This window comes from Emys orbicularis, chromosome 8, assembly GCF_028017835.1.
Source record: "Emys orbicularis isolate rEmyOrb1 chromosome 8, rEmyOrb1.hap1, whole genome shotgun sequence".
Taxonomy (NCBI): Eukaryota; Metazoa; Chordata; order Testudines; family Emydidae; genus Emys; species Emys orbicularis.
In genome coordinates this window covers 24491054-24563142 of record NC_088690.1, presented here as the reverse complement: position 1 = coordinate 24563142, position 72089 = coordinate 24491054, and positions in this window count along the sequence as shown.

Sequence of the window (72089 nt, the reverse complement as noted above, 5' to 3'; positions counted from 1 at the left end):
TAGTAGTAAACTATCCACTTTCCCAAGATATTTCACATCAGAGAATGTTATAGATCTTATAGCTCATAAGAGTCTGATCTTATCAGCAGAAAGGATATGTTGCTGCAGAAGTCAGTAACAGAGTAAACACTATTCACTCAGAAGCCAACGATTGCACAGTCATACATATCAACTTAGTGCCAATAAGAGAGAATTGTCCTAATGTTGTAGGGCCCAACATGAAAGTCTCATGACTAAATTCCTCTCCTGACTGCCAAAAAATAATTACAGGTACTTCTGTACTAAGCGGCATAGGCGCCGACGTCTACTGGCGCCGGTGAGTGCTCGACCCCTCCCCCCGCCTCCCCCAGCCCCGCCCCAACTCCACCCCTATCCTGCCCCCTCCCACCCCCATTCCAACCCCTGCCCCAAAGTCCCTGCCCCAACTCTGCCCCTCCCTGCCCCTATCCCAACTCCTTCCCCAATTCCCCACCCCAGCCCCGCCTCCTCCCCTGAGCACGCCACATTCCTGCTTCTCCCCCCCTCCCTCCCGGAGCTTGCTACAGCTGTTTGGTGGTGGCAAGCACTGGGAGGTAGGCAGAGGAGCGGAGATGCGGTGCGCTCAGGGGAGGAGGCGGAGGAGGAGGTGAGGTGAAGCGGGGCGGGGAGCTTGGCTGCCAGTGGGTACAGAGCACCCACTAATTTTTTCCCGTGGGTGCTCCAGTCCCGGAGCACCCACTGAGTCAGCGCCTATGCTAAGCAGGAGTAACTCACCGATATAACCAGGAATCAGGAAATTGAGGCAATGTGCAGAGATTGTCTGTGATTCCCTAGATAGAAATTACCTAGTTGGGGTGCTGAGGGGGATGTCCCACAATAATGACCAGTTTTGTTTTGCTGGTCTTAGTTTCTTTGTTTTAAGTCTCTCTGGACCCTTCATGGACACTACAGCTCTTCCATGGCAAACAAACCCTCCTCCAAGCTCAGTCATAGCAATTTGCCTCTTCCTCCTTGTAAGCCCCAGGACAATCCAAACAACAGTCCTACGTGTGAGTCACATTCCCCAACCCTTTGCTGAGGGTTGGTTTTCTGAACAACAGAACATACAAAAGGCTCAAGATAACAGACTTGGAGACCAGGACCTTTCCAGCTGGGAAGGGGAAGCACACATCTTCCTGGCTATTGTTTACGCAGCGGTTCTCAACCAGGGGTCCACAGCCCCCTGGGAGGGCCATGAGCAGGTTTCAGGGGGTCTGCCAAGCAGGGCCGGTGTTAGACTTGCTGAGGCATAGGGCAGAAAGCTGGAGTCCTACTGCGGCGGGGCTGAAGCCTGAGCCCAAGCCCCATCATACAGGACTGAAACCTGAACAACTTAGCTTTGTGGGGTCCACTGTAGCACAGGGCCCCAAATAATTGCCCTGCTTACCATTCCCTAATGCCAGCCCCAGCTTTTATATGCAGAAAAACACTTGTTGTGGCACAGGTGGGCTGTGGAATTTTTATAGCATGTTGGGGGAGAGGAGGGCTCAGAAAGAAAAAAGGCTGAGAACCCATGGTTTAGAACCTTCCCCATCCTTCCTTGACCCTGGTCTCCCCCTACCAAGGGTAGGCAATCTCTGTTCATAGCAGGTGCTGTTTGCAGTGTGCAGTCAGATGGCCCTTGTCATGTGCTCCCTGAACTCAATCACCTGGGTCTTGGAACAGTATGCAGGGACCTGTGCATGCACAACCTGCTACAATACAAGTACATGGACAAGGCTGACAACTGTGGATAGCACCCAGATTCAGGTCAGTTTGGGTTGGGGTAAAGGTTCAGAAGGATTTTTATTTTGTCTGAAATAGTTTGTTCATCCTAAATAAACTCCCAGGCAAAAATATTACTGCTATTCCAGCACTGCAATTTCCTTGGCTTTAAATGTCTATTATATACAGAAACTCTAAAGAAAGCAGAAGAGCCTCTATTCATTGTTGTAAAGTAAAACAGATAGTAGGGGGGGAAATTCTATTTAATCTAATTTTTATATTCTTACTCTTTTCATCTGGAAACTCATGGTCTGTTATGGAAAATAATTTCTGATCATCATTTCAAAACAATGATTGAATTTTTCACGAACTACTATAAGGTAGACTATATTGGCAATCTTTTTCCCCCCATAAGGTTGCTTTATGAGCCACTGCATTCTGCAAATCTCATCTAAAACTGAACTCTGCCTCTGAACTATTTACCAAAATTAGATCAAGATTTTTTAGTATAGTATCACTATAATTCAAGTGAGAAAAGACATTTCTAACTGGAATAAGACTTCAGAACTCTGCTGTATTTACAAACCATATATATCTTGTTTAAAATACCCCTAAGACTAGTTCCAGCAAAACTTTCAATTGCTGCAAAAACTTAATGGGCCTCAACATTTCAAGCTGCCACAAAGCCTAACCGTGATACAGGAACTATGTCTCTTCTACTTCACTCCTTAGAATATCATCAGACACAAACAGCCCCTAAGGGCAAAAAGCCCTATACTTCTGATGATCTTTGCCTGAGCTGACAGTAATGACACCTATCCATAGGGAGGATTCCCAGGGGCTAAGTGATTATACAAATGAAATAGACTGTCTTCTGCAGGGGAGACACAAGTCTGCTGATAACATTGATTCAGGCATTTTAAACATGCATGCAAACAAAAAGGTAAAGAGCAAAGCAGGCTGAAAAATATTGTGAAGAATAAAGAAGCTAAAGTAGTAATCCTGGCCTCCCCAGTAAACAAACACAAAGACGGGCACACATGGGCCGTGAGTATCCTAGGCAGGGGTAGGCTGTGCCTCACCAAATAGCCTAGCGTGGCTCCGCCCATGTTCCACCCCCAGGCCAGGCTCCCTCCTGCGGTTCCCAGTGCTCTGACGTGGCTGGCCAAGGCTGGCTGGCCTGCCTCCCGCAGGGAGTCAGGGCGGCTGCTGCTGCGGCCACACCACCCGGCGCAGCAGGGCTGGGGGCCGCGGTGGGGGTGCTCTGGGCTCCTGCAGGGGAGGAGAGCAGAAGGGAAGCGGCGGGGCCTTGGGCACAAGGGGAGGGCTGGGGTTAGCCTCCCCCAACGGCTGGGTCACCTGCCACCCGTGCTGGCACACCAAGAGGAGAGTTAGGAACAGCACTGTGAAGACACTACAGACAGTAACAGTCATTACATGGTCATTTGGCTAATGGGTCATTATCTTCACCCATCCAGATCACCTGTTTGTCTGACTTTAAGGGAATTCCACTAAGTCCTATCCATCCCTGCTGTGCCAACAAAGAGCTAAGCCATAGGGTCTGCCATTAGTTTGATTTAGTATAGAAGTTGTTTCTTACTTGCCATAAAGCAAAGAAGAGCAGATGTCAGAACCAAGGGTTCATTCCACACCATGAGATGAGGTCTGCGGGTTCAGTAGATGGCAGCCTCTCAAGAGATGCTTTGTTTCCCACCATTTCCCTTGTCTCTTTCCTCTTGTGTGTGTTAAACTTTTATTCATTTTACATGTCGTGTGTGTGTGTCTCCTGTTTGTTTGTTTGTTTCTAGGAAACAGATTTCTTTACAGAGTTAGTAGTCTAACAAGCAGAATGACAAGTTAATGTGCGTTAGTAATGTTTGATTAAGGTCAACAGCAAGGTGCACAAACATCTGTCAGTCATACAATCACTAATCAACACACACCTCCAAAAGAGATTTCCTTGTTTGATTGTCTGTGCAATACTGTACCTCTGTCCATCAGGTCACACTACGGACCATAAGAGAGTATAAGGCATCAACTATTTTTGGGCTTCTCCATACTATGAGGAAATAGTGCAAACACATTACACAACTCACCAGGAAATCAAATGTTTCCATGGAGAATGTTAAGATACTGGTAGAGGTGGTCTTGAGAAATGAAAGCAAACCACCTTTTAATCTAAGTGGTTAGCCAAAATTCAGATATCTGTGGTTTGGAGGAAAATTTGTTAGGTTGGGAGGTTTATGCTAGGTTATGTTATGTTAGATTGTTTTGGTTAGAAGGAGAAATTTATGATGGAACCAGGGATTTCTTTGATGCAATCCTGTTTATTTACAAAGAATGTGCAGAGTCCTATTTCCCTGATCATAGCAGGAGACAGTTTCTTTACTCACAGCTCCAAGCACTTTTCTAGCCAGCACTCGGCCCAAAAGTTTTCTTCCTTAGCTTTCCCTCAGGGCCACACTACGAGGGCTTCCATGGCTGTGTCTGGTGCTCTCTCAGCTTCTTGGGGCTTTCTGCCTCTCCCTCACAGGGTATATCTATATAGCAAAGAAAAACCCACGGCTGGCCCATGCCAGCCAAGCTGGGCTCACGGGGCTCAGGCTGTGAGGCGGTTTCATTGCTGTGTGGGCTTCCAGGCTCTGGCTGGAGCCCAGGCTCTAGGACACTGCCAGATGGGAGGGTTCCAGAGCTCAGGCCTCAGCTCTAGCTCACAAGTCTATGGAACACTGAAACAGCCCCACAGCTGAGCTCTGTGACCCTGAATCTGCCGGCATGGGCCTGTCATGGTTTGGCATGATTTGTTCTTGACAAATCCATAATGGCTATTCCTTATAACCCTATTATGCTGTAAGTGCTTACAAATTGATTAATAATATGCATCTTTCCAGGTATTGAAGTTAGGCTGACTGGTCTGTAACAGCATAGTGCCATGATCATGATGGCCCCATATTAGCTCCCAAACCACCACCATCTCCAAAGAGTCCTTGTCCTAAGAATCTTCTGTTTCCTATTCCTCTCTCCCCTCCCTCCAGGGGGAGGGATAGCTCAGTGGTTTGAGCATTGGCCTGCTAAACCCAGAGTTGTGAGTTCAATCCTTGAGGGGGCCACTTAGGGATCTGGGGCAAAATCAGTACTTGGTCCTGCTAGTGAAGGCAGGGGGCTGGACTCGATGACCTTTCAAGGTCCCTTTCAGTTCTAGGAGATAGGATATCTCCAATAATTTTTTTAATGTGATAGTTACTTATACTTTAAAAACAAATATATGCAGCATGGCTGAGTTAATCGGAGAGCAAGTTTAACTTTGGAAAGTTCTTCAATTCTGAGCCTCTGATCCACAACCTCAGCATTACATCTAACAATATGTTAAATTATCTTTGCTTCCAATATTGGCAGTTAATGACAGTATTCTGGCACTCCACCACCAAGCTGTGGTACATCCTGCTTTTATGAGCATTTTGTGCTACCTTTTTCAGGGTGAAGTCACCCATTTAGCCTGAGAGTATCTTCTCTCTCTCTTCAAAGCAATGAAGGCATATCATAAACTGCATGGATTGTGCATTTGTACTTCTTGCTCCTTAGCTACAGGATGAAATTTTCTGTATTTTTAACTTTGTGACTCACTGTCCATTTTTAAGGTTAAGCTTGTTAAATATACCATTGTATTTGTATTTTTATAGCTGGATACAGCTCTCTGGGGTGCTCTTATGAAAGATGCTTTAGAACTGTAAATGTGATTGATTAGATATTATAGATTATATTATTCTACTTGCATGGGGCCTTTGAGACCAAGAGAATGGAGATCTTTGTTGATGAATAGGTCCTGTGGTAGGTACTTCTCTCTCTCTCTCTCTCTCTCTCTCTCTCTCTCTCACACACACACACACACACACACACACACACACACACACACACACTTCAATCCTTCAAAAGAATAAGAAATGATTCTTATGCACAAGTGTGTGTTTCCTTGAAAGAGAGACCTGAAGCTGAAATTTGCTCAAATTTTAGTACACAGCCCTCATGAAACCACAGATGTTTCGGCTGACTCAGTAAATAATGTAACAATTTTGAGATTCCAGTTAACTGGACAAATGGATATTCATGCATCATGGAGATAGATCCATTTGGGTTCTTCAGTAGAAAGAAAAGTGCAAGCCACACCATGCTTAGAGTAGTCTCTACTGGAGTTTATGGAGCAGCACAACAGCAGCCTCAGAATAGTCTAGGGACACTGTGCTTGCTACTACCAAAGGAGATGAGCAAAAGGGTATTAAAAAAACATACACAACTATACAATTGCTCATTCATGTTGCACATGTCGTTCAATTGCCTTAAAAATATTTGTTTCCAAATGTATAAATGACCATGAAAATACCATTATTTAACAATGCCTCTTTTAAGAAGAATATACTCCTGAACTGAGAAGAAGGATCCAGAATTGAAGATACAGAACACTCCCAACTGAAACAAGTTTGTTAATAAAATACAGAAAATTTATTATTGTGGCTGTGCCTTGAAGTCTCCAGTTGATTTCAGATTAAACAGATTTGTGAGGCTAGGTACAGTAATATGAATCCTGACAATTCCATGAGAATATTTTTTTACTATAATAAATAGGGGAAACTATTTCAAAAGTGAGTTGTGTATTATCCAGGGAGATATTAAAAGTAAAGCAAGTAATTGAGAAGCTATCTGCATTTCACATGCACAGAATTAAATCTCAACAATGCACCCACAAGAACAATAGAAATGTGTGTAAAACGTAAGCAATAGTAAGAGTGCAATTCTCCCAATGAACTGGTACAGCCCAGAAGTTGTAACTAATTAGAACAGAAGGCTTCAAAAGATAGACTATTTTGGAGAGAATAGTTAAGGTACATTGCCATATGGTTTTGAAAGCTCATTTAATACATTCCAAATAGTTAGAAGAATACGTGCATGCACTCTTGTGAGTTGCCCAAACACTAATAGTGCCTCTTAATTCAGCTATTTATCACAAGCACTATTGTTGCTGTATTGCATGAGTTAAGATAGTGATGGTAGAAGGGAAATGAACTAGGGACAAGTTGACAAAAAGCACTGTTCAAATTCCAAATTTAATTCTTATTGTGCGACCTACATAATTAAAATATATGGTATTCTCCACACAACTGTAATAGCTACAGAATTAAAGCCAAAAGTTTTAGTGCTTTAGGCCAGGGACTGCATCTTTTTATGCATTTGGACAGTCCCTAGCACAATGTTGCCCCATTCTGAGTTAGGGCTTCTGGGTGCATATAAAAAAAATACCTGTGTTAAAAGAACATTAAGTTGCAAAGTCAAGCACTCAAAAATTAGGAAATGTCAACATTAAGGTTGCCTGTGAAACCTTAATTCAGACCCCTTATGAGTATGCTTCATAATATATTCTATAAGTACATTATCACATGTACAATAAATAATAAAGAACTTATCCCCACAATATTTAAAACTAGGCAACCTATAGCTAGGGCTGCAAATCAGTGGGTCAATTTTCAAAAGATACTGAGCACCCATTGCTCCTTTTGAGGAAGCACTTTGAAAATTAGGCAACTTACTTAAGACCCTGAACAGGGGTTATGTACCTAACAGTTAACACATTTGAAAAATTTGGCCCTAACTTTTGTTTTTGGCAAGATGTTTATTTAAACGATCTCTTGCTAATGACAGTATCAGTAGTTAGCCTTACCTTGAACAAAGATCAAAACTAGAAACTGTTAAAAGATTAGTAGAACCACAACATATATTAAGACTGCATATTGAAGGACTGATCACTAGTAGAGATAATCCCAAAACTAGAACTTTGGAGCTCTACTCCTTCAAAACTTTGGGAAAGTTTGGATCTAGATTTAAATTTTGAAACTCAGCTCCACTCCCCAAAATAAACTTACTAGCCTATATGACATCCAGAAACAACTGTGAGATAGTATCAGAGGGGTAGCCATGTTAGTCTGGATCTGTAAAAAGCAACAGAGAGTCCTGTGGCACCTTTAAGACTAACAGATGTATTGGAGCATAAGCTTTCGTGGGTGAATGCCCACTTCATCGGATGCATGTAATGGAAATTTTCAGGGGCAGGTATAAATATGCTGTCAAGAATCAGTCTGGAGATAACGAGGTTAGTTCAATCAGGGAGGGTGAGGTCCTCTGCTAGCAGTTGAAGTGTGAACACCAAGGGAGGAGAAACTGCTTCTGTAGTTGGCTAGCCATTCACAGTCTTTGTTTAATCCTGATCTGATGGTGTCAAATTTGCAAATGAACCGAAGCTCAGCAGTTTCTCTTTGGAGTCTGGTCCTGAAGGTTTTTTGCTGTAAGATGGCTACCTTTACATCTGCTATTGTGTGGCCAGGGAGGTTGAAGTGTTCTCCTACAAGTTTTTGTATATTGCCATTCCTGATATCTGACTTGTGTCCATTTATCCTTTTACGTAGTGACTGTCCAGTTTGGCCAATGTACATAGCAGAGGGGCATTGCTGGCACATGATGGCATATATAACATTGGTGGACGTGCAGGTGAATGAACCGGTGATGTTGTAGCTGATCTGGTTAGGTCCTGTGATGGTGTTGTTGGTGTAGATATGTGGGCAGAGTTGGCATCGAGGTTTGTTGCATGGATTGGTTCCTGAGTTAGAGTTGTTATGGTGCGGTGTGTGGTTGCTGGTGAGAATATACTTAAAGGTTGGCAGGTTGTCAGTGGGCGAGGACTGGCCTGCCTCCCAAGATCTGTGAAAGAGAGGGATCATTGTCCAGGATGGGTTGTAGATCACTGATGATGCATTGGAGATGTTTAAGCTGAGGACTGTAGGTGATGGCCAGTGGAGTTCTGTTGGTTTCTTTCTTGGGCTTGTCTTGTAGCAGGAGGCTTCTGGGTACACGTCTGGCTCTGTTGATTTGTTTCCTTATTTCCTTGTGCGGGAATCGTAGTTTTGAGACTGTTTGGTGAAGATCTTGTAGGTGTTGGTCTCTGTCTGAGGGGTTGGAGCAGATGTGGTTGTACCTCAGTGCTTGGGTGTAGACGATGGATTGTGTGGTGTGTCCGGGGTGGAAGCTGGAGGCATGAAGGTAGGCATAGCGGTCGGTGGGTTTTCGGTATAGGGTGGTGTTAACGTGGCCATCACTTATTTGTACTGTGGTGTCTAGGAAGTGGACCTCCCATGTAGATTGGTCCAGGCTGAGGTTGATGGTGGGGTGGAAGCTGTTGAAATCGTGGTGGAATTCTTCCAGAATTTCCTTCCCATAGGTCCAGATGATGAAGATGTCGTCAATGTAGCGTAGGTAGAGAAGGGACGTGAGTGGACGAGAGCTGAGGAAGCGTTGTTGCAGGTCAGCATGCAAACAACATGCAAAAAACAGCATGCAAAAAAATGTTTGCATATTGTGGGGCCATGCGGGTGCCCATGGTGGTGCCACTGGTCTGGAGGTATATATTGTCACCAAATTTGAAATAGTTGTGCGTGAGGATAAAGTCACAGAGCTCAGCAACAAGTTGTGCTGTGTCATCATCAGGGATACTGTTCCTGACAGCTTGTATTCCATCTGTGTGTGGGATGTTTGTGTAGAGAGCCTCCACATCCATGGTGGCTAGGATGGTGTTTTCTGGGAGATCACCAATGCATTGTAGTTTTCTCAGGAAATCAGTGGTATCACGGAGATAGCTGGGAGTGCTGGTGGCATAGGGACTGAGTAGAGAGTCTACATATCCGGATAGTCCTTCAGTGAGAGTGCCAATTCCAGAGATGATGGGGCGTCCAGGATTTCCAGGTTTGTGGATCTTGGGTAGTAGATAGAATAACCCCGGTCGGGGCTCCAAGGGTATGTTGAATTGTTCCTGTGTTAGTGTAGGGAGATAGGTATCAGAGGGGTAGCCATGTTAGTCTGTATCCACAAAAACAACGAGGAGTCCAGTGGCACCTTAAAGACTAACACATTTATTTGGGCATAAGTTTTTGTGGGTAAAAAACCCCACTTCTTCAGATGCATGGAGTGAAAACTACAGATACAGGCATAGAGATACTGGCACATGAAGAGAATGGAGTTACCTTACAAGTGGAGAACCAGTGCTGACAAGGCCAATTCAGTCAGGGTGGATGTGGTCCACTCCCAATAATTGATGAGGAGGTGTCAATACCAAGAGAGGGAAAATTGCTTTTGTAGTGAGCCAGCCACTCCCAGTCCCTATTCAAGCCCAAATTAATGGTGTTAAGTTTGCAAATGAATTGTAACGCTACCGTTTCTCTTTGAAGTCTGTTTTTGAAGGTTTTTTGGTTTTTTTTTTTTAAGTATGGCTACTTTTAAACTGTGAGATAGAAGGCTATTTTCTGTTATTACCCCATACACAGAACTACCTTTGATGTCAGTGGATGCTTTCCTCAGTGACTAGGAAGTAGTATATAACCAAGTTGAAGGCTTCAGTAAGAACGGACTAAAGACCTAATTCTGCAGCTGACAGCTATAGGCAGAGGGCTGTACCTACACAGTGCTGCCACTGAAGCCAACAGGGCTCTGCATAGGCATAGTTGTCTGTCCACACACTATCAATTGCAGGATAGTGTCCTATATTTGCCCCATTCTCATTCCTGTATCTTTATGACAGGGAAGGAGTGGAAACCAAAACCCATCAGCTGTGTGTGTTTTTTCAAACGTTCAGTGCAAAACTAATTATTAACTCTCCCTCTCCGCCAACAGAAGGTTTAAAAGGTTTTTAGACTTACACATTTAAAAAAAGTTTTCCCCATTGATCTTTGTCTCACCAACAGATTCATGTGCCGTGTTCTGTTCTTTTCCAATCTTTGTCATGGAAACAAGAGACATTTTCTGAATACTAATGCCTAAATGTATTCATTGACATTTAGTAATGTGCTTTACTACTCTGGCCTTTGCACATTTTGTACTGCAACTGCCTGGGCATCTCTCCCCCCTCCCGCCCCTTCCCCACAGGTCAACGAGAGTGTTGTTGAGAGAAGCAAAACATTACCCAAACCGATGGCATAACTTTTTAATTTTCTTACTGCAAAGCCTTTGAAATAAAGGCTATGAATGGTGGCAACAACAAAAGGCAGCTCATGGCTTTTGAGACAGTTTCCTTCAGAAGCTACTTCAGTGTTACTAAACAGGTCAGACTCATGGCAACAGCATGCAGAAGAAATCTACACTGCCAACCCTTTTGAATACAGAGGCTGATTTGGTGGAAAGTGAGGTCCAAGTCTTTTTTCAGGACCTAACATAAGATTCTATTTTAAAGCCAGCTCCATGTGTTTTGATCAAGTCAATCTGAGAAAGACACTGGAAATTTGCAAAGAGCATTAACTGAATAGTAGATCTTTCATGTCACTTCTCTGACTGATAACATTTAGCTACTGTGAAAAATAGCTATTGAAAAACCTGTACTTAAATGTGAAAGAGAGATATTCAGATACTTTCGTAATCCTAAACACTACTACTAATAGAATTTTAGACTGTGGAATAGTCTTCCAAGAGAGAAATAAAATAAATATTATACACACACTTATTATTTTTCAACCCAAAGTGCTTCCCAGACCATATCTGTAGAGCAAAACTGAAATACAGCCATCTCTATAATGGAGGCTGCAGCTATAACGAGCAAAGACACAGAACAATATATTTGGAGAAGGTGGGATGGGAATTATGACCCAGGATACCAGAACAAACTTTTATGCTTATGGAAAGGTGACACAGGAGCCTTAGGTCTATGCAGAAAAGATGGACAATATTTTAATGGCCTCATCTGAAAGCCTCTTCTCTTGAAGAGATCTTTAAAAGTAAATTGCAATATGTGGTGGAAAATATACTGTTAGTAGCACCCATGTGATAGCACAGAGTTGGAATAGATGACCTAATACCAATAAGCCTTTTTCTTATCTAGGGTAAAATACTGGCTCCATTGACATCACTGGGAGTTTTGCCATTGACTTCAATGGAGCCAAGATTTCACCCCAAATATTTACATCTCGACAGGGGAAACCCTTAGGGAAGTGAGTGTCAAACCTTTCTAGACTTCTCATGGGAAGGTGCTTTCTTTGAAATAACCAAGCAGATTTTTCCCCTCCTGGAAAAACAGGCTATTTTTTCCCCTCTCTGATCTCACTAGCCTGTCCACCTATTCCTAGGTAGCGTTGTCGGCTACTTTGTCATCCGCTTCTCATAGGGAGACCATTCCTGTCATCTTTATTCAAGCAAATCTCCCAGTCACTTCAACAGGAGTTTTCCCTGAAGTAGAGAACGCAGCATGAGGTCCATACTAGTACCTATTATAAATTAACCAAATTGTTCCAGAGTAGAGGACAAAGAGTCCCATATGTGAAATTTAGAGTATGTAATTTAATTCCAGGGTAGTTCTACAGAATTACCCAGAGACCATATAGATTGCAGATTTATTTTGAAGAGCTGTGTATCTTATACATTTACTGCAACTTAGATTTACAGATTTGCTGCTACTATTTTATAATATTAGATGACTAGACTAATATTTTTATGTTGTTTCACAGTTGGGAAAGATAAAAGAATCATCTGGGAATCTACAGGGGGTTAGTGAAACCAAATAAATGTTTTGCTATTCACATCTAGATAGTGTGCAAGAAAAATCCATCATCAGAAGTACTTGTATAGATTTTGCAGAAAAAAGCTCTTTAAATGCCTTTCCTATTAACATTGTCATATACATGCCAATATGTTTTTCATACCTTCTAAAATGTGGCATTAATAATCATGTAAGGATTTCTGAGAATTCATTTTGTAACACTTAGCACATAACATTTATATGCCTGATTTGTCTTTCTATTTTATACTCTAATGATCTCAAGGGAAGATTAAAAATAACATATTGCTTAGAAAAATGAATATATATTAATGATTGATTAATACTTTTCTGCCAGTCAGAGTACATTATACCTATCTGTAGTCATTTGCATTAAATCTGAAGTGTAATAAAGTTTCTACTGGTAGTACGGTGCTCAATATTCTGAGTTAGATGCAGTAAGTCGGTTGAAGAAGACTGGGGCAGTTAGAAAACAAGGGAAAGAAAATGACTGGGAGAGAACGTGCTAGCAGGGTATCTGAATTCCCCTACTGAGGAATAGGCATTACAGCTCTTATGTTTACACTAAATACCACGCTTGCCATTTGCCATGAACATACTTTTTTTTTTCTGTCCTTAACTATATTTTTTTAGAAGAAAAATATGTTGTCAAATTTCAAAATACACCTCTACCCCGATATAACGCTGTCCTCGGGAGCCAAAAAATCTTACCGCGTTATAGGTGAAACCGCGTTATATCGAACTTGCTTTGATCCACCGGAGTGCGCAGCCTCCCCCCCCCCCCCCCCCGGAGCGCTGCTTTACCGCGTTATATCCGAATTTGTGTTCTATCGGGTCGAGTTATATCGTGTTATGTATTTCAAACTCTGTTTTGCTAGATTGGGTGGAAAACCCTATAGTGGTGCTTTAAACCAATAATCTTGGTGCATTTGATTTACTTTCAAGAAAACCATTCTTCTATCTTCTATACTTAGTCCTGCCATGAGTGCAGGGGACTGGACTAGACTAGATGACCTCTCACGGTCCCTTTCAGTCCTATGATTCTATCTGGGCAGAAAACATACATGTCAATGCAACTGTAACATAATAGCTCCAATAAAGTCGTCTGCTATGTTTTTACACCAGCAAATAGAAAAGGAACGTTATTAACCTTCACAAGGATTAAACATGGATTTTCAAAATTGAAGATTAATTGGGTGGCTTCTCTTCTAGAGTTATCATGGAGAGAAGAATGATCTAAGCACTAGACTAGGAGTTAAACTAATGTTTGAGTTCCAATCCTGACATTTTTCATTTTCTCCCTTTCTGGCCTTGGCAATATCAGTTAACCTTTTCTGCCTCAGTTTCCTGATCAGTAGTAGTAATAGTAATAATAATTCACGATGAGTAATGTCAAAGATGCATATTTGTACAGCTCTTCGGTGACAAAGGATTTTAAATCTATTTATAACAATTTTCACACATAGTTAGGGAAGGAGGGATATTTTGGAGGAATATTACCAAAAAAAACCAAAGAAGCTAGAAAATAAACACTTCTTTTCTATTTGCCTGTTTTTCCCAACCTCTTTTGATTCTCTTCAGTTTGTATGCTGCCTTTGGGTTTTGATTCATTTTTGTACTTTTGCTATTTATTTGATTACATTTTTGAAAATTACTAAAGGAAAAAAGTCTCCCATCGAGCTTTTTTTAAATAATACAATTAAAAGAAAACATCTCCAAAAGCAAGGGAAACAAGATAACAAAAGAGTGGTGTCCGGCAAGGGTTCTCTTTATTAGACATAATCAGCAAAAATATGCAATTTTATCCCTTTTCAGTATAAAAATGTTAGAGATGATATTGTATTAGGAGCACTGGAAAATGGCAAAGTTTGTACACATTTACTTACATTCAAAGGACCAAACGCTGTTCTGATGTATCCACAGCTTCTGGCTGACGTCAGTGGGAACTACACACTGGCAGCCAAGGGCTCCATTTGAATATGACCCATATTGTGCAAGTCTAGTTCTGATACTGCTACGGTACTGCCAAGCTCTTCGCTAAATATATTGCCTTATGTTCAGTTTATAAACCTCTCTTGGGGAGAGTCACATCACTAATACGTGACTAGTGTTTGTACATATGAGAAGCCTACTACATCAAGTTACAATGCAGTAGAGAATACCAGTTGGTCAGTTATACCAGAAGAGCATGACTTTAGCAAGGAACTTTCAAGTACATTCGGCATCATTAGAAGTTTTAGCAGAAGCCACATATACTAGAATAGGAGATTTGGAAGGGATGAAAATTATGGGATTTGGCCATTTCTGAAATCAAAATGACAACGTACCCTGATGACAAGGGAAATGGTACCTATGAGGGCCCCAATCCTGCTGTCACTTGTGCTTGTGAGTAAGTTTGCATACATGAATAATCCCACAGAAGCCTGGCCTGAAAATTTAGAGTGCTACACAGGCCTTTACTAGTGCTTGATATAGTCACATTGAGTTCAGTGGGGCTATTCACATGTGTACATTTTTCAGGATCAAGACCTAGTAGTTCTGTCCACTCAACCATCAGCCACAGCCCAAACATGGGTGAAACACAGGGAAAAGAAATATAATATTGTGAAAGAAGCAATACAAAATTTGTATCTTTTGCACATAGTGCCTATAATTTGTGTTTTATGAGTCTTTCTTTTTTGTCCATTTGTTATGTCAGTTTAAAATAAAAAAAGATATCAGGACTGTGCAGGACAAAGCAAAAGATGTCTAACATGAGGACACATGGGAGGTATGGTTTGGTTTTATTCTAAAGCTACTGCAGCCGGTAGAATATACTTCTGAAACTGTTTTACCAAATACCTCAAAGTTTATACAGGGCCAATCCTGTTCCCTTTTAAGTCAATGAAGTTTTGCTATCAACTTCAGCAGGAGCATGTTGAGGTCCAGTGTCTGTTTTCGGAATGCTATCCATCATTCTTGACATGCAGCATCAGGAAAGTTCTCTTGTTTCACGGAAGACCACACAAAGTTGATTTAGACATTATAATTGATTTGTTCAGAAGAGAGGTAGATGGGGGGGGGGGGGGAGTGAGAGAGAGAGAGAGAATATTTCCAATATAGAAATTCTTTCTGAAAAATGCTGATCTGAAAATAGTGGGACTAGAGTATAGCCATTTAAACAAAATGGAATGACTGGCATGGATTAAAATATTGGCAAGAGGTTTCTTTCTTAGCTGGCTCAAGCTAAATCCAGAACAAACAGAGGGGATGTTATTCGGAAGAACCATGGCTATGACCTTCTTTACCACCAAAGAGAAGAATGAGCCTATGTCTTACTATATCTAGGGCTCTCTACAAGATTAATCTCTATACACAGGTTTCTCTTCTCCCCACCTCTCTAATGAAGCAAACTAAGGAACCAGCAAAGTCCTCTGGATAACAAAACAAATGGAGGAGGAAGGGTGAAAAAATATAGATTCCATTTCAGACAGAAATCAAAGTGAATCTGAGATTTGTATCTGGTGCCTAGACATCACAGTTTTCAGATGCATTAAAGATGCATAGATCAATTTTAAAAGAGCTTTAAGAACCACAGTATAAACATCTGCTAACCAAATGGAAAGTATCTAAAAAATTAAAGAGGCTGCTGAAAAGAATTTGTTTTATTTGGTTGCATTGTGCTCAGTCATTATGTTCTTTTGTTCTAACTCAGTCCTTTAAGCTCTAAGTTTAAATAAACAGATGTGTCCAGCCATAATGTCTGTTTATATCAGTCTTTGATCAAGCCCTAAATGCAACGAATTAGGAAGAGCCTTCAAGTAGTAACTACCTACATTATTACAAAACAACAAAATATTTGCATAGCCCACATCCTTATCTCAGACCAAACCTACCAGAGACATTAGCTGAGCCATTATGAAATCACATAAATCTAAAAAACCCTCAGTAAATCAGAGAGGAGAAAAGAAGAACTAGGCACGAGCCAATCAGGGAAAGGGACGGGGTGGGAAGGCAGGCTGCAGGGCATAGTGCATTCTACTCTAAGAATGATGAAAAGGGGAGATCCTAAGGGTTTAACCCAGTCTCATCTTATGATATTGAAGTTATGCCTATAACTTCCATTAACACTGTTGAAGTTGCAATCAACTCCCCAAATAAACAGGAACAGAATATATTGCAATTCTCATTTCAGTATTTGTGTAGACTCCATTTTAAGATTATCATCCACATCGACCTCAGGATTCATTAAAAGAAGAAAGAAATTGATTAATATGTTATTATAAACCAACTGTTTATGCCCCACCCTTTCATATCAGGAAGCCTGAGACTGCTGCTATGTGAAAGGACAGGGCGGAAAAAGCATGGAACTAAATGTGACGGAATCGTATCGAAAACCCTCTGATCCTTTTCTTTTCTTTTCCTTTTTACCAGCCTATGATGGGACAGGTCCCTTCCCCAGGTAGGAAGGAGTTAAAGAGCTCCTTTGGACACAGTCAGCTCCAACCCAGTACACCTCTGAGGCCTGTCAAACTTGGATCGAGATAACTCCTTAAAAGGGCAGATTCCAGCCCAGTACAGGGTGGCTCTTTACCCCACAGCACAGGGGCAGCTTACCAAGAGAACAGCTGAAGAGTCTCTCGCATCTGGACACTCTGAAGTAGAGTAGTGGTTCTCAACCAGGGGTCCGGGGCTCACTGGGGGGGCCCTGAGCAGGTTTCAGGGAGTCCGCCAAGCAGGGCCGGCATTACACTTGCTGTGGCCTAGGGAAGAAAGCCGAAGCCCCACTGCATGAGGCTGAAGCCTGGGGTTACAAGCCCTGCCACCCAGGGCTGAAGCCGAAGCCTGAGCAACTTAGCTTCACAGGCCCCCTGTGGCGTGGGGCCCCGGGCAATTGCCCTGCTTGCTACCCCCTAATGCTGGCCCTGGGTTTTATATGCAGAAACACAGTTGTTGTGGCACACGTGGACCGTAGAGTTTTGATAGCATTTTGGGGGGGCTCAGAAAGAAAAAGGTTGAGAACCTGGGGTGTATAAGTAGGGGCATTACCAGCAGATCGAGGGACGCCATCATTCCCCTCTATTCGACATTGGTGAGGCCTCATCTGGAGTACTGCATCCAGTTTGGGGCCCCACACTACAAGAAGGATGTGGAAAAATTGGAAAGAGTCCAGCGGAGGGCAACAAAAATGATTAGGGGGTTGGAGCACATGACTTATGAGGAGAGGTTGAGGGAGCTGGGATTGTTTAGTCTGCAGAAGAGAAGAATGAGGGGGGATTTGATAGCTGCTTTCAATTACCTGAAAGGGGGTTCCAAAAGAGGATGGATCTAGACTGTTCTCAGTGGTACCAGATGACAGAACAAGGAGTAATGGTCTCAAGTTGCAGTGTGGGAGGTTTAGATTGGATATTAGGAAAAACTTTTTCACTAGGAGGGTGGTGAAGCATTGGAATGGGTTACCTAGGGAGGTGGTGGAATCTCCTTCCTTAGAGGTTTTTAAAGTCAGGCTTGACAAAGCCCTGGCTGGGATGATTTAGTTGGGAATTGGTCCTGCTTTGAACAGGGGGTTGGACTAGATGACCTCCTGAGGTCCCTTCCAACCCTGATATTCTATGATTCTATGAACCTCTTAAGCAGAGGGACCTTCTTTACTTTCTTTCCTCTCTTTGTTTATAACCCAGGGTGCTCAGCCTGGGTCCTTCAGACACAATTTAGAGGTCCAGACCCTCTTTACAGAGGCATCTGACCTCTTACCTTGTGAGGAACTGCTGAGTGAGCCCGTACGGTTTTGTAGGCTGCGGTGTTATTTGGTTTGCCCTTACCATTTTGGCACTGCTTTATGCTTAGAAAGAGGTTACCACCTCCCTAAGACTTACAACCAGAGAACCACAATCCACTCTAAATTCTACAGCACTGCCTACATCCAGAAAAGGTCATCTATAATGACAAAGGTGTTCACCCCCACCCCACGGGGGTGCCCTACAGGTACAACCTATGATACAGCCAAAGAAAAAAGGTGACATTCATTTTGATTACAGAGGAGCTTTTCCAGTCTGAAATATATATCAGCAAAACCTGATCCACGCATCAACGAAAAATTAACAAGCCACTTCTATGGCATATGAGCCTTTGTTTCCTCAGTTCTGGCTATCAATCACACCACCACTTCATGCTGCTGCATATAATTAATTCTGCTAGTTCCAGAAATGCTTCGTTTCCTTAAAAGAAAATTACTGTTACTTCAGCAAGACTATTAACATATGTCTACAGCCAATCCTTATTCAGAGCTGAAGACAGTTTTTTTAAATTACCAGTGATGGTGTTACTTTTTTCTCTAACAAGATTTGTGGTTTATGTAGCAGGAACAGTTTCATATATTTATGATTTGTCCTCCTGCTGCTAATTGATGAAAAAGCACTGATTTTTGGTACTTTAAAGAAAAAATAAATATTGCTTTCCAGTACATTCATGGCCTTTACTGTACACAAAATGTCTCCGGAGAAATAAATCTTACGGTAATCTGCAATACATTTTGCAATACCTTTAACTTTCACACCCTGGCTTTTTCTGTTACATGTACTTGATCATTTAATATAATCTCTTTTTTGTATGTACATATTTATATGAGCAAATAGTAGGATAATGTTTTCTGTGGCTGGAATAACTTGTTTCTAAACAAATATTCAAACTATGAGTATTTAATGCTTTGTTGAAAGGTATTTTTCTAATATGGATAATTGAAGAAAACACTTCTGCAGAAATATGAAACCACAAATACAAAACAATCAACTTAAAAAAATTATGAATGTCTTCCCTTACATTGAAACCTAAATATTGCTGGTCTTACCTCCCCAAGAATGCGTACCAGCATTATTGCTACAGAAGGTAAGAACTGGTATGAAGGTAACCAGTATTTGTCTCCCGACATTTCAGCTGAATTGGAGAAGAAAAACAATGATTTGCCTGTCTCTCTGTGAATCTGCAGTACATGTGAAAGATGATTGATAAAGCTGAGCTAATACTGTGAAATATTTCTGAGAATAGTCTCTTGAATTTTTATACTCAGACGTAACCTGCGTGTCATCTTTGACTCTGCCTTCTCTATAGACCCACACATTCAGGCCATGTCTAAATGCATCCTTTGTCCACACAGGTAAAACTCATTCATGTCCTCATCATTTTGATCTTAACTCTTGCAACCTCCTCCTATCTGGCCTGGGCTATCACAATCTTACTCAACTCAAGTCCATTCAAAATACTGCTGCTAAATTCATCTTCCTCGCTTATTGCTCTAACTACATCAGCCCCTCTGTGATTCCCTCCACTGGATTCCCTTTCATGCCCAAATCAAATCACAAGTTTACCTTTAAGGCCCTTCATGACTCAGCTTCACCTTTCCTAGCTGATCTAGTAATTTATCACAATGTTGACTCCTGCTTTCCTTCCAGAAATCTTTCCAGCCTTTACTCCCCACCTGTCAGCTTCTCCCATTACCACTTCTATGTTCCTCTTGCACAGTTCCTCATGTGTGAGGGAAAAGTCACAGATATAATCCACACAGCCATTACCTTGTCCTCCTTCAGATTCACCTCTCTGATGCCTGAAAGCCCTGCCTGCTGACAATGAAATAGGCTGGTGATGAACTGTGACTGTTCTTCCCTTCTTTCCCCTAGTAATACCCCCATCTTTGCATTCCTCTCCCTACCTCTACCCCCCAGTTAAAAAAAGCCCCAAAATGTATCTCCATTACCAGCACTACCTAGAACTAAGTTGGCCATATCTTCACCATTTCAGTTGTTTGTATTTTATATCCCCAAACCATTCCCTTTCTCTGTCTGTTTTGTGTCTTGGATTGTAAGACTCCAGGACAGCGATTGTCATTTATTTATGTTTGTACAATTCCCTGTGCAAGGGAGCCCCATTCCCAATTGGCGCATTTGGGCACTACCATAATAAAAACATTTAGTAATAATCACAACCGTAATGAATTCACTTTGGCCATGCACATGCTTCTTTTGTGCATTTGCTTTCTGCCTGTATTTGAGAGATGTAGTTTTACTGATACCAATTTTAATGAAAAGTAGGTTTCAAAGTTGTGCACAAGCCTATTTGTGGAAACGCAATTTTACCTTTGAATGCACGAACACCCATGCTGGAAGTGCTTCAATGCTCACCCAACCAGAGAACCGAAACTATGACATAACTTATCTGGCCAATCGCAACTAAGCAACACAGCTCACATACTGAATATCAAATACTTGCAGAGAACAGATCATGATCAATCTAGAGAGAAAAAAATTCAGCTCAGCTGGAATAATGAATACATTTGAAGAAATCAAGATGTGTTTATACCATTCTGAAAGAAAAAAGACGAGGCTAGTTAGAAAAATTAGTCATGAATAATTTGCTCACTTCAGCTGATCATGAAAAATATTGTGTACAAATAAAAAAAACACATGGTATTTATATTATTGTGTAAAACAAAATAAAATTTCATAATTTACTTTGAGACATCACATTTTATTTCCCAGGGTTCCTAGGCTCTATCACAGACAGCAGCATCACCATCATTTATAAAAAATAAATATCAGGCAAAAAATAAGGCCTAGAAAACATATAGAAAAAACAACACTATAACCATATTCCATAATAGAAAAGCCAGATTTGCAAAAGAACCTCAGATTATACTTGTGCCAGTGTGAATGGCAGAAAGCCCAGCAAATTGTTAACCAAATTTGGTATGTGTGTGCAATCACCTGCTTTCTTGGTGCTAATTTTGTGGGCACAATTTAGGAGCCTTCTCAAACAATATGCCTCCAAGAAATACTACTAGGAGAGTAATAAAATAAATGAGTGATTACATCCAATTTTTTCACCCAGTAAAGAGGGTGTCACCTAATTTACCACCTAATACTGCAAGCACCATAAACAATTTAGAGGCTGCAAATTGAGGAGGGCAATACGTCTTCACAGCCAAGCACAAGATGACACTAAGGGCTGGTCCACACTACCCGCCTAATTCGGCGGGTAGAGATCGATCTTCTGGGATCCATTTATCGCGTCTCATCTAGACGCGATAGATCGATCCCAGAAGCGCTCCCCCGTCGACTGCGGAACTCCTGCTCGCCGAGAGGAGGAAGCGCTGTCGACGGGGGAGCCTGCCTGCGCCGCGTGAACCCGAAGTAAGTACTTTTAGTTCGATATAGGAAACGTCGACTTCAGCTACGCTATTCTCGTAGCTGAAGTTGCGTTTCCTATATCGATCCCCCGCCCCAGTGTGGACCAGCCCTAAGACAAGTGCTTGTCTACACATGCAGCACTGCAGCTGCACCAATGCAGTAGTGAAGATGTTACCCACACCAATGGGAGAACTTCTCCTGTTGGTGTAGTTCATCCAGCACCCTGAGAGGTGGAGCTATGTTGACAGGAGAAGTCCTCCCGTAAATATAGTGCTGTCTACACCCGGAGTTCAGTTGGCATAACTGTGTTGTGGAAAATCCACACCCCTGAGTGACATAGTTATACCAACATAAGTCTGTAGCATAGACCAAGCCTAAGAGAAGCTACTGAAGAGATGTTTATATATTGGCTCAGGTAAAGAGAGGCCCTTAGAATTAGTGAAAAGCCTTACACAAACAAGGACTTAGACATATGCATCAGGAAATCAGACAACTTAGACCAACTTGCACTAAGGAAAATACTCTCTCACAAGATCAGAGATAGGAACAGTGAACCTGAACTTGCTCAATTAAAACAAACATGATCTAGTTCCAAAAGGGAAAACCCTGGCTCTGATCAGAGGAGATTCTTTGAGGATACTGCAAACATAATACTACCACGTTCATTTTTAGAGAGAGATTGAGAGAGCAAGAGAGTCAGGAAGCACCTCACTAAGTTTGAAGTGGGAGGTTAATTAGAAAGATGAGGAATTATGTTTAGGCAAATGACTGACATAAAAATTTGAAAACAGACCAGAGGGCAAGAACCAAAGGTTAATTGCTAAGTAAAAAGGTGTCCCCTATGCTCCTTTCAGCACACATTTATAGAAGGGAGCCTGTGCAAACAGCATCCTACTGGAAGGAGGGAGTGCTGCTACTCTGACATGCTCTTTCTGTCCCTTCAAAAACCCCTTCCTCCCCAGGGGCTCTGGAAAAGAAAGCCTGGTAGGGGCAGGATGGGAAACTGGCATCGTTTCACTGATTCATCTACCCCAAACCAGTCGGGCACACCAGTAGAGGTACAGAGCATTGAAAGACTCTGCAATAACTCGTAATGCTTCTCTCTACCCTGGCTTGGAGCCTTCCCTCAAAGGGCATTCCAGCTATGGTAGGAGAAGACATTGAACAGTGCAAGAGAAGACTGTTCAGGAACCAATGAGTGCAGAGAAGGAACCTCCATACAGAAACCCCTCATCTGCAGGGATCCCTAAGGATCTGCAGATCCAGTGGGATCGAACCCTCGCTTTTCCATGCAACAAGCCCCTGGCCTCTTTCAGAAGAATTACAAGGAAACTCTGAACTGAAATTTGGAGTCCCTACTTGCCTACAGGAGATTAATCCATGTACATGGCCCAACATTTCTGAGGAGCTCGGATCAGCCTAGTCAGAGAATGGATATCAGTGTTAGGAATCAGGACAGAATGTAGTTAACAAATACAAACATAGAAAGATTTGACTTTTAAAACACTGAATGGTCATAAATAAGTAAGTGAGGATATCCAGTGGGGTTGAATACAGAAGGAATCACACCATTTAAGTACAGGTGCCTGGACTAATCGTAAATGCAGTTCAATACTGATAGAGTTCAAGCAATACACCTCTACCCCAATATAACGCTGTCCTCAGGAGCCAAAAAATCTTACCGCGTTATAGGTGAAACCGTGTTATATCGAACTTGCTTTGATCCACTGGAACACGCAGCCCCACGCCCCCCTCACGCCCCCCCGGAGCACTGCTTTACCATGTTATATCTGAATTCGTGTTATATCGGGTCACGTTATATCGGGGTAGAGGTGTATTATCTTATAGCAAAGAATTGGTGAAATGGATAGGTGTTGATGCTGTTGCACACTGACCGGAAGAAAGATCCCATATTTTGCTGGGGGATAGTGGGGGGCAGAAATCAGCTCAAAGTTCAGCTGCAATAATACAATAAGTAAGTTTTTAATAATAAAATAATAATAATAGTAATTCAAGGTTCTCCAAGCATTTTACAGGTGAAGCCCGAATACATTCCTTTTACAGATGGGCTAATTAAGAGGAAAAATATTTAAACACTTTTCAGAAGGCCACTGTGTTATGATAGACAGCTTCCCAATAGGGAGTGTTAGAGTATGGTAACATGCCTATGTGAAAGGCAATGACTGAGAACGTAGACAACTTTCTATGTCTAGAAAGTTTCTGTTGAAGAGAGGATAATATTATACGGAGGAAAGAATAAAGCCTGAATGTTACTCTGTCTTGGCTCTCTCTCTTTTTAAGCCTGAACACTGTCAGAAGTGAGTTGGCGCCTGTGAAATCAGAAATTATAAATACTGCAACACACACACACACACACACACACACGGCAGCATAACAGATTCCTCTCCCCAAGCAGATGGACCTGAAAGGGGAAGTATTAAACAACCGGATATTCTTTAGATCACAGCGGGAGAGGTACAAATTGCAACGGGGCTAAATAAAATGGAAAACGAAGTAAGAGCAGCCACACTATTAGCTGCAATGGGCAAAAGCTGCCACCCGTTCCAACAGCAGCTGGCTATGTCAGCAGCAGACTGAGAGGAAAATGTAGAATCATAGAAGCGCTGCAAAAAAGCATTTTCAGCCTATAAAAACTGTCAAATAAGAAAGGCATCTTTTCAACAATTCATATCAAGTATTTGGAGAAGCAATAGATCAGTATATTGTCAAACTGTGCAAAATGGCTGGCTCATGCAATTATCAAATCTTAAAAGATGAACTAATTCATACTAGAGTAGTGACAGGGACAAAAGATGCAGGAGCTTGAACGAGAACACTCAGAGAGCCCACATAAACTCTACCAAGAGCTATACTAGCTTTACACGTGGCTAAACAAGCTCACAACCAGAGCTTACGTGGAATAGACTCCGAGATAATTCAAGTAACACAGGGAAAGCATGAAAATACAAGGAAAAAATACGACGCAAAAGCAAATGCTCAGATACAAAGCAGAGGACATAAATGAAATGCTAAGGAAAACCTGCGAGTACTGTGGAGAAAAACTTGATAATGGTAATGCCTTACACATGGGAGTTGTATGCAATAATTGTAGCAAGAAAAATTATTACGCCAAAGCTGGCAGACAAGAAAACCAAAGAAAAAATATCCAGCATATCAAGGAAGCAAGCAGAGATTCAGAGGATGAGATTTTGCACTTATGACATTCATGCAGTGCAAAATAGAAAGGAAAAAATGGTTTGTAAAGCTCAGACTAGCACCAGATGCAAAGACAAGGCAGAAGCTCACAAACACAAACAAAATGGCCAAATAGACAGAGGGAAATTAGTGCATGTGCTTGGCTACAAAGATTTCCTCAGCATTATGCAAGAGAAGAAAGTGAAATGGCAACCAAGTAAAGTCTAATTAAAATGATGATAGCACCATCACAGCAGTCACACAGAAGGCCTTAATAGCAGCTTGGTACAATGTCTGATGTCAAGACACACGTGTACCTTAGTGTCTATAGCCCCAGCCTTACTACAACAGACAAAAACAGCAAGAGAAATGCAAAAATCAAAACCTACTATGCCCAAAAAGCCTGTGAGGACCAACAATTTCCTCAGGACAAATCATATACTTGGAAGCAAGCTATGTGTATTGAACAGATAAATCCTTGTTCATATAACGTAGTAGTGGATGGAGACTTACTTCACAGAAACAAGCCATTCATGCACTATGAACATAAGATAAATAACATAGGTTTGGAGGATGGTGAGATACACACTTCAGTGAGACTTGATCAGCAAGACCCAGAAAGTACACAGGCTGACAAAGCAACCAGCAGATATCAGAACAGATTCTCAACACACTACACCACCAGATGAACCAAGTGCCAGGCAGCCTCCTTTCATCACAAGAAAGACTCGCGCTCGCTCCCACATCAAACCACTTGCAAGGTATACATAAGACTTTGTACAATATTAAGGCATGAAAGAAAAAAACCTTCTCAAATCCAGAGGAAAACACCTTAATTCCCAAGTATGTTAAGAGTTATTAAAAAAAACCCCCAAAAAACAGAAACAAAAAAGTTGGGATTTATATATCTGAAGATAGATTTTAAGGGAGTGTTAGAGCATGTTAAATATGTTTTGGTATTCATGTTTAATTTTGCTCTCTCAAATGTGACAAAAGGGATATTATGTTATGTTTACACACACTGCGTAGTAGGTTTTCAATCCCTTACGCTAGCACACCTCTTTCTGGTGCATATATAATTCACAGACTTTGTCATGTGATTCTGTCTCCTGCTGGTGGTTTGGAACCAGAGTTAACAGCTTGCTGCTTATCCCTTATAGTTAAGGGAGCTCTTCTTTAGTCAAATTACATTGTGCCTTTGGTGCTGATGGTCTCAAGTTTGTTCCCTGCTGACACACATGGTGACGGTATTTATGCAGCCGTGATTCATTACACTGTCACCTGTGGGGTTCTCCTGTCCCAATCTCCTATATTAGCTAGTCGAGCATATTAGGAAGGATAAGAAACTGGATAGCCTTGGACAAAAACAGTACCATCATATGAGGGTCTGCTCTACGTATTTACACCTGGCATGGGAAAACTAAGAAGTTCGTCTGTCTATGTGTGTGCTTATAACATTAAAATTTATCCAGTTTAAACTCATTTTCTGAGCACTAAATTAATCCATACATCATCTCATAAGAGTAATAATCTATTATATGTTTCCAATCTTTTTTTAAAATACAAGTTTAATGTCCATTGCCAGGGATTTCAGTGGGCAAAGTCAATGAAAGGCCAGAACAGAGAGATGCCTCTTGCTGTGCTTCCCAAATGCAGACCAGAAAAGGTGTAAGTGTATTTTTGATGGAGTGAATTCCATTAGCGTGTGTCTGCTACCCAGAATGCCTTGCCTCTGGCTTGTGTGGGCTTCACACCTGCAACAGAGCACTGAAGCACTGAGTATCACATCCTTAGTGTGGTGAAAACTAAGTGTCGTGGTTACCTCTCATTTAGAATTACTCAGGGTGTTACAGGGTCTTCAGCTTTCTTTGGGAGATTTGGCTCTTTGCCAATCAAAGTTCCTACTGGAATGCCAGGAAGAGTTTGTCTTTTCAAGCAAAGCTGAAGCCTCGTTAGGAGAGGGACAAGGTCCCCGCTCTGAAAAAGTTTATAAATGCTCATCTGTGCTTGGGTTATTATTAACCTTTACATTTTTGACTAAGGCCTTGGAGAAATGAAGCAACTGCAGGAACACTTAGGCAACACTGATTTATATGGCACATTCCAATCTGGTTTCAGGGTCAGACCAAGTACCGAGTCTGCATTTATCAGAGTTGTAATATGGGTGCGACACACAGGAATACTGGGGAGAAACGGATATTTATTTCCTTGTCTCAAAATGCCAACGGCCAGGGTTACAAAAGGTCAGAGTTACATCTTTGCCGCACAGCACTGACTGCAGCGGATACTGTTACAAGAATCACTAATGATCTGCATGGCACAAAGGCTAGGCCTGGCCTTGATGGCACTAGATTTATTAGCAACATTTGATACTGTTCAACAGATCCTGCTGCCCTGCTTAATGATCAGTTGTGTGCGCATGGCTATATTTTGAATAGGCTGCGGCCATGCCTTGGAGTGATCTCAGCTGCTGTAAATTAGTTCATTCTGATCAGACCTTGCTGGGTATGTGCAGAGCTCCCCAGGCATTGGTGCTGGCTCAGACATTCTTCTGCTTTTGTGCTGCTTACCCCCCTCTTCTAGGATAACTTTGAGCTACACTATTTTATGTGAATGATACCCTGGGGCAGGGGTGGCCAACCTGAGCCTGAGAAGGAGCCAGAATTTACCAATGTACATTGCCAAAGAGCCACAGTAATACGTCAGCAGCCCCCAGCAGCTCCCACCATCTGCTCCCAGCGTCTCCCACCCACCAGCAGCCCCGCCAATCAGCTGTTTCATGGCATGCAGGAGGCTCGGAGGGGGAGGAGTGAGGGCACGGCAGGCTCAGGGGAGGGGGCAGGAAGGGGTGGAGTGGGGGTAGGGCCTGTGGCAGAGCCAAGGGTTGAGCAGTGAGCACCCCCCGGCACATTGGAAAGTTGGCACCTGTAGCTCCAGCCAAGGAGTCGGTGCCTATACAAGGAGCTGCATATTAACTTCCGAAGAGCCGCATGTGGCTCCGGAGCCACAGGTTGGCCACCCCTGCCCAGGGGATTATTGACTGTCTTGACAGATACATCCCTGAAATACAGAACTGGGGGCTTGAAACTGGCTGAGTTTGAATCCCAGCAAAACTGAAGTTGTGCTGATTGGATCAGAAAGCAATGCAGAGTGCCAGTCTCTGTTGCTCGATCACAGAGAAGGATTGGGGGGCTAGGCACAGCTCTTGATCTGAGCTGATGTTAGGAGATCTCACAGTGCCCATTGTCAGAGGGGTTTCTTTTAATACCATTGTAAGAATGTTGCAAGATTGTAGCTGGTTCCCTCCCATGTGGATCGGATGACTATGATGCATGCCTTTGTGATACCGAGGTTAGACTACTCCAATCACTCTACTGTGGGTTACCTAATCTATTGCTTCCAGCCAGTGCAGCAGCTGGAGTGGTGAGCAGAGGGTGTGCTGCCTACCAGCTGCAGCATTCCCCATTCAACGGAGTGCATGGGAATAAGAAAAGTTTGAAAATTTGGTTTTAACTTTTACAGTTCTTAATGGACTGAATCCCATATGCTTTATTCAGCTCCTGGTCCCCTATATGCCCTGCCATCCCACCTTGTGAAGCCCCAGGACACATGGAGTGAAATCTTGGCCCCGCTGAAATTAATGCAAGTTTTGCTGGTGGAACTTAGGGTTCATAAAAGCAGGAATAATACTGTGTGCAGGTGAGACAGTCACCCCTCACTCCAGCCCCTTTATACTGAGTAAAAGGTCCAGCCTGACCTAATGGAGCCCTAAAAGATCCATATCCAGCCACTGGAGGATTCCCCTGGTGCAGGCACTGTGGAAGATCTGAGGACCCCTTCACAAGACCTGGCACAGAGGATATGCTGGGTACAAGAGAGGCATAGCATGGGCTGTGCTGCAGAAATTCTGAAAGTGATGTGGTTTGCCCGGTAGCCTGGGACTGCTCTAACCAAGACTTGCCCCGAGGGATAAGTTATGCCAGAGCCTCGCCAGTCCCCAGAGCAGCCAAGGATCAGGAGTGCACAAAAGACAGCAGAAAGCCATGTTAGCAGCACACTCCCCCCATCGCTTTGGCTGCAAGTTCAGTGCTGCCCAGCACAGAATCTCTCCCCACATGGCCCGGGGCTGTGGAGGCAGATACCCTCTCAAACTAGACCTTGTCTACACTGGCAAATTTCCACACAGTAAAGTAGCTTTCTACGTTGTAACTCCCGAGGTGTACACACTGCCAAGCCACTTAGTGCCAAGCCAAGCCACTTAGTGCGCTGTAAAAAAACCACCCCGACGAGAGGCATACAGCTTTCTGCGCCGGGGAGTACAGCATTGTGGTGCCAGTGTAGACACCCTGGTCGATTACAGCGCTGTGATTGGCCTCCGGGAAGTGTTCCACAATGCCTGTTCTCGCCTCTCTTGTCATCAGTTTGAACTCTACTGCCCTGCCCTCAGGTGACCAACCGTCATCCCCACCCTTTACATTCCTTGGGAATTTTGAAAGTCCCCTTCCTGTTTGCTCAGTGACACGTGCAGTGGTCTCAGCACATCTTTCCAGGTGGCCATGCCTGCTCCGCGCCTCAGGCAATTCTCCGCTTGGAGCAATGCTGAGCTGCTGGACCTCACCAGCATTTGGGGAGAGGAGGCTGTCCAGTCCCAGCTATGCTCCAGCCATAGGAATTATGATACCTACGGACAGATTTCACAATGCATGACAGAAAGGGGCCATGACCAGGACACACTGCAGTGCAGGGTCAAAGTGAAGAAGCTGTGGAACACCTACCACAAGGTGCGGGAGGCAAACCACCACTCTGGTGCTGCACCCACGAGCTGCCGGTTCTACAAAGAGCTGAATGTGATACTCTGTGGCGACCCCACCTCCACTGCGAAGGCCACTGTGGATACTGCGGTGGGTCGCGTGCTAGTTGAGAGTGGACAGAGCCAGGAGAAGGAAATCTTGGATGAGGATGTGGAGCGGGAGAGGGACCCAGAGGCAGAGGATGACTCGGAGGCCAGAGATGCATGCAGCCAGGAGCTCTTCTCTACCCTGAAGGAGGCTAGTCAGTCACAGCTGTCGGAGCTTGGCGAAGCACAAACAGGAGAGGAGGCCCCTGGTTAGTGACTTTGATTTGGGGAATCGCTGAAGCGAGTTGTTGGGGGCAGGAGGATTGCATAAAGCAGGCTTGTGTCTGTATGATGTGCGTCCCACCCCATGCCTAGTCTGAGCGGCGGAACAGGCTGTTGACTGACTCCCTCACTTCACGGGAATCTGCCCCAGAGATCTCCAGGAAACTCTTGTGGAGATACTGGGCAGTCCGCTGCCGCAGGTTCTTTGGCAGAGCTGCTTTGTTCCTTGCCCCATTAAGGGTAACTTTCCTGCACCACTCTGCCATCACTGGGGTGGGGGGACCATTGCTGCACACAGGCGAGCCGCATAAGGGCCAGGGCGGAAGCCTCAGCCTTGGAGAAGACCCTCCCTTGATTCCCTGCTCACCCTCAGCAGCGAGATATCTTCCATAATGATAATGGGGAAAGTATGGGGACAGGACTGATTATAAGCCCTCCCTTCCCCCCCAGTGCTGACTCTCCCCAAGAGCCACGTGCCCAGTGTACAGTACGGTCCTGGAACATTGATTTCCCCTGCCCCTGCGGTTACTCACCATTTTGGGGGTCTTGTAGCTCATGTGTGCTTGCTTAGGGTCAGCCAGTTAGTGACAGGTATGTGAATAGTGGCTATGTTTTAAATCACCGAAGCAGTGGTCTGTGTGTTGCAAACAATACTGCTTCTGTAAAATGTTGCATTTTGGCTTCACAGATATGACCTTGGGAGCCCAGCCTCCCTCTTTGCTATCGCCGGCTGAACAGCTGTGCAGAATTAGAAAGCGGCCATGAAGAACTAAAGAGGAGTTTCTGCGTGAAGTCATGATGCATTCCGCAGCTGAAAAACAAGAATTGAAGGAGTGGCAGGACACCGAGAAAAGGGACCGAAAGGAGAATGCGGTGCACCAGAACGAAGCCATGGAGCGGCTCTTAAACATTCTGGAGCGCCAAGCGGACACACTCCAGGAGCTACTAGCACTGCAAACTGAGCAGCTCTGCGCCCAACCTCCCCTGCAGCCGCTGTCACAAAACTCTTTCCCATGCACCCCCCAGACACCGCCAACACACTCTTATCAACCTCCTGGCTCCAGTCTGTACCTGCCACATTCCACTCCTGCCCTGTCACAGTCCAGCTCTGCGGACTCCCAGTACCCACTGCACTCAACATCCATCTCTCTGCAGTTTAGCCCTTCTGAAGTACAGTACCCGCTGCACTGTACTCCAAAGGAGAAGGTTGGATAGGATACCTGGACATACACAAATCTTTAACCGTCCCGGGAACCCACCTCCTCCTGGGACCCTCCCTTCCCCCATCCCCCTCAGTGCGGATGTGTTTTTTTGTTTGTCTCTTTCCTCCGGTAGTTGTTTTTTAATAAAAGAATTGTTTTGGTTTGAAAGTAATCTTCATTTTATTAACTGAAAGCAAACAGAGCCCTGCAAAGCAACAGGCGATTTTCTTAAACCTTCATAGTGCATTGTCTGCACCAGTCACAATCACCTCCTAGCATTACAAGCACTGCAGTCCCGAGCATAGCAACAAATATTAGTGGCTTTTGTCTGTTACAGCTGTCCCCCTGCTGCATTCCTTTTTTCCCCTCTCCTTTCTGTTTGTCCTGTGTGGCCGCCCCTCCCGGCCATTGTGCTAACTAAAGTCACAGCCCTATTCATAGGAATGGCTTGTACAGACTAACTGGAGCCATTGCTCTGCCTAGGGAGGGGGCTTCTTGCTTCTTTGTTTGGTTCCTTTGTTCAGACCCGGGCTCGGTGTGGGGGGCGATGCCCAGAAATGCAAGACCTGAAGTGGCCAACTAATTAAGCATATGAGTCATACCTGTGTCTCAGAACATGCCCAGGCATGCCTATGCTTACCTGCAGCCTTTCCCTGCCTTCTCTCCTCCCCGTATCAAGAGGAGCCAATCAAAAGTACTGGTGGGAAACTGCCTGAGTTTGCCTTTAAAGCCGGACATTTTCTGATCAGACCTCGGAGAAGGTCCTTGCTTTGCCACCTGGTCTGATCAGCTAGGGGTCTTTGGGGGGCCCTCTCCCCACTCTCATTTGTTTTTGAGCGTACCCCCGTTTTTAAACTCCCCTCCCACGAACAACGAATTTGTGCCTGGAGATCTCCTGATTATTGTAACCAAATCGAGTCCTCTCTCCATCCTCCGATGCTACTGCCATTCCTGTCTCTGTGCTTGCTGCTGTCCTGGGGAAAGGTAAGAACTCCCTCTTGCAAACTCCCACTGTCCTAGCTGCTGGCCTTGTTTCCCCAGCAGACAGACTCAAGCTAACTCCTTGGTCTGTATCTGTAATCTGTTTCTGGTTCCGCAGCGCCTTTGCTGCTAGAAATAAGCCTGTGCCACTGCTAGGCTGTGCCTTCCTGGACTGTATCCTGGGCTGCTGGCTTGCAGCCACCCCACTGCTGCGGCCACCACTAGCCCCCCCCCCCCCCCCCGGGTTGTACCCTGGGCACACACCACTCTGCCCTCTGGAACTGCTCCCCCTCCCGATCAAAGAAGTGGCAGGGAGTGTAAGGTGCACCTATTAGAATCAGGTTCTTAGTCCAGATAAGTTGTAATTTCATTTTGCATAGCTGTGGTTAAGTTAGGTTTAAAGAATTGTTTGTATTGTGCTCTGTAAGTTAGGTTTAAAAAATTGTTGCATTGTGTTCTGTTACTTGCTAATTTGTGTAGTCTTGGTTAAGTTAGATCATAGATAAGATTTTGCTGTGTTCTGTATAATTGTGGTTAAGTCTGTCTTCCCTCAACCCCCGCCGAGCTTGCCCGTGTCTCCCCCCGAGCTCCCCAGTCACTCGTTGCAGTCTCTCTGCTGTTTAAACTTGCAGCCTGTCTGCTTTCTCTGTCTCCCTGAGTTTAAATCTCCCTCCGCAGCGCCTCTGCCTTTGGTCTCCGCTCCACCACGTGCTCCTCTTCCCCCATCCCCCAACCTCATTCCTCTACCACTGCCTTTCTCTCTCTCTCTCTCTCTCTCTCTTTTAATCCCTTCCCCCACGTGCTCACCCCGCTCCTACTGCTGCCAAACCTCAATTGTATTACTAAAGTCTAGCATAAACCCCCATTGGTTACCCTTTTCCTTTCTAACACACCTCACATTTTACATTTACACCACTGTGACATATTTTTATCTAGAGTTGTTGGTTATTTAACACATTTTACCCATAACTGTTAGTTGGTTATATGCTGCTGTGACACACCCTTTACATAGAAACTGTTAGCTACCTGTTACATTTATACTTCAGTGTTAATTGGTTACCAACTGTATTGTACCCAACTGTATTGTACCCCACTATTGAAACCCCCTATCCTATTTACTAAAAGAAACCCCTCCCCAATTGTCTACCTTAACAAACCCCATACCCCTCACTATTGAATTTTCCCTGTTTTTACATTTTCTTAATAAAGTTTATTTTGCACCCCACCAGTGCAGTAGTTGTCCCCCAAGATCCCCTACCTGCTGACAGGGTCAGCTTTCAGCTTCAAATTGCTGCCTCAAGGCATCCCTGGTCCTTATGGCTCTGCGCTGCACCCCTCTAATAGCCCTGGTCTCTGGCTCTTCAAATTCAGCCTCCAGGCATTGAGCCTCAGCAGTCCAGCCCTGAGTGAAGCTTTCCCCCTCCCTTCACAAATATTATGGAGTGTACGGCATGTGGCTAAAGCATAGGAGTATTGTCATCAGCCAGGTCCAGCCTCCCATTTAGGTAGCACCAGCGGGCCTTTAAACGTCCAAAAGCACACTAAATAGTCATTCTGCACTTGCTCAGCCTGTTGTTGAACTGCTCCTTGCTGCTGTCAAGGTTCCTCATGTATGGCTTCATAAGCCATGGCATTAAGAGGTAGGCAGGGTCTCCTAGGATCACAATGGACATTTCGACTTCCCCTACAGTGATCTGTCTGCAAGCAGGGACTTTCTGGTCTGGGAAGAAAGTCCCTGCTTGCAGCTTCCTGAACAGGCCAGTGTTCTGAAAGATGTGTGCATCATGCACCTTTACAGACCAACCTGCATTAATGTCCATGAAACGCCCACAGTGATCCACAAGCGCCTAAAGAACCATAGAGAAATACCCCTTCTGATTAATGTACTCGGTGGCTAGATGGCCTGGTGCCAGAATTGGAATATGTGCGCCATCTATCATCCTCCACAGTTAGACAAGCCCATTCGTGCAAAGCCATCCTCAATGTCACACATGTTGCTCAGAGTCAGTCTTTCGGAGCAGGATGCAATTATTGGCCCTGCACACCTTCGTCAACACGAGCCCAACGGTTGACTTTCCCACTCCGAACTGGTTAGCGACCAATCGGTAGCAGTCTGGAGTAGCCAGCTTCCACAGTGCAATCACCACGCGCTTCTCCAACGGCAGGGCAGCTCTCATTCTCATGTCCTTGTGCAGCAGGGCTGCAGCGAGCTCATCACACAGTCCCATGAATGTCGCTTTCCTCATCCAAAAGTTCTGCAGCCACTGCTCGTCATCCCAGATGTGCATGACGATGTGATCCCACCACTCAGTGCTTGTTTCCCGAGCCCAAAAGCGGCGTTCCACTGTGGTCAGCCGCTCCGTGAATGCCACAAGCAATCTCATTTTGTAACTACTACGCATGGCGAGAACTATGTCAAACTCCTCTTGCCTTTGTAGTTTAAGGAATAACTCCACTGCCACTCATGATGTGTTAGTGAAAGCGAGCAGCATACTGGTCAACAGTGCGGGATCCATTCCTGCAGACCGAAGAGGCAGAGCGCGCAGTACACAAACTGTTGAAAGATGGTGCCTAATGCAAAGAGAAGCACAGGGATTTCTGGGATGCAAAGCAGTGCATCACACGGCATTGGGACAGGACCCAGGATGCCCCACGACACCCTCCGCCTTCCCACAACTCTGAGCGGAAGTAGAGGAAAAGATGCTCTGTGGGATAGCTGCCCAGAGTGCACTGCTCCGAATACCGCCGCAAGTGTGAACATGCTATTGCGCAGGCAACTGACAGTGTGAGCAAACAACAGCGGTTTCCCTTCAGCGCTCTCTGAGCAGCGCTATAACTCTGCCAGTGTAGACATATTCTGACCATAGTTTCAGCTTTTTCTTTTATTTAATGGGGGATAACAAAGCATTTTATACACATTTTTATCTCAGAAGACCTGTGGCATAGCATACTTATTTTATTGAGGGGTTTTAATTACTTGTTTTTAAAAACAACTGGTACGTTTTGCATAATTTAATATGCAGCAGTTTTATTGTAAAGTTCTGGAATACTAAAGTACAGTAGAGTACTGCTATATAAGTAAAATTATTAACCTAGTGCTAGTAAGTTAAGAACATAAGAATGGCCATACTGGGTCAGACCAATACTAGGTGCCCCAGAGGGAGTGAACCTAACCGGTAATGATCAAGTGATCTCTCTCCTGCCATCCATCTCCACCCTCTGACAAACAGAGGCTAGAGAGCGTTCACTGCATAGTCAGTGACATGTCCAATGGGCAGCAAGGCTAGAAAATTCCATATACATGTGGGAACAATCCTGGCAAACTGGGTGGAGTCATATTTTGCAGGTCACCTAAAAGAAACTGCTCAAACCACTTGCACTCCCAAGTCTTCCCTTTTTTTTTTTTTTTTGCTCCCTATCTCTTGATTTCTTGTCTTTCCTCCCTGCCTCTACTCTGCCACTGCTTCTGCTTGCAACTCCAGCCTCTACCTCCAGTCATTCCCCCGGATCCCCGCTCTTCCTCCGCCTGCCTCAGAACAATCACTCTGAATCTTAAATTAGGCCCAACCAATGGGCCACCTATTTCATTTCTCTGATGGGTTTATATCCATGAGTCTGCCCGGGTGGTTGTCATGCATCAGAGTTCAGGCTCCATATCTGTCACGGAAGTCACGGATTCCGTGACTTTCCACGACCTCGGTGGCTGACCCCACAGCCACCCAAGCAGCTGGCTACGGGGCCAGCTGCTCTGGTGGCCCCCAGGACAGCCACACCAGCCCCGAGCAGTGTGCGGCCCCGGGCGGCTGGTGCCACTGCCTGCGGACACGGCCCCTCAGCAGCGGCCTCCCCATGGCTCCCCCACAAGATTTAATCACAGGTATTTTTAGTATAAGTCATGGACAGGTCATGGGCCATGAATTTTTGTTTATTACCTGTGACCTGTCCATGACTTATACTAAAAATACCTGTGACCAAATCGTAGCCTTAATCATAGTCATTGTCTGACCTCCAGAGGAAAGGATAATACTATGGATTATATGGGTGCCAATGTGAATGAGCTAAAATGAAAGAGAATGTGGACAGAAAAGTATGAATGGATCATATAATGGTCCCTGCTTTTATAGAAAGGACATAAGGCAACTTCATTCTGCCACCAGTATATAAACTAAAACTGACATCTGAAGTTTTAGAAAGTGGTCTAATCTCCTCTGGAATCCCTAGTGTTTAATCTGTCAGTTACCACACACAGATTTTGTATTTTACTGCCAAGTATTAATTCTCTACTCTTTCAAGCATAAAAATCATCAGGATCGGACAATATAGTTATGGAAATATACTTTTTATGAGCTCTTGTTTTCACAGAGAATTCCTACCTGTTTTAGTTTATAAAGAAGCAACCTATCCCCATTGACGGAAACCTTACACACAGTATATTATCTGTGTGTCACAGAGAAAGTACCTTGGGCATGAAAAATATATCTGTTCTGGATTTAAACTTTATAGTTTGGGGCTGTTTGGATCCAAACCTCTCGTAGAAGCAGAGTAAGTGCTATCTTTCAGAACCAGCTGGAAGTTCCGTGCTATAAATGTCAGAGAGCTACTGAGAGAGTATTTTCTGTGAATGTGTTTTAACTCTGAAACTTACTCCCCACCAGAGCCTAGATTTCTTAGTCTCCCAGGCACACTGCCTATCTCTTCAGGCCCGGGGGATGGGAGTGGAATTTATATTTATCATTGGGAGCACTGGGGGAAAGTTACTTAGTTGCCTTTCCTGGAATTAATATTCTTATTGTTCATTATGGTGGATAAGGTAGGAGACTGTTCATTTAATTATTGCCAGGGCACTCAGAGAACACAGGATGGGCACCTGTTAATTGAAATGACATCTATCAATGTCTAAGAGAGATAAGGCCCTACTTCATTCGCGATATTGTGGAAATTGCAGATCCCACAATATTAGGCTTCCACTGCAATTTTTATTTTAATTAGCTTATTTTGCACAGTCCACAATTTTGCATACATTGTGAGTAAGCAATTAGAACTGCACTAACATTCAACGACTGTAAAAGGCTAAAGTGATTGGACTAGATTTCTACAGCAGTTGTGTTAAGACTTTTAGTATTCTGAATTTTATATTGTACCAGTCACTTTTTTTTTTAATGAATGTAATATAGTTGCAGAAAAATCTCTGGTAATCAAATAAATTAGCAGGCATAACATAATACTTGAGTGTTTATATCATTCCATTAAATTTTCCTTAAACATATAGGTCTGCTCTGGCTTTTCCAAATTACCGCTATTAATAAAGGTCCATTATTACTTTTTCGCGATTTTCCATGTCTTATCTGCAACTCGGGTGCAATTATTTGACAATTATCCCATGATTCAAGTAATGCCTTATTGATAGAATAATGACAACAGATACTTACCTGTCACATTGTGGAGTGCAAGCCAAACCAGTGAGGGGTTGTCTCGCCTCCTTACTTGAACCCCGGCACCTAATTGCTTGAGCCGTGGCACCTCTTTCATTACAAATGAAGCACTGGCTGGTTTACATTAAAAGTAAAACAAGTTTATTAACAAAAGAAGATAGGATTTTAAAGTGAATTCAGGGATGATTTAGTTGGGGTTGGTCCTGCTTTGAGCAGGGGGTTGGACTAGATGACCTCCTGAGGTCCCTTCCAGCCCTGATATTCTATGATAAAAGATAGAGTTAGAAATGGTTACAAGCAAACCATTCCTCTGGTCAGGAACTTCCACAAAGTCCAAAGTGCTTGGTTCCTTTGTCTCCTTGGTGAAAGATCATAGAATCATAGAATCATAGAATATCAGGATTGGAAGGGACCTCAGGAGGTCATCTAGTCCAACCCCCTGCTCAAAGCAGGACCAATTCCCAACTAAATCATCCCAGCCAGGGCTTTGTCAAGCCGGGCCTTAAAAACCTCCAAGGAAGGAGATTCCACCACCTCCCTAGGTAAACCATTCCAGTGCTTTACTACCCTCCTAGTGAAATAGTGTTTCCTAATATCCAACCTAGACCTCCCCCACTGCAACTTGAGACCATTGCTCCTTGTTCTGTCAGCTTGGGATTCTTTGCCCCTCTCCTTATAGTTCAGTAAACCTTTGAAATGGATTCTTCTGACACTTATCCCCCAAAGTAAAGTTCGTTCAAGCTGTGAGGAAGGCCACACAGAGCCTCCTGGTGAAGGAAGTTTCATTCAGTCTTCTTCCCCTGCTGGTGTTTACTAATATGCAAGTTGATCTGTTTCCTGCAATCTCCTCCCTCTGCTGTCTTGATGGTTTTGAGTATCTTCTATGTATTTGCACTCCAATTGTCTCTTAACCTACCTTGGAAATACCTTCCAGGTGGCCACATTCCTTTGTCTAGGGAGGCCTAACTTTAGCCCTGCCTGGCAGACACACTTTGATAACAATTTCCAATATGTTTGGAATTTTGAAATTTGCCCTCCATATATATATACACCACATAATCATATTAAGGATCAGCATGTTAGTAGCTTTCTACTGATAACACCGCTAGGTTCAGGTTACGACATTAGTGCATTTGGGGTACATTCAACTGGTCAGGCCAGCTGAAATTCACTACCAGATACCAATGAGCCCCTTGGCCTCTTGCACTGGGATGCTGTTGGGTCCCACTCCCTGCTTCACTTTCTGTTATAGAGCTATTAAATCTATTACATCCTCCAGGAAGGGTGGCACAGTAACACAGCTGCTCTGACAGTCATTAGTAAATAAGCTCCCACAAGCTCCGTTTCCAACAAACAATAGCTAGAGTGTGATCAGGATTTTATTTTTGCATCTTTGCCATGTGCGGGGATGTGCCAGAGGTAATCAGCAGGAGCCCCTTGGTAGGATCCTGTCCCCAAACTGAAAGCAGGATCAGGGAAGTCTCTGACTCTAGTGGGTTAAATCCCTCTCTGGTACTGGTAAAGCATCCCTGCCAGAGAGGATTTTTAATCCTAGTTCTTCTGCAGAGAAAAACCATTTGAAATCCATCAAGTGCCAGCTATTTTGAAGCCATTTTTGCAGGGAAGGATCCTCCCAGAACCCCATTCTCTCATACTCTAGGAAACAAATTATATACATCAATGAACTCAAAATAGATTTCAGAAACAAAAGCAGAAACATTGCCAGCAAAGTGCATTTAAATACACTTGTTTGCCAAGTGGTGTTGCCTCCCTCCTGATTATGAGAAAGCATTCTGTTTAAATGGGAAAACAAATGAATAGATTCTCCAGCTTCTCACTCCTCCTCTCTGCAGCACATGGGGTTTAAATCACAGGGTAAAGCAGGACATTTTTTGTAGGAGCCCCTTGTTGAACTATTGGCAGCACATCACTGACCACGTGACCAAGTAGCTACAGAACTGGAATAATCTCCATTTCTATCCACATACTCTGGTTTCCCATCTTACAGGGCAATTTCCTTAGGTGTTCTACTGGGTTAGCCACCACTTATTTCTAATATATTTGATGAATTTATGCGTATTTTAGTTTTTATAGCTTTATCTTTTATAGTCCATATAAACTTGTATGATTTCATCAGACCCTTATGCCCCATGTTCTGAGAAACCCCAAATTCTTCTCCAGCTTCTATTTTCAGGGAAAGGGCAAGTGTCAAACTTGGATTCTTCCTTCATCTAAACAGATTTGTCCAGACTGTTTTTGACTCAACTGCTCCCAAGTGATGGTTGATTGCTAGGCTTACCAAGACATTAAGCTCAGCTACCAAATATTTTCTTTTGAATAAGAATGTCCTAGCAGTGTAGTCAATTCTTAATAGATGAATAGATAATTATTACTATTATTAATGTCAGGTACTGTGTAGTGCTTTTCATCAGTAGATCTCTTTTACAAAGATAGGATCATTAATCCCATTTTACAGATAGGGAAACTGAGGCAAGGAGTGATGAAGTGATTTATACAAGGTCACCCAGCAGGCTAGTAGCAGAGCCACAAATAGAACCCAGATCTTCTGAGTTCCTGTCTAATACTCTATCCATTATACCATACTGCCTATAAGGCCAACTGAATATCATCTCTGGCAGAGTGTTCGTGTTAATCAAACCAAGGGTGATACATTTATAAAACAGTTCCGTTCAAGTAAGAAGAGAGCGTCAAGGCTAGGTGTTTGTTTAAGTGGCCTGTCTGATGGAAGGCCAAAATAAACTCCTTGACATGAAGGTCACACAATCATATACTTAACTCACAACTCTGGGTTTAACTCATTACATGAAGGTTACTTGCTAAAGGAAACCATCGGATACTTCTTTGCACAACGTTACTAACACTGGAGGATTCATGTCATGTTGCAGCAGTGAATTATTTTTATACTGTCACCGAAATATTTAGCAATAATTTAACTGTCCAGTGTTCATCCAATTATAAATAGCAATCTTGAACAGGACAGCTTGCTAATTGGGTGTTAGTACAGAACTTCAGTATCACGTCGAGACATGCTTTCCCCTTTTAGTATAACAATGGACAGTGTACAAAGTGCTGTATTAATATGAAAGAGTCACTGTTAGGTACTAAAACTGCTGGGCATTGGGTGTTGAACTTAAAAATGAATACAATTTAAATGAAATATCATTGTAAAATAATTTCATTAGGGCTGCAATCCTTATTAAAGTTATGAGCGTGGCAAATGCTTTATTGAAAGGGTTTAAACCAGGCTAATTTTGAATGCCCTGCATTTTTCTAATCAAGTTAAAGAAAAAAAAACTATTCTTTAACACTGCTCTGAAAATATTCTAAGATTATCTGTATATACATCTAATAGACTTGCACAAATTCAAATTAGTGTTGTATATAACCAGTGTATCTTAGTCTGGACTAGCAAAGATAAATAACAATGCAGCATTTTAAAGCTGTTCCAGGAGTTAGTTACAAAACTTCAAGGAGAAGTCAAGTAGCTAGTACTCCTTGAAGTGCACAATCTAGCTATAGCCTGACTGCGGACAGACACTTGCAGTGTTATTGTTATTGACAAAACTTCCACAACAGACACACAAACTAATAAACCAAAAGGATCAATTATCTTTCTCTGTAGCATATTTTACCTTCCTTGTCCTCTGCTTCCCCAAGCACAGGCCCTTTAAGTAATTTCTTCAGAGGAAGTTCCCGGCACTGGCAGACCATCCATAGAAGGGAGAATTCCTGTATAATCAGCCTCCTGAAGTCTTCTAGAGCCCAAGACTGACTCAGAGTCTTACAGCCTTACCTTATGGTCTGTACATAAAGTTTACAGCGAGCTCTGAATTGGACCTACCTGTGTACCCAAGTTTCTGCTCTCAACCATTCTTCTGCTGTAATGCCTCTACCTTGGATAGGGTGTGCTTATTGCTGCATCCTACACTGTCAGTGTGTGTAATTATGGCTCTGGCAAGAAAGACTTTTACCTACGCCTTTATTTCAAGTGGCAGGGCTTGTGCTTTGGGAATGCAGGTCCTATGTTCAGTGGCAGACCAATACCATAGTGCCTGCATCCATATGCGGCTACAGTGCATTATACCAAAGTTACTGGAGCGCCTTAAAAATCGAAGCACTGAGACAACAGCCCTAATATAGTTATGATATTCAGTTGTCAGATCTGCTCTGCATACATAGTCACACAGCAATTACTATGTTGCCAAACTCTTGTCCCAGCATGCACTGGTTTCCTGGATATTCTCTTCAGTTATTCCGAAGTCCTGGTAAAAATCCAAGAGAGATCCTCAGAAAATGCCACTTACAAATCTCATCCCATCCCATTTCTGCATATCAGCAAGTTTTATCTCAGTGCTGGGCCACAATTTCTGTCAATATGCTTGAACTATATAAATGAATTGTTTGTTCTAATGAAATATGGAGATATTTCAGATCTCAACCCATCTCTCAGAGAATCAAACAAACTATGTAAACAAACAAACTCACCTCATTCATTGGCAATTGATCTGACAAATTAATGTGAAACTGGACAATATGAAACAGAAAGCAAAGTCCCCCAGATGGATTTCAGATTTGATCACAACCATTCAGCCAGACATATGCAGTAAAATAGTGATTAACTAACATTTGAAGCGGAAATAAAGTTGAGCAAAACTCACCATGATTTCTAGCATAGACAGGCCTGGGCAAGGTGCAGAGTATGACAGTATTTCCAATTTTTTTTTTGTCCAACTCATTAATGCTGAACAACCAAGCAGCACTGTTTGATTTGAGCCTTTATGGTGCACTACCAGGTTTACTCTTAATGAAACTCTTACTGGAAAATTACCTTTTGGGAAAATTACAAAGTGAGCTTTACAGGAAAAGCCTGAAGGGAAAGGTTCAGTAAACAGAGGTCCCAAATTCTTGAGTCACCTGGCTAATGTAATGATTAAGAGGTAAGTTAGTGATGTAAGCACCAGGTTTGAAATACCTAGACTTCCTGGAATTCTGGGTTCAAATCTCATTAGGACTGGTGTCCTAGGTAGTGTGACAAAGTTCCTCCTCTATCTTGGTGGGTCCTGCGCTTACTGGCGGATTTTCTTGCCTCAGAGATTCACCATGTGGGTTGGGGAACAGCCCAGAGACCTTCCCCTCTGGAAGAACCCACAGTCCAGGTCAATTGGGAGGTTTGGGGGGAACCCGGGCCCGCCCTCTACTCCGGGTTCCAGCCCAGGGCCCTGTGGACTGCAGCTGTCTATAGTGCCTCCTGTAACAGCTGCATGACAGCTACAACTCCCTGGGCTACTTCCCCATGGCCTCCTCCAAACACCTTCCTTATTCTCACCACAGGACCTTCCTCCTGGTGTCTGATAACGCTTGTGCTCCTCAGTCCTCCAGCAGCACACCCTCTCACTCTCAGCTCCTTGCGCCTCTTGCTCCCAGCTCCTCACACTCGCACCACAAACTGAAGTGAGCTCCTTTTTAAAACCCAGGTGCCCTGATTAGCCTGCCTTAATTGATTCTAGCAGCTTCTTCTTAATTGGCTCCAGGTGTCCTAATTAGCCTGCCTGCCTTAACTGGTTCTAGCAGGTTCCTGATTACTCTAGTGCAGCCCCTGCTCTGGTCACTCCGGGAACAGAAAACTACTCATCCAGTGACCAGTATATTTGCCCTCTACCAGACTCCTGTACCCCACTGGTCTGGGTCTGTCACAGTAGATAAATTGAACTTCATGCAATTTACTAATGAGAACCTTAAAACCGAACGAATGAAACTTTTTAAAAAAAGTACAAAAATAAATAAAAACCCAAAACACAAACAAAAATAAAGGTAGCAAACCATAACTGCCAAGTCTCACACAGCTCTATGCCAGTCCTATTCAGACCTATGTATAAAAGAATTAACTAAACAATTGATCATCTGCCTGACGATAGCTAAGTATGTTATTGTGCTTTTTAAAAAACAAGAGCAAAAAAGTCAGCGTTAGCTTTATTCCAAAGCCATATAGTGGAATACAAAGAGAACAATTACAGAACTACTGGATGGAAAGCAATCATGGTATTTTAGTTAAAGAAGCTGAGATTAAGTAGTATAATGTACTCATCTGTTGTCTGTCATAATGAAGGCAGTAATTTGTTCCAATACCATTTAAATAACTCAAATCATTTAGCATGCATAGTAAACTTCACAATGACACACAAAACATTTAAAAAGCTATAATTTGTTAGAAATCAGAGGACAGGGATAAAATGGCAACAATCGGGTAAGGTTACAGCAATATAATTTCACTTTTAGGATTTCTATGAGCAGTTTACGGGGGTAAGGAGAGAATGCCACTCTCTTGGAAATGAGTCTACATGGATTACTGCAAAATGTAATAAGCATTAAGAATTGTTCTTTATATGGCGCAAATACAGTTTTTCTACTTGAAACTGGATGAAGGTTATTTAGAACCTAAAAGCTGGTGATCTCTAGAAAATTCTTTTGAGAATTGTAAAGGCTGCTCTAGAGTGGAGATGGAGGCTGAGAGCCTATTAATGCAGACTGGCGCACCAGAGGGGTGTCATTATGGGATTACATCAGCTAAGGCTACACTAATGAGTTATGTGTACACTATTTCTTCTGACAAACGCGAATCAAGCACAGATCAACCTTCAGCAGGGTTTGGTTCTCCATATATTCTTTATCATGAGAAAAACAAGTTTCACTTACCACATGTTCTGGGAGTAGGCCCCATTTTCTTCAGCTTTCAAATATTTTATACCTTTTTGGTACTGTGAAACATTTAAATGAATTTAAATGAATTCCCGTTTAATAAATATTCCTTTCATAAAGAACACATGGTGCATTCACGAGAGGGAGAGAGAGAGAGAGAGAGATTCCCTTTTAACCAGAGACTTGGATTCTGAAGCAAACTTACGGGCAGCACTTCCTGACCCAGTGCAGAGCCAATGGACCAAAACACTGCAAAGGGGATGCAGGAGGGCAGCTGCTGATATTCTAACTTCCATGCAGAAAAAGTAGTTGGGATGGGCTGTATCATAGCTCCATAGTCACCACCAGACTAGGGCCCTGATACTGCAAACACTTATGCACATGCTTACTTTACGACTGTGAGGAGTCTAATTGAATTCAATGGGACTACTTGTGGTAGTAAAGTTTCCATCTTCTCAAACACTGCAGAGTTCCCCACACATGACCCAAATGGAGATCAGTCTAATCTATGGCATAAAGACCCCATCCTGCTTTCACTGGAGTCCATGGTAAGACTCCCATGTGATTTTCAGGATTATATTCCAATGCAGAATTGCACAATCCAATAGGAAGAGAAGACGAGATAAGGAGCCAGAGATTATTTAAAACAGTAAATATTTATAATGTATATACACCTCTACCCCAATATAACGCTGTCCTCGGGAGCCAAAAAATCTTACCGCGTTATAGGTGAAACCGCGTTATATCGAACTTGCTTTGATCCGCCGGAGTGCGCAGCCCCCCCCCCCCCCCCGAGCACTGCTTTACCGCGTTATATCCGAATTCATGTTATATCGGGTCGCATTATATCGGGGTAGAGATGTATATGCAGCTAAATTTTATATTATTTGGGAAAAAACCAAAGAGAAAGGTAAACCTTTTTTGGGTTTTAAGTCAAAGATGTTTGAAAGTGTCCCAATATGAAAACTCCCTTTTTAAATCAACCCCGATAAAGAAACATATTTCCAGATGCAAGAGATAAAACTCCAATAGAAAACTGATCTACCAAAATAGAGCTGTTAAATAAATATATTTTCCATTTAGTAAACACCTAAATCTCTCACAATGCTTCTAAACAAATGTATGTTAAAGGTGTACAACTTATTGGTAAAATGAAACACTGGTGTCAAGTTGATCCATTTCATAAGTTACTATCTGAGTGACCTACCATTCCACTGACTTTTCTTATGACACTCTCTTACTCCGTAAAATGAGTAGAGCAGAGTAAATATTGCAAAAAGATTGTTAGTGAATGATTGTTCACATTCAAAAGTGAATTTCCATTTCACTGTATTCACAACCCTTTTGGTGTTTGCCTTCCATGAACATTAGCAAGCTAGAGCTATAGTAATGCTAGTAGTAGCAAAAAACTGAATTGTGTATTAGACTGCAAAATACACAACTCATAGTATATTAATTAGTTACATAAGTCTTCCAATCTGGGAAAAGAAATAATACCACATCACTTGGGAATACTCATAATGGTCAGTTAATGAACAAACTAAAATGTTTTTTTACTGGAGAAATTTGTAAAATTTCAAATCAAATAGATATATGAATTTTGTAATCTGTTTGCAATACAAAACAGGTGAAGTTAGTCAAATAAAATGATTCCTTTCAAATTATTTTGTCATCTCTAATAGTAAGATACTTCACTTAAAATTCATAATTTTAAAATATTGCTAGAGTTCAAACAAATTAAAAACTAATAAAAGCTAGATGTGATGAATACAAGAGAAATTGCAAACAAAGATTTTCTTAAGAATGAATTATCACATACAATAGTTCTCTTCAAATACTAACAAATGGAGTATGGTAAATCAGTACAAGAGCTATATTTTATCAAAATGTATTAAGGAAAACATGAGTCAATGTCTAGCTTATTTATTGTGTGCTATATATGGTGACCCAGCGATCACCTTAAGTATACTGGAGTTGCATCACCACCATAGAGACTACAATTTACAGCACCACATATTTCTCATTGTAAAGGGTGTTCTGGGACACAGTATCTAGCAGAATAAAACCCTTCAAACATACAGTACTGTAGATTTTTTAAATGTCCAATATAAAGTCCTTAATAGACAGCAGTGAGTAAAGAGAATCCTAAAAATCAGTGGAACACTCAGATTGTCTATCCATTTCGGTGTCAAGATTTACCATCGTCATATGGCAGCTTTTTACAATCAAATAGCCTAACTCTAATGTTCATGCTATGAAGATACCATTGAGTTGTAAAGGTCATGAACTAATCCAAAATATCTTCCTATTTGTTGCCATTTAAGTGTTTTCCCTCCTCCATTTATGCTAATCCTCCCAACGCAGAGTCACAACTTCTAACACCTCCCAAGACTGGATAGGGTGGAGCAAAGCTTTTAAATGATGATGCACTTCTAAAAATCCTCCTCGTTGTTATGTCAGTAACCAAGAGTGATTAAATTCCACCTCCAGTGTAACAATGTTGAAATGACTGGCATTTCAACTGTGATAATAGCACTTACGTGGCACTTTAGATGTTCAAAGTGCTGTATGAAATTCAATTAATCCTCAACTGCAATGTGAACTACATTAAGCATTTATTTTTTTAATACACAAACACACACACACACAGAAATTAAGAATAAAGAAGCGACTTGCGCAAGTCTATGTGGCAAATTAGTGCTGAGTCAGTATTGCTGTTCGATAACCAGGATGATTTCTTTAGAGCTCTTTATAGTTTAACATGATGACTGTAGCCTTATATCTGTCTCCCACCCCTTCTAAAATATTTGCATCTTATGCAAAGTAAGCGGGAAAGGGGAACAGAAGTTATCTAGGAACCAAAACTTGTATACAAAGACTCCTACATTCTATTACAAACAGAAGTACATTATCTTAGGCCTGGTCCACATTAACCCCCCACTTCGAACTAAGGTACGCAAATTCAGCTACGTTAATAACGTAGCTGAATTCGAAGTACCTTAGTTCGAACTTACCGCGGGTCCAGACGCGGCAGGCAGGCTCCCCCGTCGATGCCGCGTACTCCTCTCGCCGAGCTGGAGTACCGGCGTCGACGGCAAGCACTTCCGGGATCGCTCTGGGATCGATTTATCGCGTCTAGACAAGACGCGATAAATCGATCCCAGAAGATCGATTGCTTACGGCCGGACCAGGAAGTAAGTGTAGACCTGCCCTTAGATACTTATATGCAGAGCCGTAACTAGGGCATTTTAGCACCTGGGGCGAGCAACCATATGTGTGCCCTCTGCTGTTTTTTTCCCTTCATTTTTCCACCCCATTTTTCCGCCCCTGCGGCTTTGCACAATGGGCGGTGGCCCCACTTGCCCCACCCTGGTTGCAGCCCTGCTTATATGGCCCCCATCACTGTAATATCTGTATTTATCCTCTATACTCTGGTGAGGTAAGGCAGTGCTATTGCCCCTGTTTTACAGATGGGAAACTGAGGCATGGAGCAGCTAAGTGACACTGGGAGTCTGTGGCAGAGCAGGCAATTAAATCTGGGTCTCCTAAATTCCAGGCTAATGCCACAAACACTAGGCCATCCTTCCTCTCTAGATATTCGTCATATCTAAATTTCTAACATTCAAAATAATTATATAGGTCTGAAAACAAAAAGTAAATCCTACCAAAAATCTTTTGTCTGGTCTTTCAAAACTTCATTACATACCGTTCTGCTGTATTCACTCCTTTTGCAAATTTCTAGTCATATTTGTAGTCCAACACAATTGCTACTTCTACGCCCTTTATTAAGTTAAAATAATTTTTTCCAATAAAGCTCACAATGCCAGTATTTGTAAGAGTCCATTGAATACAAAGTCATTTTTAATATCGGTAAAGAGAAATCAACTAAAAGCCAATAGTCATCAGTTTGCCCTGTGAACTTTTGTTTTTGGTACTGCCAGAAGTGCTTATGAGTTCATCTAATCACGAAAACAAACCAAAACACCAACTTATACAACTCACACCTCAAAATAAAATCAAATACTGACCAGGAACTCTTCACCATCAGAGTTCACAACACACACTAAATGTATCTTTAGTGACATGTTGCAACCAAGGCTTTTGTATGCCTTGAGGAGGTTTTCCACCAACAACCTGTAGTTGTCTGCCTTGTTGTTTCCGAGAAAATTTATTGCCACTAACTGGAAGGCTTTCCATGCCGTCTTTTCCTTGCCACGCAGTGCATGGTCAAATGCATCATCTCGAAGAAGTTCACGAATCTGAGGACCAACAAAGACACCTTCCTTTATCTTAGCTTCACTTAACCTTGGAAATTTTCCACGGAGGTACTTGAAAGCTGCTTGTGTTTTGTCAATGGCCTTGACAAAGTTCTTCATCAGACCCAGCTTGATGTGTAAGGGTGGTAACAAAATCTTCCTTCATTCAACAAGTGGTGGATGCTGAACACTTTTCCTCCCAGGCTCCAATGACTGTCGGAGTGGCCAATCTTTCTTGATGTAGTGGGAATCTCTTGCACGACTATCCCATTCGCAGAGAAAACAGCAGTACTTTGTGTATCCAGTCTGCAGACCAAGCAAGAGAGCAACAACCTTCAAATCGCCACAAAGCTGCCACTGATGTTGGTCATAGTTTATGCACCTCAAAAGTTGTTTCATGTTGACATAGGTTTCCTTCATATGGACTGCATGACCAACTGGAATTGATGGCAAAACATTGCCATTATGCAGTAAAACAGCTTTAAGACTCGTCTTCGATAAATCAATGAACAGTCTCCACTCATCTGGATCGTGAACGATGTAGAGGGCTGCCATCACACCATCGATGTTGTTGCAGGCTACAAGATCACCTTCCATGAAGAAGAATGGGACAAGATCCTTTTGACGGTCACGGAACATGGAAACCCTAACATCACCTGCCAGGAGATTCCACTGCTGTAGTCTGGAGCCCAACAGCTCTGCCTTACTCTTGGGTAGTTCCAAATCCCTGACAAGGTCATTCAGTTCACCCTGTGTTATGAGGTGTGGTTCAGAGGAGGAGGATGGGAGAAAATGTGGGTCCTGTGACATTGATGGTTCAGGACCAGAAGTTTCATCCTCTTCCTCTTCCTCGTCTGACTCAAGTGAGAATGATTCTGGTGCATCAGGAACCGGCAGTCCTTCTCTGTGGGGTACTGGGCGTATAGCTGATGGAATGTTTGGATAATGCACAGTCCACTTTTTCTTCTTTGACACACCTTTCCCAACTGGAGGCACCATGCAGAAGTAACAATTGCAGGTATGATCTGTTGGGTCTCTCCAAATCATTGGCACTGCAAAAGGCATAGATTTCCTTTTCCTGTTCAACCACTGGCGAAGATTTTTTACACAAGTGTTGCAGCATATGTGTGGGGCCCACCTCTTCTCCTGATCTCCAATTTTGCAGCCAAAATAAAGGTGATAGGCTTTCTTAACCATAGTGGTTATACTGCGCTTTTGTGATGCAAAAGTCACTTCACCACAAACATAGCAGAAGTTATCTGCACTGTTCACACAAGTAGAAGGCATCTCTGCTCACTCTGGCTAAACAGAAATGTGTCCCTTTGCAAAATCAAACACTGACAAATAAGAGAGCACGACACTGTATGATTTCTAGAGCTGATATAGGGCAATTGGTTCAGCAGAGTGATGTAAGCTTCGTTATGATTGCATCATCCATGACTTCTAGGAATAACATGATGCAATTCATATCATGTATGACGCAATACCAGCTTCAGATTGCATCATTCATTGTTTTGCCTAAAAAGCAAGTACTGTCCAAACCCAGTCATAGATTTATTCATAGATCCAGTCGAAGATGTATTTTAATCATTTCTGGTTTAAATTGAGATCCCTTCCCTTTATAACTCACTTATCCTCCGCCATTCCCAAGTCAAGGGTCGTATATACTGACCCAATAGCATATCTTGAAAACTAGAGCCAATCAACAATTTTAAGCATCATTTTCGTTCTCAGTGACCCAGAATTAGTAAAGTTTGACTACATTTATTTCAGAAGCATTTTGGCTGTAGAGCAGTGTAATTAGTGAATTTGAAAAAATCATAAGCTGCTCATGGTTATTCCATTAACAGGAGAGGGAAAAAAGACTAAAATTCATCCAATATTTTATTACAAAATTATTTGCTCAGCTCCAGTCAAAAACTTCTCACTGGGAATAAGGGGAGCAGGGTGTCTCTGACAGAACGGATCTTAAGGGCAACACAATATGGGGGAGGGATAGCTCACTGGTTTGAGCATTGGCCTGCTAAACCTAGGGTTGTGAGTTCAATCCTTGAGGGGGCCACTTAAGGATCTAGGGCAAAATCAGTACTTGGTTCTGCTAATGAAGGCAGGGGGCTGGACTCAATGACCTTTCGGGGTCCCTTCCAGCTCTAAGGCCAGGTCTACACTAACCCCCTAATTCGAACTAAGGTACGCAACTTCAGCTACGTGAATAACGTAGCTGAAGTTCGAAGTACCTTAGTTCGAACTTACCTCGGTCCACACGCGGCAGGCAGGCTCCCCCGTCGACTCCGCGGTACTCCTCTGGTCTAGCTGGAGTACCGCAGTCGACGGCGAGCACTTTCTGGTTCGACTTATCGCGTCCAGACAAGACGCGATAAGTCGAACCCAGAAGTTCGATCGCTCGCCACCGAACTACCGGGTAAGTGTAGACCTACCCTAAGAAATAGGTATATCTCCAATTGCACAGGTTTGAGAGAGGGCAGACTAGAGTGTCCCCAACTCTCTTTCAACCCTCCCCCCTGAGTCTCCACAAGTTTGCTGATGGTTCCAGTGAACACAAAATGCTTCCCCCTATGATTCCTGAAGTAGTTTTCTGAGACTGTGCCTCTGTCCTTGTTCCCCACTGTTCTTACGCCAGCAGACCTCCCATTGGAGTCAATTAGAATTTTGCATGAGTGAGCACTGCAGGGTCTGGCCTATTGGCATTAAACAACTCATCATTTTTAATTGGCACTTTAAGTTCCATCAGACTACAGAACACATCTCACGCTGCCTTAGTAAATGTTTGCATAGGGTAACAATTTGGTTCATTCATGTTAATAGTCAGAAGTGATCCAAATATATACTGGTTAAATACAAGAGCTGGGCGAACTGTCTGAGGACAAAGACATCTAGATTTTTTTAAATCAGTACCTATTTTTAAAGTTAACCTTGTTGTTGTGATCCAATCCAGACCACTATATCTAATTATGCTGGCCCAGACTCATTTTCTCTAGATGGTTTGGTCCACCCCAGATAAATACTGTGTGTACTGGTAAGTTTATAAAACCATTTTCCATCACCAAATTCATCTTTAAGGAAATGTTTTGAATGTCATTATTTATCTCTTAAAGACTGTAATAGCAGGCTAATTTATCAGTACTCTGTTCTAAATAGGATATGCATGGCTGTACTTATGGGTTATCTTTAAAAGGAAATCTGCTATTAGGATTAGTTTTTGTTTGTTTGTTTGTTTGTTTTTCATAATACCCCTGCACCTAGCGCATCTCCCCCCAAAAAAGGAACATGAAAAACAAGCATTTGATTTCATGTTTTAGAGATTTTATGCACTCAGGAAGTTTATTCTTTGGACTCAGATATGCTGAAATATCAGAATTTACATAGACATCAACGGACGGTGCGCTATGTAGGGTCACATTTTCCTAAGACTCTAAACCAGTTAACATAAAAGACTTGGCTTTGTTGACTTATCCCTGGGGTAGGGAATGTGTTATTTTTTATAAATGTCATATGCACCTGATATTATCTGTTTGATATTAACTTGCCTGACTGCCAGGAGTTAACTCAACGGAGGCTTTAAAGGGGGAAGCTACAAGAAACAGAGACAATGGCAAAGATAAGGTTCCTTGAGGAAACAATGGCTGGACTATCAATGGTGAAGAAACGACTTGTCTGTCTCCATCCAGGCTAGAATGGTTTACTAAAGCCTGGGGTCAAAGGGGATCTAAAACCTCAAAGACCCTAGAAAATGCAGGGCCTTGGGGAGCTAGGAGAGGTCACCTAGGGTATTGTCACGAGTTAGCCCATTAGACCCTTGTATTGTAAAGTCCTTGAGACAGGAACTATGTCTCATTTTTATGTAGTAGTATTATTATTTGTGATGCCTAATGCAATAGGCCTCTGGGCACTATCACAATACAAGTAATAAAACGAATTTATTGTACTAAAATTAAATCATACTTAGAGTCAGGCTGGGCAGTGACCCAAAGGAGTACAAAAGAACATGCAGCATCATACTAAATATATTTGTGTAAAGACAGAACAACAAGTGATAATGCTTCAGTAGCAAGTCAGGTGGATTTTTTTCTGTGGTGTCCTAGAGTTAAAAGGAAAATTGCAATCAGTCCCTCAGTAAAATTGAATTTGACACCTCTTTTCTATTGAGATTAGGAATTATCTTCCAAACCTGCACTTTGGAGCATCAGTGTCAACCTGTCTGGAATATAATTTAGATTTTTCAGCAACGTAAGATGCCTTCTCTTCTGTAGTCATTAGTGGCTGGCATACATACACTGACAGAATTATAAATGAAGGCCCAGACAGTTTGCACCACTCATCCAATGTTTTTCCAGTCGCTCTAAACCTCTCTGTGAAAGGGAAAAATGCACCTCTCTAACCAGGGTCTATACATTTTTTTGATTCTTGAAATCAATGTCTACATTTCTTTTCACAGAACAAAATAATTTCAATGGAATGGCTGGAAAAGACATAGTATGGTTATAAAATTAGGAGTACTCCTACGCAGATTTAATTCTCTCATCATATAAAAGATGAGCTAATATATATTAGCAGGTATTTCTTGGAGAGGAATCTGAAACCAATGAGGAAAAAATGTTTCTTTTGAAATGGAAACAGACTGGGAACTCTCATTCCCTCTAGTAACCACTGGAGCTTAGACAACGGCCTCAAGTGTGTGAACTGCATCCTTTTGTTTGATTTATGGAACAACACTGGGTCATGCTGTGCTGTCACATTTTAAGCAGACCTCCTGTGATTAAATAAATGGGGAGCTCTGCTTCAAACTGGTGGCACAGTAAGGCCCATAGTTATCTAGGGAAGATTCCTCCCAAGTGAGAACAGAAATGAAGGTCATCCTCTAGGAAGAGGGAGCATGGGGGTAGGACTTACTTTAATGTGATGTAACATTTTGATTGTTTCTCATGTATTGTGGCAGTCAGGGCCACAGATAAGAAAATATAAAAGGGGCTTAAAGACCAGAAACCCAAGGAATTGGTGCCATTGATGGTGAAAATTGGTGCAACGTAGGGCATGGATGAAAAAGGCAAAATACTTTTAAAATAAGATCACATCGGGCGCGGCAGGTATTCAAGAAAGATGGGATATTCTATATGAGTTTCAAGAAAGGGATTCACTGTACTGGGTTATTTACAATTTTTGCCAAGGAACACACGTTTAACCAGTAATGAGGGAAGAAGCAACATCTGGGTACAACACAAAATTATTTAGGTGAGTCAAGACCAGATGGTGAGAAGATGGTGAGAAACTTCAGAGATACCTCTCCAAACTAAATGAATGCACAACATGATGGCAGATGAACCTGAGGGTATGTCTACATTTTGTAGCTGTGGGTGCAAGCTGCCCTGAGTACGTACCCATCCAAGATGCTATATATGTACTCAGGGTGGCTAGCCCTTCCCACCATTGCAACTACACCTTATTTTTAGCACACTAGCTGGATCAGACCTAGCATGAACATGTCTCCTCAAGCTGGGAATTACATCCCCAACTCAAAGTGTTGACATACCCTGATTGTTGAGGTGTGGAAGGTGTCTAAGGAAGGAATAATTTGCACCCTCAGACACATTGCTGGGCTCCAAATTAACTGTTAACTAGCCAAAAGAATTGAGTATCAGAGTGGCAAAATGGAGCAGTGATTAAAAAAAAAATCAAACAAAACGTTAGGGAGGATAAAGAATGGGCTGAGAGAAATAATACTGAGAGTATTATACCGCTATTATAGGTATCATTTTTTCTGTGGTGTCAATGGCACACTCTTACTTTGAATATTGCATTCGGTTCTGGTCAGCCCCTTTCAAAATAGCTAGAGAAGTAACAGAAGGGGTCCAGAGATGGGTAACAAAAGTGACTGGAGTCATGGAAAGACTTCCATATGAGGAGAGTTTGAAAAGATTAGACAAGTTGGTTTATAGAGGAGTCATGATAGAGGTATACAACACAATGAATGGTATGAAGAAGCTAAATTGGACACTTCTACTTACCTTCTCATTATACTAAAGCAAGGGTAATTAAAGAACAATAAAATTGAAAGGCGAAAAATTTAAAACTAATAAGCAACTAATTTAAAACTTTTACACAGCAGTCAGCCAGTGGAACTCATTGCCAGAGGATATCAGAGACCAGAAGCTAAATTTAAATAATTGATTATTCAATTATATTAATACTGAGAACATCCTATATTTTATGTGTTGCCAGATCTTGCAACATTATCACAAGGCGATTTTGGCCCCTGCTGCAGGCAGTTTCACAACATGAAAAGCCCAGCAGAGGCAGGGTGGGGTGAAATGGGGGGAGGAGGTGGAGACAGAAAGATCAAGAGGGATTCCCTCCAGCATGTTCCATAGACTAGGGGAAGGGGCAATAAACTACATACCCACAAACCATGAGTTCTAGTCCTAGCTCTTCTTTAATACAAAGTCCCCCCCCCAAAGTAATTGTTAGATACTATATTGCAAAGCATTGTCTTTAGACGTGAATTTGGATATTGTATTAATATTTGTTTTACTGTTGCATTTTTAGGATTTGTATTTTGGTTATCGGGAGCTGTCCCTTTAAGCACAGAATATGACAGACTGAACACATTTGAGACTGATAGAAACCTGTGGGAGATTCTGCCTGTTTTCAGGGAGTAGAAGAAACTGCTTGTGAGAGCTCCAAAAGGTCAGAACTTGATTTAATAAGTGCATCTTTCCCGAAAGCAAGCTTCATTCTCAAAAGGGTACCATTAGCACTTATGGGGGACTAGATACCTCAGGGTGACATTAATGAGCTGTAGAGCCTATCCCCTATAGGTTATCAATTTGAATCCAACCCAGATCAGCACAGATTAAAAATTGATCTAATAGAAATTTGGTAGCCTCTATAGGAGATGAGTTTGGAGAGTCCTAGTTCCACCATGTCACAAACTCACCACTATGCAGACTGTAAGCTATTCAGGGCCTGGATTGCCTCTTACTATGTGTTTGTATGGTGAGAACTCTGCAGTGAAGCCAAATTTGCCTTGCTATAAATTTGAGAGAGTTTGCAACACTAAATCACACACAGATCAGGGATTGGGCAGGGGAGGGCCTCAAAAAAAATCACAACAGACCAAAGAACAGGAAATATTCTTACAATCTCATTATCTTTGAGGTCTGATTTAAGAATTTGAACTTTGGGCTTGTCAACACTGTATGTGATGTGATTCTAAGGACATCAGAAACCACTAACTGACAGGGCTAGAAAGACATTTCCCTTATGGTGGGCAGGTTATTCCATTATTTATAAAAGAGATTCTTTGTTATACTCTCCTCTTAAGTATTTGGTACTGGCCACTATCTCAGACAGGATGCTGGCTGGACTAGATGTCCCACATGTCAAATCCTACTATATGTTTCTATTTACATCCTATAAAGATCAGGCTTCATACATGATGGAATTAAAAGAGAACACGTCTAAACATAGTGTAGTTTGGGTAGCTCAGCCGTATTCCAGGGACATAAAATTAAGCCATACTTATGATCAATATTCAAATTTTACACTTGTACATGCAGATGATCTACCGTCATTTACACAGTTCTTATCCAAGTATGTTCAGCCTTCTAGATCAAAACTGTTGGAAATCAACCATTCTTATTAAAAAGGTAGAGCGGTTAAAAGTTGCTATTTTAAAATGTACTTGTATTACACAATCTGAAACAAATACATTATGAGTGGGAGCACTAGATTCTCCATCACAGCTTTGAAGATGTGCTAGAGACTCTGCACACTTATTTTATTAAATAAAAAAAGAGGCCCAGCTAATTTCTTCTTAATATTTCTTTTAAAATTCCAAGAGCGCCCTCTTGTGTGAAAAAATGCTCCATATAATATTGTATGCAATAATGAAGCATGCAAAGGTGCGGTGTTTCACTGTATAAAGTTTATAACAACATAGATACATTCTTCCATATGACCTCTGATGCCGCAACTTTGTCTGCTTCTGACATTTTGTTTTTTCCCTCTTGTTCTATTTCACTGGACTTTTAATCAGCACAGAGATGTGTGAATGAACACTGGGAAAGTCCAAGGCAAGTTAACATAGAGAAACTACTCTGATGAAGAATTGTACTGTCATAAGAAAAATAAGAAACAATGTTCACTATCCCTGTAGAGCTCTGTGGGGATCATCCTCCTTGCAGCCTGAAGTACTGACATATACCCAATTCTAATAAAAAAAAAAGAAACCAACCAACACTTTTAAGCTACTAGAAAATATTTTGAAGCCCAGAACTAAACTGAAAAGTGTCCTGACTCTATGCTGTCCACCTCCAAATCAGTTTGTAGTGGGAAATTTCCAGATAATAATGGCCTATTTACTCTGGAATGTCAGGAGAGCATCATTTGGCAGAGAGAAAAATGAAAAGTGAAGGACATCGGAGATGCTCACCCCGAGGTAATGAATTGAGTAGTGCCACAAATTTCAAATCTGCAGGTGCTCATTAAAAGCCACAAATGTTACCAGTTAGAGCGAAGCCAGATTTATGGAAGGAAATGCACATGTTGCTTGTTAAGACTGCCATAATTATCAGAATAAGTAAAGCAGAGTCAGCTACCAGGGGAGGGAAAATAATAATAAAAAAAGACTACCAGAGCAAGAACTTATCTGAGGTTGGAAGATGAAAAAAAGGAGGGAGTTGCTGGTTGAATCCAGACAGGACATTAAACCCACACCAATAAACAGAGTGTTATTTATTGTTTTAATTGTGTGCCTGCCTGGAGCTTTCCTTCCTCTAGCAATTAGGCTGAATGCCCTTGACAGTTTGTCTTCTGCAGTGGCACACACACTGAAACTAGTCATTGGCTTCAGTCCTTTGTGGTCCCCATAGTATTTTAATTTTCTAAATCCAAGATTTATGGAAATGGTGACATTCATCTCTAGCCGCTAAAATGATAGCACGTTGTTGGTTATAAATACAGCCTCACCGTTTTTTACATTTTTAGCTAAAAGGTGGACAGAGAGGGCTTAGCCTTCTTCTCATCATTATGCTGCACAGGATGGGTTGTGAATTTTATGAGTGTTATCTCGCTGCGTACATCTTTAAAAGCTGCCTGGCCACAGACATGCTTTCCCTCCCATTTCTTAAACAACAGGGGTAGCAATTAGCAACTGTTAACAGCCCGACTCTCAAATGTGAAGGGAGAAAGGACTTTACATTGAAAAGACAATAGAACTAGAAACCCAGTTAAACTTTTAAATCCTCAAAATTAGAGCCCTGAGTAATAAATGCCATATGAGAGGAGATTTTCCTATAATGGTTCAATTATTCTACAGCTTTTACTCCGCTTTCTTAAGCTTAAATATATATAAATTTTGTCAGAGCCCACCCAAAAATATATGTAAGTGAAGATTTAATTTCTGAAAGAATCTTTTTAGATAAAGAGACCAAAAAAGTGGCCGGGTGGAAACACTTCAAGCTGAAATGTAGGATCCCTGAACAGAGTGGATCATAAGAAAAAATCTCCAACACTATCCAGTCTTGTCATCCAAAGCAAAGGTCCTGCCATAATGATCTAGAACCTAAGGTTTTAAATATAGTTATTTCCCCAGAAAAGCAAGGAAGAGGAAAATATCCAACATATCTTGTCTTCTAGCTAAAGCAAGTTAGCTTTCATTTAGTATACCAAGCAGTTTCAAATCATGCCATTTGGCTGTATATCTACCTAGTGTTCCAAGCACCTTCAGGAGTGAAATGAAAAAGTGCAGAATTATATATTAACCCAAACCAAACATCTTTACAGAGGAAGATGGCATGTTAGGCACTGGAAAGTTAACTAAGATTAGAATAAACTGCAAATCTGTGCTCATTCTACTATAACAATATTTGTAAAAAGAGAATTAAGTCAAACCAAGGAACAAAATTATTGAGCCAACACGGACACTGACTCAGACAAGAGGGCAGCCACGAAAACAAGAGGGAAAACAACTGAAACTGAACATAAATGACCTTCCTCACAAGAACAAACGTGCGGAATAATGGCAAGGTTGGATGCTGAAGCAAAAAACAAAAACAAAAACACTCCCCCCACTAGGTTTTATAAAGTATATGTGATTTCCCAAGAACATGATGTGAGACTAACATGTACATTATATATCACCAAAGTGGTTTCCATGTACAGTATGTACACACAATATTTCTAATCTTCTGGTTACATTGCTATTTGTAACAGAAGACGTGTGCATAACAGTAACAGTCTAATCTATTTTAGAATGCCAGAGACATTGTGCCTTTCAAGCTATATGATGAGATTCTCTCTTACTGACAGAAATTTCCAAGCAGAACACAAGAACTAGTGTTCAATATTGTCTATAAAGTCCTTTCATAAATTCTGGCAAGAGCTAGAATATCAAGATATCATTTTTCTTTTAATGCTGAAAGGAACAAATTCTAATGGAGTTATCACAGAGAGACCACCACCACCCTCATCTCTAAATCTTCCTTCATTCTCACTGCTCTTGGCCAACTAGAGACAACTTGAGGTCTAAGGCCACATGTCTACATTACAAAATTAAGTTGACTTAAGTTAAGTCAATGTACAGCCACCACAGTAATTTTAAATGGTGTTTCATATCCACGCTATGCTCCTTCTGTCAGCGGTCCATGCCCCCACCAGAAGCGCTTCCACCCATTTAACTGTGTGGGGCATTGTGGCTCAGAGCCCAAGCTGTCCGTCCTGCTGCTCCGGAGCTCATGGCTGGAGCCCTCTCCTTCCCCGCCCCCCCCCCCCCCCCCCAGCTTGGGCTGTCAGCCCCAGGACGGGAGAGCTCCAGCTGTCAGCCCCACAGGCAATGTAAATAACACAGCGTCTACACAGACACCGCATCACCCTACCTACATCCACCTACGCGCTACACCTCTCATGGAGGTGGCGTTAAATCGCTGTAGTGGGCAACTTACATCGGTGGGAGCGACATTTTAGTCTAGACACAGCGTTAGGTCAACATAAGCTGCCTTACAGCGACCTAACTCTGTAGTGTAGACCAGGCCTTAGTATTTCTCTCTGCCCTTCCCCCATCCATACTTCATACTGATTGTCATCACCTCATCATCATATTCCCTAAAATCCTTATTACTCTCTTTCTCTTGTAGACGGCCATGGTTATATAAATCGTAAAGGTTCCATGGATGAATATTCTGAAGTAACGAGTAATATATTTAAGATATTAAAGTATTTGATCCCAAGTGAAATTTCATTTTTTTTCCACCCTCACCCTTAGTCAGTAAGAAATTCCACTCTTCTGCAAATTGTTAATTTGCATCCAGCAGAAATTGCCCACATTATTTGCAGAGAAATTTAGCCACCTAAGTTAGTGATGTTTTATTTTGCCTTTGAGAATGTCTTCTTGTTTGTGTTTAGACTTTGAGGCAAGGAAAAAAAGAAATGTAATTTTTTCTATAAATGGTATCCAGTGACTTTTTCCTAGTTCCCTCGGTGGTGGAGACTTTTTCCCTTCAGCACCAAAAATGGAGGTACAGTGGGAATCATTCTCAAACCAAGCCCACCCACAGAGCATCTCCAAGAGTCACATGAGTACCGCTCCAGGGATCGGGGATTGACACAGTGTACACCAAATAGCACCCTTCACTTTCTCTGCAAACATTTCTAGTGTCCAGCATCACCACTGCCACACATTACCACCAGCAGCCTGAAAATCTTTTTCCAACGCCTCAGGTCTCTTGGAGCACAATGCTCAGTGTTGTCACAGCTCATCGGCTGTCAAAGAAAATTCAATTTACACTTTTATTTATTTCTTTTTTTTAGCTGAGATCAAAGTTGGGTCACCTCTCAGGGAAGTAAGATTAATAATGAAGTCACCTGAATCGGTCTTTTCTGACAACGCTGTAAACAAGGAGTTAAGAAAGAAATAATCTCCCCTTCATGAAAGGAGAGAATTTAAGGCTTTAATAGACTTAGATCATCCCAGCAATCAATCCCAGCTGGCAAAATCTAGGTCAGTGAAACCAAATGGAATCCAGAGAATGAAACACTCAGTTGTTAAGGATTAAGGAAGAGCTTAAGATCAGGGTCAGAAACAAAGGTCACCAAGCTACCAAATGGAACCACGCAGCATAAACAGCTGAAAAAACCCACAAAAACCCCAAAACCCCACATTCTGTGTTTGCCTTAAAATAACAAAAGCAAGAAATTTCAGACAGCAAATATATGTTTATAGGTGTAGTTCCAAGCTGTATAATGTACTACAGAGATCCAAATGTTGCCAACTCTCATGATTTTGTCATAAATCTCATTTTTTCCTTAAAGCCCCTGCTCCTGGAGTCAAGTGGTGATTTGTGATGATTTGAGGTTCATTCTTAAAGAAAAGGTCAGTTTCTAGCCCTCATGGCTGTGGAAAAAGCTTCAAAATGTGACCCCAGAGCCCCCTAAAGGCTCAAAGAGCAGAAAGCAAATAAAAAGAACACCAAATCTATTATTTTTACATAAACTCATGATTTAAAAGCCAATCTCATGATTTTCGGTGAGCCTGACTCATGATTTTTGAAAATTTGGGGTTGATCATATTGGATCACAGAGCCTTCATTAACCTTTAATGTTAATGGAGTTAGGTACAGTATATTAAAAATACTATGAAATACGTATTAGCAAGATAGGAAATCAGCTCTTATGATAGACAGTTCTCCTTCCCATCTATCTTTAATAGTGGCCAAAATGTTATACATAACATGTATAGCCTAATCCACATTACATAGGTGGTTATGGTCTGCAACACTATTTTCCTTTCGGAGTTACAGGGTTGCAAAACAGCGTGGATCTCCTGTATGTAAAAGGCAGATGCTGTATGACTCTATTAAGCATTCTCTTTCAGGCTTCAACCTAAGCCAACTTTCCACCCAGATACTGCATATTTTAACACCCAACTGATAAAACTTTGGAAAATGGAGCTTCTAACAGGAATGCTGACAGAGCCCCAACTATAGAAGATTTGGTGAATGTTACTGGAGTCTATGCAGGGATTCCCTGCCCTGGAAAGTCAGGATGGAATGAGGTAATTAAACTAAATGTCAAAGTTAAGGCATTTCCAATAAAAACATGCTAATTGGAACCTATAATGTTGCAGCAGTTTCATCGTGCTGCATATAAACAGAATGAAAGAAGAAAAGCCAATCTTAGTGTGAGTTGCCTATTAATGTACTTTTGAGACACCCAGTTATTTTACTAGCTTCTTTCCAGTTTCTCATTTTTTCTACCAGAACTTTTTTTAAAAAATCAAAGAACATTCATGCTGCTTTCAGATTTAATATACAGTAACTTATGAACTGATCCAAACTTTCACTGGCAACCCTTTGGCCATAAAGAGAGTGCAACAATTTATAAAAAAAGGTCTGGACAAGAGTGAAAATATACAAAGACTCTTGGATTGTGAGCACGATCTATATTACCAAGATCTTTATCCTTCATGACACCTATAAACAAACAGTGAAGCCTGTTGTGCTACCTGTGCTACTGTAAGAGTATAAAGCAATATCCTGCTCACCACTTCTAATGCAGTGGAGCACAGCACCTACAGAGATCTTTAAAAAGAAATGGGGACGGGGGCTTTACTTCATAACCTCATTTTCAGCCGCATTCAGAAAAGCTTCGGAGCAGGTGAGGAAGGAGAACTGTAGGTCATTCCTTGCAAGAAAGATTAGAGCTGCTTACATGATAGAAAACGTTTGGGATCTATTTGTTGTTGGCCCCACCTCTAATCTACAACCAGACGTACAGTCATTTGTATTGTTTCTCTGTGCATTCAAATGGAAAGAATCTGCACATTATACATCAGCATGAATGGACGTATATATTACTTTGCGTTATCTAGCGCCTACTAACACAGACTCAAAATTTCTAAGAGTAATGAATTAAGCTGACACAGAGATGGCAATTTCCTGCAATATTCTTGGAAGACCTCACTGTATTAAGTTTATGTATTATTGTGGGCTGGGGTTGTATATAACCTCTCTGGAGGGATATGTGACAGATATCAGATCTGGGATTCAAAAGACTACATTTAAAACATGCCAGACTTAGGGGATAATAAGCATTTAGTGGATTTCCTAGGGAGAGGTTAATGCAAATTCCCCAACTCCAGTAATGCAAAAACCCAGCCTTTCGAAGGTACATCCTGAGGAGAGGGTCATTGTCTGCTGATTACCTGTTGCAGAAGGGCAAAATCAAAGGCTCTGTATTCCCACCCGACACGCTGCTGCAATAATCTTTGCACAAAAATATGACTTGTTTGATATCATTTGAAAAATAACAACTCACTGCTCAATAATGATGATGAAACATGTGTAGCAACGTTATATGTAAAGTTATAAACATAAGCTGAAATTAGGTCTCAAACGTGTTACCAAACAAGTCTGGATAAACCAGTTTCTCAAAGCCAAGGAACAAGCTGATGCCTGTAGCCAGGTGTCATCAAAATTTATGGGCAATCACCTATCAAGTGGCCATTCTTTGGTAGGGAAGGGGAGCAGGAACAAAAGCAGATCTGCATCTTAGCAAACAACAGTATGAAACCTCTTTCACCATGAGACTCCATGACTCCAGCCTCACAGCAGGAATGAACTTTATCTAGGGGTAACCCTTAGAAAAATGCATTTCAAAAGTGGGACTGAACTATAAAGTGAGGGGCAAAAATCCCCAAGGTGCGTCTTTCTCTTTCACCTAAAAAGACAAAAGAATCAGCTTATGGACTTATGAAGCAGATCCTGACCTGAAACTTGGTCAGCCCTGTTGCTGGAAGCATATAGTAAGAACTTTATCTTGAACCAAGTCTAGTTTTTTAAGTTTTAGCACTACAAAGCATTTTATCTTTATTTTTCTTGTAACCATTTCTAACTTTAATGCCTTATACTTGTACTCACTTAAAATTTATCTTCTTGTAGTTAAATAATCTTGTTTTAGTCTTTAATCAAAACTAAGCCAGTGCTGTGAACTGTGTGGGTAGCAAACTGTTGTAACACTGATCAGACCTAAAATATCTGGACTGTCCAAGAGAGGGCTGGACAGTGCAGAACGCACATTTTGGGGGGAAATCTGGGCCTGGGAGTGTGTTGGGGTCACCCTGCAAGTGATAACTAAGGCTGGTGGAAGCCAGAATGTGACTGATGTGTGGCTGGAAGGCTACAGCCATACACAGATACCCAGGATGCAACCAGCACGCTGGAAGGCTGTTTGTGAGCGGACCAAGTGGGAGCAAGATCAGCAAAGCATTGTGAGGCACCCCAAGGTGGCAGGGCAGGGGCGACACAGCCCCCCACTGGTCAGGATTGCACCCCGGAATGTCAGAGGTTAATGCAAATTCCCCAACTCCGGTTATGCAAACCCCAGCCTTTTGGAAGCAAATCCTGAGGAGAGGGTCATTGTCCGCTGATTACCTGGTACAGAGCGGCAAGATCAAAGGCCCAAACTGTATAAAGAAATGGCTGATCAGCCCAATCTCCGAGTTCTGGATCTAAGATGAACTTATAACCACAGAGAAAACCCAGTCACTGAAGGACTGAAACCTACAAGAGCCCTATGCCGGAGTTGGGGATGACCTCTGATAAGCTTTCTTGCATGTATGCAAGTTCTTTTATTGTTTTAATGTTTTTTCTCTGATGCTTTTACCTTAAGAATAAGTGTGCTTGTTTGGAAGAAGCTGTGTAATAACTTATAACTGTGGGCAATACACTGGTCATAGCCCTTGGAGAGAAAGCAAAGCATGAGCCCTGGCCTGTTTGGGCAGTCTGGCTTGCTGCGGATATCACAGTGTAAGGCAGAGAACTGTGCAGCCTTAAAATCCCAAGTCAGGAGGGAGTGAGATGTGGGTCTCTGCCCAAGAGGGGTGACAGACAGGAGCCAGAAGCCTAAAGTAGGTGCTCTGGGTGGACCACGGAGGGGGGAATATAGGTGCAGTTGCCCTGAAACTGTGACATAAGCCTTACAACAGGTCTGTGTACTGGGAATATTGAGGCCCAGAAAGGACATATCACTTGTCCATGACCACAAACGGTACTATCACCTGTGGTAGGAACATGAATAAAGGTCACATCTCCCACTTCTCATTGTATCCTCTAGCCAGATGGCCATCCTTCCTATGGTTTTGCAATTAAATATGTGCCCATATCCAACCAGGGCACATGGGCACATATTTAATTATCTTGGCATAAATTGTGTACTTCAATGCACAATTCAAAAAATGAGCCAAGGAAAACATACTGGTTAACTGAAGTCCTCACTCGTTATTTCTATTACACATTTATAAGATCCATCCCCATAGTGTCTGTTCCTCAACAACAAACCACCCCTGCCATGGCATAATGGATAGATTACAGCAAGTTGATTTCACAGCAGAACAGTTTCCTTTTTCTGATACACTCAGTACGGTCTCACCTATTGTCTGGAAACCTCAGTTACTGGAACACTTAGAAAGGGGGTCAAAAGGACACCCTGAAAGGTGAAGAAAATCCATTCATATCTCCCAAAGTACAGGTGGCCATGAGTTGCTACTCATGGACACTAGATATTGATGCTTAGCTCTGCAGTTTTTATGCCCAGTAAGGAGATATCTAGATAGATTAGATACTCTCATAACTTTCATCCTTCCAGACAGAGAACCTGATGGGAGAACTTGATGTCTGAAGTTTGTGAACACTGCTTCAACTAAAGAGCACACAGCTGTTGAGCAATGCAAAGTATTCCCTGATATTTAAGCTTAATACACTGCCTCTGCAGTGCTCATAGCATCTACTGAAAGTCTCCTAACACACATAGACACATAATACACCTCTACCCCGATATAATGCGACCCGATATAACACGAATTCGGATATAACGTGGTAAAGCAGTGCTCCGGGGCGGCGGGGCTGCGCACTCAGGCAGATCAAATCAAGTTAGATATAACACGGTTTCACCTATAACGCGGTAAGATTTTTTGACTCCCGAGGACAGCGTTATATTGGGGTAGAGGTGTATGTGTTAAAAATCCAAAAGTAAACAAAAATAGTTCCAGTGAAAGCAAAATGATTAGTTCTTACATAGTCTTTTTCATTTTATAAGCACTGTCTAGTTAATCCCCTTTTGTGTAGTATAGAGATATTGTCCACATATTACAAATGAGGAAACTGAGGCAGTGCAGAGAAGACTTGCTGAAGGTTAAAGAGCCATTGCCAGAGCCAGGATTAGAAAGCAGGAACTACAGTCTGGTACTTGACCCATTAGCTCAGATACCACAGTGACAAGTCTCTCTAATGGCCAAATTTCTAGCTTGAGAGAGACGTGGTCCCTCATCAATATCGAACTGTGATGTTATCCACATAGGATACTGAGTAATTTGGTATTGGTTTTTCATGATCACGAAAAGTTTAGCTAATTATATTTACACGCTATTATACATTATATATAATAAAAATGTATCTAGCTGATATCCATCAAGGATGACATCTTTTTATTTATCCCAATAAGATGTACACTGTGGGCAAGCTTCCCCATACTTCCCAACGAGTGTGGCTCAGTCCAGACCTGAAGGGAGCACCAGAATAACTGAGGGCAGCTTCAGTATTGTTTATTTATTTGTATTACAGTAGCACCAGAGACCCTCCCCCATTACGATTGGGATCCCACTGTACTGGGTACTGTATACACATAAAACAGTCCCTGCCCTGAGGAGCTTAACAATTTGATCAAGGACAAGCCACGGCAGATAGACACAGAACACACACGTGTGAAGATTTTGTGAGGGTGTATATGCACCCAAACCTTAACAGGATGATCTTTAGACCAGCTGCTGAAAATTTCCTCATCACATGTTCAAGAGTCCGTTTCAAATATAACCAATCTCTACTACAGGTAAAATTTTCAAAAGCACCTGAGTCATTTTCAAAAGTGACTTCGGTGCTTTCGAGAATCCCACTAGAAGCCTAAGTGCCCAACCCTAATTGAAATCAGTGGGAGTCAGGCATTCGGCACCTACGCATTTTTAAAATCCCACCAGGCACCTATTTGCATCCTTAGGCACCTAAATACATTTAAAAATCTGGACCTACATGCCTAACTCACTTTTGCAAATGAGACGTAGGCATTGCAATGTTGAGTGGAGCAATGCCTAAAAACCTTTAAATATCTGGGCCACAGATGCTTTTGAACATTGTACCTTAAAGCCAACAGAATGCCATCTCCTCTATATAGTCGCTGACCCTGTAAATCCTGGCTGTGGCCCTGCTTCACAGCTTGTAACTCTGCATGGAGAGAAACATCTGGTGGCAAGCTGGATTGTGGCTCCTCTTCAGCTGCCTGAACAACAGCTTGTGCTGGGGTTGGAAAGCCACAGCAGGAGGACATCTGCCTCTAGCACTCTGCCTGGAGGGATAGAAACAAACTGCAAAGCCTGTCTGTCCAGCGGTCTCTGGAATAGATTAGGCTTCTCAAGCAATGCTCTTCATTTAGGAGATAAAGGGCCTGGATCCAGATTCTACTGAGAGCAATGGAAGTGTTGCCATTGACTTCAACAGGAGCAGGTCCATGAAGATGCAAAGGGGGAAAAAAAACCCTTCCCATTAAATAATCCAGTCTCTCACTAAAGAAAGTGGCTGAAAACAGGTAACTGAAAGACAGACAGCTGTTAGAGGTCACATCCTACACAGCCCAGTGAGAGCAGAACTAATGCCAGCCCACTTCCAGCCCCATCATTCCTATTAGGACGGTGGTTTAAATGATACTGATACTTGTCTACGAGAGCCTGAACTGAAGCCATTGACTCATTTTCTATAGTTGTACATTCTGATTACAACAGTGAAAAGGCCTTTGGAGCGACCCAAGTTTTTCCACCACAACCATCATCATGGTCTCTGAGTGCATTTTCTCAGTGTAAGGGAAATTCTGAATTTAACTGGTTAAACCCCACACTAGATAAATACACTTCTAAGGGCAAGTCTACACTACAAAATTAAGTCGACCTAAGTTATGTCGACATACAGCCACTGCAGTAATTGAATCGTTTTACATGACCACACTGTGCTTTTAGTGCACGCCAGCACGGTCCATACAGGCCAGTTAGTGCATGACACTCTAGTGTGCACTAGACTTTACTTGCCAGCGTGGGGCACTGTGGGACCGTTTCTGAAAGGCAGAAACAGCCCATGTAAGCAACGCAGTGTCTACAATGACACCACGTTGATCTAACTACCTCGACTTAAGCACAATACCTGTTGCGGAGGTGGAGTTAAATCGGTATAATGGGCGAATTACATCGGTGGTAGCTACATTTTAGTATAGACACTTACAGAGTTAGTTCAACGTAAGCTGCCTTATGTCGACCTAACTCTGTAGTGTAGATCAGGCCTCAGTATCTCAAGGTGAAAGTTTCTTGGCATGGGTCAAGTTACACAGGGTCCAGAACAGGGGAGGAGAGAAACTTAGCTGAAAATCAAGTAGAAAGTAAGAATAAGAGAGGTGGAACAGTTGTAAAGGGAGCTGAGTCCTTATGGCTGGAAGACTAGTGGCAGCCACACAGGGCCTCAAGGAAGGCAGGGGGTAGGTACTGAGCAGAATTCATGGTTCAGAGGCTTCTGAAATGGGATGCAATGGAACAAAACAAGGGACTAAGACAAATGCAAATAAGCAAGCATTCCAAATCAGGGTAATGCATGGAAAGGATGGGTGCACATGTGAGCAGTATTGACACAGCCGATAACACAAGCTGACAAATCTGCTAATGTATTAGGCACAAACATACTTTCATTTAGCAGCAGATATGCATGACTTCTTATGCCATTGATATTTTTCTTTCTACAAGTTAGGGGTTTGATCCAAGACCTATTGCAGTCAATGGGGATCTTTCCATTGAATTTGGTGAGCTTTGGATCAGGCCATATTTATTATGGCTGATGTACAGTTGGCACCATATTATTTTTTCCACACAGAGGAAAATATTTTAGTGTTTTGGGGGTTCTTTTTGTTGTTTCAGGAGAAAAAAGTCCACGCAGGTTTTGCAAACAAACAGCTATAGAAGGGGAAAGGGAATTTTGAGCAACTGAATCTTAGGGCTTGTCTACTCAGTGTATTAGTCTGCAGTAGAAAGGTATAAATTCTAGTGCACAGACACTAGTGTGTCACGCACTAACTGACCCACATGGACCCTGCTCTCTCTCTCACACACACATACACACACACCACATTGCTGTATGCACAACTACATTAACATGCACTAGAGAACTTTTAGTGCACGCCAGCATGGTCCACACAGGTCAGTTAGTGCATGACACTCTAGTGTGCACTAGAATTTACACCCTTCTAGTGTGGACTAACACCGGGTAGACAAGCCCTTAGATTCAAATTCTGAAGCCAAAGTGATGGCCCTAGAAGGCTCTGTAATGCAAAAGAACAGGCTCTGGTCTGGTGTTTGGAGCAGGGCAGGAGGCAAAGAGACCAAACAACTTCAGTGTGCAGCTCTGTGGCAGTCTCCACTGCAAACCCAAGGAGGGGCTTTCTGAAGTGGGCCAGGAGAGGGGAGGAAATGTTGCAAGAGGATTACAATATTACATCTGACAACTGGCCCAACCCCTTCCCACATACTGTAGAGGCATGAACAGAACATGCCATGGAGCAGCTAAACTGCTGCTCAGTGGTCTATGGGAGACAGAATGTCTCTCCTCTGCCCCAGACACAATCCATTTACTCCAGGAAAGGATTCAGGTCCAAGTTATTGAGACTATTCTTGTAACAAATCATTTTTGTTGGTCCGCTTCAGTATTTTATGGTCCAAGTCTTCAGTTAAACAAAGAAGGCAGGGACCAGGCACTCATGCAGCAGTTGTCTACTTGCAGAGATTAAAAAATGGAAAAGAAAGAAAGAGCAAACTCCTGAGGAAGGTCCTCTAGGCACGCACTAATGAAGGTGGAGTTAATACAATGGTGTGCCATTTAGGGCGACAAGAACAGAGGCAAGAGCTCTAAGGCTATGTCTGCACTAGGACTTTTGTCGGTAAATCTTTTGTTGCTTGGGGATGAGAAAAACCCTCACTCCTGACTGACACAGGTTACGCTGACAGAAGCGCCAGTGTGCACAGTGCTGTCGGTGGGGACGCTCTCCCACCAATACAGCTACTACCGATCGTTGGGGGTGGTTTAATTATGCGGACGGGAGAGCTCTCCCCATCGGCATAGAGTGGCGACACAGGAGACCTTACAGAGTCGCAGCTGCATCGGTACAGCTGTGCCGCTGTCAGGTCTCTAGTGTAGACATACCTTAATATTACATTATTATTCAGCTTAAATATTTACATTGTAAAACTGTTTTGATCGTCAAATTGTGACTAGCAATTTGTTTTACTTCCCACTTGCATTTTGTAATCCACCCTAACTTCACTGTGCCTCTGCGGACATCTTATCTGTGCATGAGTGGAACAGTGACTAACCTCCTGCTCTTTGATACCCTCTCTCTCAGTGATAAGTATTGTGTAAGTGATACACGATGCTTTGGCAACTACCATCTCCTGCTGACTTATCTCTCAAGGAGACATTTAGAAATCTTTCATCTTCCTACATATTTACTGCTTATTTCTTCTGCTACATACTCTGTGCAGTATCTTACATTTACAAACCTGAGAAAGGCTATCTGTTCTTTGAGATGCATATGCCTTTCCTGTACACAGCCCAAAAGAAAATAAATCTCAAAATATTTCATTAAATCCATTTACCATAATTTAGTCTTTTAGTTATGAATTTCATCACATCTTTTTAGCTATAAAAATTGAGGGACCAGAAGTCACACCAAGCTGTACAATGCAAGGTTTCTGGTCCAATACCACATATCATTACCATTTGTATGAGCATCACACTCAGAGCTGAAAAAGCTTATATTTTATAAGGCCTATTAAGATCACAGTACATGCACCTACAACCCTCTACCCTCCCCTCAGTCAAAGCTCTTCTTGAACTCACGTTCTTCAACAAAAATTCAACACCCAGTAGAATTTTAGAACCTCTCTCAGACCCCAATCCTACAAATGGATCCACACACAGGTCCTTGCTCCCAAGGTGTAGAATTCCATTGGCTTCAGTGGGTGTCCGTGGTGAGGTACGGGCCAAAAAATGGGGATTTATCAGAGACCAACCAGCTGTAGCCACTTCTAAAGAAAAGTGTTTTCCAGGTACAGTCAGGGAAAGTGAAAACCCACTGGGAGGAGAGGCATAAAAAAAAAAAAACCGAACCACAAGGAAAGTTACTACAAATAAAGATATAAGGCTCTTGGCCCAGAATGATCACTGAACCAGAGCTTACCTAGCGAGGCACTTCTTCTTGAGGGTCCTGAATTTTCTGGTTTTGTTTTTTTTAAAATGCTGTTTCTGTGACTCAGGTTCCCATTTGCTTTTCTGCTGCACTTGTGCCTCCAGCCAGACTTGAGTAATTTGGCTCTTAATTATTAGAAGCCCAGTGACTGCCACCATTAGCTTCTACACAAGAACATACATTTGCCTTGGCTTATTTGTCCTTTTTCTAAATTTTCTGGGAAGGAGGGAGAGAACACTGCTGCAGTTAAAGGAGAAAGAAAAAGATAAATCGAAGAATGTCTTTCACACTCAGTCATACCACACAAAACAGGAAAAAGAACTGATCCTTAAAGAGAAAACCAACAAAAACAGTCTCTCTTAAAGTCCGTCTACACAGTGAGTGGCAGCAAGTCTCAGAGTCTGAGTTGATAGACTTGGTCTTGCACTACAGCGCTCTCTCACTGACTCAGCCGGGTACTCAATTATTTTTTGTCAAGGTCCAAATTATCTTGGTCAATGTATAGTCAAGGTCAAGACTCCAGAGAAAATAATAATGAAAAAGATGATAAAGATGAAGAAAATAAAAAGATTTCAGGGTTCATTCAAAAGCATCTGGCGGTCCAGATTTGGCCCATGGTCGCCTATTGACTATGTATCCAGTCATAGCCCACTTTCCCTGCACCACGACCCACCCCCAACGCCACTTCTAGCAATGTTTATAACATTTTAAATACAAGCCTGAGAACAGTTACTTTTTAAACCCAACCTCCGTCAGTCAGTCAATTATCCACCTACACCACAACCCCTTGAGCCATTCTCACTAATGTGTGTGAATCACAAAAACAGGTTTTATTATACCATTTGAGAAAGACTGCATTACTTTATTATTTTAAAGATCGCCTACAATGAGTTCTAAAGAGCTGTGCATAAACAAGTACTGTTAGATGATGCACAGTAATTTACAAACACTATTCAAATAATTTACGAAGTGTTTATAATATCAGTCACCACTTGAAATGAATCATTTCTAAGGTAGCACCTCTCACTGAAATGGTTTATATATATGTTCAATAAGTCATTTATAATAAAGTGTGCAACCCTTAGGATAAAATAAATGCAGTGAATTCATTTTTAAAGCAGTTCAATAAAGCATTCATAACAGACTGCATGAAGATGCTATCTATAGTACCATACTTACTAAACTATTTGCCATGGCAATATGCAATCTTTACGGTAAAACACTGTATATAGTTCTAAAGATTGTTGACAAGCCCTACTAGTTAAATAAAATCATTCATAATATAATATCTAATGAAACATTTATTCTGAATATGCAGCCCTTAAAATAAATGCATTTTTAGGGTTGACAAAGTGGCAGATGTCATTCTATGTTGTAAATATTTTGTAGGCTATTT